Raw genomic sequence first — 72,089 nt, forward strand, 5'->3', positions numbered from 1 at the left:
TTTCTTGCATATTTTTCTGTATCAATTTTGTCCCATTTTATTCTGTTATTAAAAGTTTTTGCTGATATTTGAGTTTTTTCTATAACATTGAGTTTTTTCTGATGATGTAAAACAGACAATAACAGAGGATAGTGATCCGAAACATTTAAAGTTACATTTAGTTTCTGTATATCTATTATGTTCTCAGAATATTTGTTTTGGTAAAAAATAAAGTCAATGGCAGTGTCGTCTTTTCCATTTGAATGTATGAAGGTAAGCCCAGTTTCTTTTGAGCATAACTCATGGTCTTGCATAAAGTCAGTGATATATTTCTTTCTTTGAGAGGAAGCACCATTAATTATGTCTTCATTAAAATTTCCTCCTATAATTATCTGATGAGTATTCGAATGGGTACATACAATCTCATTTAGTTGGTCTATACATTATAGTAGCTCTTGTGTATTATTGGTGGGTCCTTTGCATGTTAGATATAAAGAAACAATAATGATGTTGGGATCACCTTCTTATTCGATGCACTGAATTCTACTAGTTCCTGCTTTTAAAGGTGAAATCAAGGGGTCTAGCTCTTTTCGCCACAATATCGCTACTCCACCATATCCTCTCGGCATTTGTATTGGAGGCAAAGGGTAATTAAAGTCAACCGATTTTCCTATTCCTATAAATTTTCCTATTCCTATATATTTAACAGAGTTATCTTCACTTTTGTAAATAAAAATAAACACTGTCAAATGCAAAATTGTTAAGAATGAGGATTTTATTCACTACGAAGGCTGAAAGGTAACAACCAGAGTTATGTATATTGTTTTAGTAATTTAGACAGTTTAATTATGCGTTTGAATCATGTATAAATGTTCAGTTTAAAGTAAGAACTACAAATGAAAATAAAGCGCATTTCTCTCCTTGTAGCCATATACATTTTTTTTTGTTCAGATTCCTTTGTTGTTTATAAATTTAATGTTTTTATACTCTTGTGTTTAAAGAAATGATGTTCTGTTACACATCATTAATTTAACTTAGTTTTAAAGTGAATAATTTGTTTATCATGGCAACACTTATCAAAATTCAAAAAGAGGCCCTTGTCTCACTCATGTTGACATTATTTGGCATCAACACACAAAGTTAACCGAGCTAGTTAGCTCCCTCTTATTTATCATTATTGTTTTATAATGCGAATATATATGTTCCACGTTTATATTATTTTTTGCATTCAATTTAAACGATTAATGATTATTTCACTTATATATGTATGAACTTATTATGTAATGTTTATCACGTATACACTTGGACATTGACCAGCAAAAAATAAACATATTTTATTTTACAAAGAATTAGTTTTCATTCCAGCTACAATACCCATATATACCGTCAAACAAACAAACAAGCACTATTTCAAGTTCACAAAGCAGTCAAACCCACAACAGAAGGTCAAGGACAATTGACATATAACAGACGGAAACTCCATAATATAAGACATTCGTAAACAAGATCCCTGTATAAAGTATCCAGGTCTTTTACTGTCTGATTTATTTGCTTTTCGAAAAGGGCTAACGCCGTCGTCACCGCTAAATCAGTATTTCTATATCTCACGTTCTGCCATTTAAGTCCCAGACTAGACACAATAAAAAAAAAAAAAAAAAAAAAAAACACGAAATACATATAGCTGCAATATTTCCTTTTCTTTTATTAAAACCACAATATCCGTTATATAAATAATCAAAAAATTAATTCCGACACGTTACTCAATCAAATGATGTTGGTTTGCTGATATTTAACAGAGCACGGTTAGAAATCGAAATGAACTGTTGCTCTCGCACATGTTTCTGAAATCTTATTTTGAGTCAAACTCTAAAGTCACAATCTATACGTATAGATCTGCCACTGTTTATATTTATATATATATATATATATATATATATATAAATTTCCAAACTCATTAATTTATTTATATTCATACTAGTAGCCATACATACATTTGTTTAATTCTGTCACTAATTTGCTCGACTACAATGTCTTCAGATAAACAATCCGTGTAAAACATTTTGTTTTTCATTTTAAAATCAAATCAAATATTTTATTGGATAAAGCACATATAATAAATATGACATTGCGTAATCCAAGTGTAAAACATACATGACATATGCAACATGACATATAATTTAAATGCAATATAATGCATAACAAGAGATAATTAATGATATGCTTTATATAATAGACACGTTGTTTACCCCGTATAACTCCGATACAAATAAAATAAAAAATAGTGAGCATGCTTCTATCAATGGCAAGGTCGTGATAATGATATTTGATTAAAGAAATTGTGATATTTGCTTATGAAAATATCACATATTTAAAAAAAAAATCTTGCAATTAGAAATGTTTTATACAAAAAAGAATATATTGACGCTAGATATCCGAAGAACAAATATTGGACTTTCCAATAAATTGTAAATTCTCCTCTGTCTGAACTCTGTGGTACACGGGGTTTTCGATTCCAGCGAGTCCGGATTCATTTGTATCGGAGTTATACGGGGTGAACTACGTGTCTATTTTTTGTAAATATGTAGTTCTTCCATAACTTATGGTAGACCAACTAGCACTAATCGTTATTATAAACTTCTAAAGCTAATATCAAATAATTACGTATTTGTTTGGCATGAGCTAAATTATTTGGATTAAGTAAATATAGTCTACTGATTTGATATCATCATCTTTAATCATTTTTTTAATGCATTTTATCATTGTAATTTATATATTTTTATTGAATTAGTTTTGTCAATCACTGCCAAAAGATTTCTGCAAACGATTAAACTACTCCCGTCACCAATGTAATGAGGAAGTCTAAAGGTGGACGTCGGTTTCAAACCACCCTCAACCGACAGAACACGCACTACTTGAGATTCCCGTAGGAACACATATATTTTACCATCATAATAACAAACTCCTTCACAAGTGTCATTTAAATTGAATGTCCATTTGATGCGTCCGTTCTGGTTAATGCAAGAGATAAAACTGTGTGTTTTTGTTTCAATGCTAGCTGCTATAGTCCCATTTGGAAGACAACACAGACTTTTTAGAGGCATAATAAAAGGATTACCGAATTCGGTTGGTTCACAAAGAAAGGATTCACTAAAATGTTTCAAAACATTTCCATCAACGTTGATGATATCAATATGTGACGTTACCCCACGTGACCAATCAAAATTCGATCTCTTTTTGGAAGCACTACTAGGGCTTGAGTGACAAATGACTGCGTACGCATAATCCGGCAAACGCGAAATATTATAATAGGCCTTATCAGTAACGGTTTTTGAAATAATGCTTAAACTTTTGTAAGTTGATAATCGAAATAGATGCGATTGTGTCCCAGGGGAAGTAACTAAGACATCGTCGTTTTCATGAATATTGGTAATATCGTATACACCTTGAATTGAAATTTCGTCAATGAACTGTTCTTTGACAGTGACTCGGAATCTTTTTACCTTAAAGTTTGCATTGTCTATCGCAATTATTGCATATCCGTGAAGTATTAAACCCGTAAATCTTGCAGCAATTTTATTCTCTTGTCCAATTGGCTCAACTTTAATCTGAAGAAATGATTCAAGTTCAAGTGCACGAGAAGGTAAAACATCCGATGAAAATTTGATTCGCTGGTTGCATACTGTGGCCTCCGTGTCTTCAAAATCTAATGTATTCGCAGGAACGACATGAACTGTTCCTATAGGTTGATCAACAAGTGTGTCACACAAATTTAAAAACGTTTCATTTAGTTCAAATTTTATCTCAATTGGATCATCTGATACTCCAAGTGAATTCAACAGATCAGTATTTTTCTGCAGACTTTCTGGGACGTTTGATAAAACGGTTAACATATCCTTGGTTGAGGTTTGAGATTTTGAATATTCCACTTCATCACGGACTCGTTTTAAATCTTTAACAATTTCTTCCGTTTTTTTCTGTAGATGTTCTACGTTTGCAACGCTTTCTACTTTGTTCAGTATGTCCAAACTTTTTCGATTTACCATTTTCTCAAAATTATAAACGATGGATTTCAATCTTAGAACTGTATTTTTAATCTGCTGCCTTGATTGCTTCAAGAGTTGATCTTTTCCGATCTCTTTAGTGACGATGTCTTGTCCATAGCTAATCAGATTTCCTATTTCGTTATATGCATCTCCCAATTTCTCCCTTGCTAAGTCGGCACATTTTTTGAAATTTTTGCAATTACATTCGGTACTCCTGTGATTCTCAACAGCACATTCGGAACATATAATCTGATAACACCCGAAACAGAAAAAGTCACAAATGTTTCCTGGGTGTTCGGTACAAGGTATGGTATTTTTAGATTTTGCTTGCGTTGTGACATCACCCGAAACAGCCTGTAGCAACACTATAGCTAAATCGTCTGATGGAAAAGAATTAGCCCATTCTTCTGCTGATATATTATAAGATGGCGCTCTAATCTCTCGTCGGTCCACGGGGCACGAAAATTTGTTAAAACGTCGTGACGAATGTATCAGCTGGGTCAAACATTCACAACATATCGTATGGTCACATGGTAATAGTTTTGGGTCTTGCAAAGGATCTTTACATATCGGACAAGATAAATGATCAGATGCAATATTATCCGCAAGTCTTCTCTGCATTCTGAAAAAGAATAAAAAAAATTTTTTTTTATTTCAAATATTTTTTTAAACAAAACAAGAAACACATAAGATCTAAAAATTTGCAAGTACCTGCATGCATTACCAAACCAAAAATGCATTTCCTACAATCATTTAAACAATTATTTTGCTTTATGCCTTCATGTATACTCATGCATATTCATATAATTCTGCACCCAAATTGCACCAATTGTAAACTTGGTTTTACTTATTTTAGTTGATCTTGCTTGATCAAATAACCGAATGACATACCACAGAGAAGGTATGCTGTCGAAAAATATAAACCCCGGAGTCAAAAGTCGGTAGTATGAAAATAGTCTATTGTGTATGTTGAGTCTTATTTAAGAAATAGTTCTATCATGCCATGATCTATGCTCATTTTAACATGGGTAGGCATTACATATGTCAATATATTTATACCGAGCATTAGCGAGGTGTAAAAGGTTGACAATATAATGCCTATCCATTTGTAAAATTTTTACAAATATAATGCCTACCCATGTTAAAATAAGCATTGAGCAATGCATGATGAAATTGAGAATGGAAACAACGGGGAATGTGTCAAAAAGACAACAACCCGACCAAAGAGCAGAAAACAGCCCAAGGCCATCAAATGGTCTTCAACATAGCAAGAAAATCCCGCACCAAGAGGCGGGCTTCACCTGGCCCCTAAACAAAAATATATACTAGTGAAAGATAGATTTATTTCGATTCTAATAGGAAAGTTTTGAACTCTTGTACTTCGAAGCGGACCTATGATACACGCTCGGAAGGCAGCCATTTTGATTTTATGAAGCCAAAACGATATAGAAAATCAACCGTTTCACGATATAAAATGAACAGATATATTTAAACTTACTTAAATTTTAGAGAGATTTTATTTAATTTTCTAGCGAGCAACACCAACACAAATGTCCATTTTGATCTCCGGCGTTGTTCAAAATTCAACTGACGTTGCAATTTCAATTGTGACGATAATCACGTGCAGCCCATGTTTTATTTGAATTAGAACATGGCTTGGTTTCCAAAGCAAAAGAAAAACTTCATATTAGAATTCTTTGTTGAGTGTCATCGGGCTTGCACACATAAAAATATTCCTAAAAATAAAATAGTTGTAAATACCTGTGTTTTATTTTTGCTTTTCTATTTATCATCGAATATTTATAAAAAACACCCAAGATGTCACTTAATCTTACACATATGTACATTAAATTGTCAAGTGTTGAGAAAATATGAAAAAAGAATCAGACTAAAAGAATGGATGAGACAACAGAAATGCAATACTAGTATTATATTTTTACAAGAAAGATATTTTTCGGATAATTCTATAGATAAAGAATTCACGGGAAAATTATATCATAGTTTTGGAAGTACACAATCAAGGGGTGTTTCGATTTACATCAACAAAATAATTAAACATGAAATTATTGAAAAGTATGTAGATCAAGAGGGAAGAATTGTTTTAATCAACATAGAAATTGATAAAAAATATATTTACTTTTGTAAACCTTAACGCCCCAAACACATGTTAAGATAAACATATATTCTTTAAAAAAGCTCTAAATGTCATTGAAAAATATAGTCTTGGTGTAATTATCATAGGGGGAGATATGAATGAGACGCTGAATATAAAAGAAAGAAAAAGTAATAGAAAAGATAAACAAAAAATAAAAAATAAGACAAATGCGGTGAAAATTTGATTAAAAAAAAAGTTATAGACATTTGGAGAGTAATAAATCCAAATAAAACACAATATACCTGGAGAAAACAAAATAATGAAGTAGCTAGTAGAATTGAATATTTTCTAGTCAGTCAAGAAGTGGGACATACGGTAGTCCACACTGGTATAAAACCCGCTACAATTCAAAATATAACCCATTTGGCGATTTCACTTAAGATCAATCATTGTCAGGGGGGAAAGGAAAGGGATATTTCAAATTAAACAATAGTGTTCTTAAAGACGAATCATACATAATAAAAATACACACTTTAATAGATAAATATGAAAAATTAAGAAACCGAAAAAGCTTAGCAATCGTGTGGGATCTGTTTAAAATAGAGGTAAAGGAGACAACTATTGAACGTTGTAAAATTAAAGCTAAACATAACAGAGGTGAAATTGAAAAATTAGAACAAGTACTAAAACTTTTGAATGAAATTCATGAAAACAACCTTGATGAAAAGAAAAATAATTTGCCCAACATAATAGATTCAATAAAGAAAACCGAAGAAAGGCTACAAACTCTATATTCTGATAAAGTAAAAGGAGCACAAATAAGATCAAAAGTTAAATGGATAGAAGAAGGCGAAAAAATACAAAATACTTTTTGGGATTAGAGAAATGGAGACAAACAAAGAAAAATATTACTGCTATTAGGGACAGTGAAGGGGAAATAACTGAAGATCAAGGTAAAATATTAGAAACGGGGAGGAATTAATATGTAAATTTATATACGTCAACTAAGCCAGATTTAGGTAACATTGAGAATTATATTGAAAATACAAAAATATACTGAAAACTATCTACACACGAAAGTAATGAAGTCGAAGGAAAGCTGACAATAGAGGAATGTACAAATTATGTCTTTAAAATGAAACTTAACAAAACATCGGGTATCGATGGTCTTCCAATTGAATTTTATAGATCTTTCTGTTCCAACTTACAATATTTTGCTGTAGATGTCTTTAATAATTGCTATATGAAAAAAGAATTGACAAATTCACAGAAATGAGGATTTTAAAAATTACCCTTATTTACAAGAAAAATTACCCTTTAAATGTAGACAATTATAGACCAATTACATTTTTTTTTTTTTTGTGTACTTTATTAAATGTCGATACCAAAATTATAGCATATTCTCTTGCACAAAAACTTAAACCAGTATTGCATGAAATCATTCACAGTGATCAAAACGGGTACGTAACAAACAGATATATTGGGTTTAATATTAGACAAATCCAAGATATTACACATGTATAGACTATTAAAAAAAATTCAACGTAGATGGGGCAATCCTTTTTTTAAAGATTTTTCAAAGGCATTTGACTCGTTAGAATAGGAATTTATGTATTGTTCATTAAAGAAATTTGGCTTTCAGAATTCTTTACTGAAGTGAATAAATACTTTATATACAAATATAAAGGGTTGCATGTTAAATAATGGTTGGATTTCAAGAGCGTGGTATCCGTCAAGGGTGTCCCGCGAGTTCTTTAATTTTCGTTATTGCTGTTGAAATTTTAGCCTGTAGATTAAGAAAAGATAAAAAATTTAAAGGTTTTCAAATCAAACTAGATAATAAAACACATACTCTAAGGTTAATCCAGCTTGCAGATGACACCACTTTATTTTTAAATTCAAAACAAGAAGTTTCATTAACTTTGAACATTATCGAAATTGTCGGATCACTTTTAGGCCTAAAGCTTAATCGAAATAAAACCGATGGGATATGGCTCGGAAATTCAAAGTGTGAACACAAGAACCGATAAAAGTATTAGAAATATATTTCGGACTTTTATAAAAATGAGTGTAAAAAATTAAACTTGCAAAGACAATACGAAAAATCTGAAAAAATAATTAAAGACTAAATAAAAGAAAATTAACTATGTTAGGTAAAATAACTCTTGTTAAATCATTGATCCTTCCGAATATCACTTATGTTGCATCAGTTACAAAAATTGATAAAGAATACCTTGCAAAATTTAAAAAAAAAATATATAGTTTTATATGGAACAATAAACCAGAAAAAGTTAAAATAGTTATAATAAGTAAAAATAATCATGCTGGCGGGCTTAAATTGATAGACATAGATAACTATATAGAATCCATAAATATTAATTGGGTAAAAAGACTCATTGATAATGAAGACTCATCACCCAATTGGACAGTCTTACCAAAATTTTACCTAGACAAATTTGGACAAGAATTCCTTATATTTAAAATGAACTTTAACAATATTATTTTGATTAATACACTATACGAAATTGTTCCAGAATTTTACTTAAAAATAATCATCTCATAGATAAATTCAGAATCAGAAAAAGAATCATATAAACCTATTAGAAAGCAATTTTTATTAGGCAATAAACAAATCAAATTAAATGGTAAATGTCTTATTTTCAAAAATTGGATAAACAGTAAAATTGTATTTGTAAATGACATGATTGATGATAAAGGAAAAATTAATCAAAATAAGATTTTAGATAAACTATCTTGCCATGCTTATTGGTTTTCGGAATATACTTAATTGATGAAAGCAATACCAAAACAGTGGTTACAAGAGCTAAATAAAAGAAGAATCAATTAAAACAAAAGTTGCTACCGACTCCGAGTTTAAACTTCAAGATAGAGAAGGAAAAATGGTATCAATAAACACATTTTCCTCCAAAGATATTTACATCTCCCTTTTAAATAGATATTATGAGAAAGCAATAGGATTTCAAAAATGGGACATAATTCTTAATTTAGATAACAATACAAGGAAAAGAGAACAAATTTTGTACTTTATCTTTAACTATATCCAAGATAATAAATTGAGAATGTTAAGATGGAAATTTCTACATTACATTTTACCAACCAAACAATTACTTTTCTCTTTGAAAATAACTAAAACTCCTTTATGTAATATATGTAATTGTCATTAAAGATTATGAACATTACTTTTTGACATGCAAATATCTGAAATTATTTTGGGATCAAATAAAACTAATACTAGATAAACTTAAAATAGGACATCTTATAATATCACTTGCATCAATTTTGTATGGATACAAGATAAGCGATACAAATTACTACAATATTAACGACTTTCTAATAATTATACTTTTTACTATATATAAAGTATATTATATATCAGAACAGAAAACAAAACAAATTTATGTGTTTGAAATTTTTAAAAATGAACCTCTCTAACGTTACGAAATATTGACAAATAAACAAGGCAAATATAAAAACTTCTACAATTTGGTTGCAGAAAAAATTAATTTATCTTCTTAAATTCAAATTTATAATATATCATATTAGTTTCTTTTTAATCTGTTGCTTATAATTTGTTAGCTAAATTGTATATTGTGTACTAACAAGTACTAACCTTATCACTGAAATGCTATATACTAACGTTAACGAGGCCGGGATAAGGTATCGGTACTTTATGTATCTCTAACAAATGTACATTTCAAATAAACAAAACCAACTTTATTTCTATCCAAAAAGCTAAATAAAAACTAATTATTCAACACAGTTCAATCTATTTGATACTGTATTGCCATTTTCAAATAAATTTGAAGGTAGTTTTGTTTTCGAAGTAATTTGAAAGGTTATTGAACAAACAAAAAATTCGGAAGTAGCAACAGTCGGTTTCTAACATACGTGTAAAGGAGTAAGAACCGAAAAGTATCAATTTACGAGTAATGCTACACATTTATCTCCAACCTCCGAAGCAAGGTTATCGGTTCTCCGAACTTTCCCGATGTCCTGCGTTTAATTGATTGCCGAGTTTATGAGCTTCGGTTCTTGCTTGGAAGTTGATTTATCTAAGATTAATTCCAGTAACAAGTCTGGTGTCATGCAATCTCGGTATATATCTTATGATCTCTTATTAATTGACGAAAATGTAAGAAAGGTGATAATGGAATTATGAGATATAATGATTTTTGTTTGTTTGTCTGTTTTCTTAACGTACAGTGATACATAGTTCATACAGATCTAAGACGAAAACACTTCAATCATTTTGTGGTAGGGGTGAGCAGATTAGGCATTGAGTATCCAACCCTTTTCCAATATAATGTGAATAACAAACATAAATACCCTATCATATATTTTGTGATAAGAATATTCCTATAGCTATCATGCTAACGCTATTCATGGAGAGAAGAATCAGAGAAAATAGACTTAGATTTACGACTGTAGCTTTAATCGCATCTGTGAAAAAATCGATATATACTTAGTTTCAGATACTTATGATTGAATCAGGAACAATCTCATATATTTCCTCTTCATTTCCCGACACTTACTTGCATAATCCAGGATTGAGGAAAGCAATGATCATAATCATAATTTTTTCTTCAAACGGTTAAAACCATTCTGTGATTGACAATTTTATGAAAATTTAGCTGTTAAAAACGAAAGTAGAAAGCACAAAATTGTTATTTATGACCTTAAGTCGATTCTAACCGGACGTTTTGAGAATGTTCGACCCTATCATAAATTTTCTAATTTTGTCGAGCCGCAGTGGAAATTCTGCTTAGTTTTCGTAATACATGAACTTTCAACATCAAAACCAATAATCAAGGTTCGCCCAGTACATATATCGTACATTGTCAAAAAATCAATATTTTCTTGATTATTATGACTGATGTTCTTCATAAGAATAAACTACATAGTATGTATTTAGTATTACTTACATTTTACTCATTATGTTTACTCACAACGAATTTAGGTTATACACAAAGAATTCAATGCAGAATCGAAAGTACAATTATGTTGAATAGTTAAAATATATAACATGAAATGATTGTATGACGTTTATCTATACGAATAATCATGCATATGACCAATTATTTGTTTTTAAATCATTGTCAATAGTTTTCTTAAGTGATTTAAAGTTTATAGGGAAATTAAATTATACCAACACATGTATCATATACAACAGTAACTTCCTTTTAACTTTACAGATTTTACAAATGCAAATTTATATTTCTCAGAAAAAGTTTAGCAACACAACTTCTGCCGAAAAAAAAAGTAAAACAAAATGTAGATTTATCTTCCAAGTTTGTGTTTTCGTGATATTCAATTGTTTGTGTATTAAAAAGTACTATAGTTATGCAGTTATGTTGGTCAAATTTCAGACAGCTACGCTGATCTTGTTATATTTTGCAAATGGTCTAATTTAAAAAAATGCATATAACATGAACAATTGACAAAGTGGCGAATTTGAAGGCATCATTGATTACCTATGAAAAAAATCTAACATTTCCTTCTCGAAATGTCTTTAAAATTTTTTTGGGAGGTTACTTTTTTACCCCCCCCCCCCCCCACACACACACACCACACCCCACACACACATTTTTATCATATTTTTTTAATTTTCTCCTTTAATCAATGCAATAACTTTTTAAAAAATGTATTCAAATAATTTTGAGCTTTTTCTGCAAAGATATAATCTCTCAAAATTTTGCCAATAATTTCTTTCAAAAAGTAACTAATCTGTGGGATAACTGTCGATTCGAGATTTAAAGAAAAATCTCTTCATATATCACTCGAAGCAGGATCTGCTTACCCTTCCAAAGCACCTGAGATTATCCCCGTTTTTTGTAAGGTTCGTGTTGCACATTCTTTAGTTTTCTACGTTGTGTTTTTGTACTGGTTTTTGTACTGGTTTTTGTACTGTTGTTTGTCTTTTGGTCTTTTTCTCTTTTTTTGCCATGGCGTTGTCAGTTTATTTTCGACTTATGAGTTTTAATGTCCCTTTGATATCTTTCGCCACTCTTTTATAAGTGATGTAAACATACATCATAGCTTTCAAATATTTTAGTTTGAGCATTCGGGACGAAGATAAATTCCAGAATTCGGACGTTTATGTTGATAAAAAGTAAGAAAATTGTATTTACAAGAATTCTCAAAAGATATAACTATTTTAACAAGAACTAGTTTGGTCTTCATGAGAACTGAACACAAGTGTACGGGCTTTTTTTTATATATTCACAATATTTTGTATGTTTCAATAACACCATTGAAATTTCCTTTGTGACTTTATTAAAACAGTTTCAATCTTTGCTGCATGCTATTTGATTTTTAGTTGTATTTCTTTTAGTGATTATTGTGGCATAGCTTTGTACCGTTGGTAAAATTGGTACCGTTTATGTTATTCGAAGATATGCGGAGCAGTTGTGTATTCCTGTGACATACATATAAACAGCATATATCATAGGACTTTGTTCTCATAGCAACAATTCAAACTAATTTTACACAAAACTCAAATAACCTACCGTTCTTGTCGTTTGTAATATTAAGAGAAAATTTGTATCATTATTTGAAGGTCAGAATGTTTTTTTTTTTTTCAATTCTGTATTCTTTAATTTTAAGGCCATTTTTCTCTAGTTTTTATACATTTTGCTTGTTATTCTTCATTCTTTAATTTCAGCACCTTCATTATAAAAATTCTCTGTTTTAAAGTTTTATCCTGTTTTTCTCTATTTATATTGTGTGTCCTTTTTTCTACACTTTTTACCCATTAATTTCTATTCTTTAGACCCAATCCTGACCCTCTCATACGATAATGCTTTTTGTGTTTCATTTGTTTTTCTTTATAAAAATAATGAAATGTGGTATGATTGCATATGAAAGAACTATCCACCAGAGCTCAAATGAAGTGGATGTATGCACTTATAGGCCACCGTAAAAAGGTGCGTTCGGCAAAAGATTTTACAACCCTATAAAATAACAGAAAAAAGCATTCAATTCTTATGCTGCAACCATTAAATCACGTGTTATGTCAAGTTTGTTCGTTTGTTTTCCTATGCATTTTTGTGACGTTGTCAAGGGAAGCACGTGCAATCGTGAATGTTGCATTTTTTGAGAAATAAACTATAATTTTGGAATTAATACATTGCGATTGCATTGTTGTCAGCCGATGAAAATTACTGATTCTTGTGAAACTCACATGTAATGTAATTTTTCCTAAATTAAGTGTTACATTAAGATCAGTCTGGGTTTAAACAAAACATACCTGACTTTTCAAATAATGTAGTCAATTGCCCTCCAAAAATCAGGCTTAAGTTACAAAAAAAAAAACCACTAAGTTTAAAACGTAGTAAAATTTTACATGTCATATAAACCGAATTCACTAATCCTTCCAGTTTTAACAGATAAGACAGTTATCTTGTTTGCACTTGGTATTTAATGTAGATCACCTTAATAGAAGATAATTACACACGATAGACATTCCTTCGGTTGTATCCTGCGAACGAAAGGCCAACAGTTCCAACTCTAAACAAACAGGGGACACGGTAAACTCCCCAAGTCTGGAAGAACATGATTTATTTAATAGTTTTTGGTTTTGAACTAGCTTTCAGTAACTGTATGTTAGTTGTGTTTTGTGCTCCGTACCGATCGCGTTCTATTGATTTAAGCCTTTTGCTATTGAGTTTTACTGTTGGTTCTTGTGTTGTGCTGTTACACAGTTTAGGGGAGAGTTGAGCGCTCACAAAGTTTAACATGCTAAAACCCGCTACATTCTTCATGTGCCTGTCCCAAGTCATGAGCCTGCAATTCAGTGGTTGTTGCTTTCCTTTTATCTGAAATCGGAGCCTTAATAAAACAAATCAATAACAAGAGACTTTTTTCCTGAGGGTGTAATATCTAAACTGAATTGCACTTGTTCATCATCCCATTACAAATTCATTAAACAGTCTCGCTAGTCATGTCATTTTATTGTTCCTAAATCAAATACAAAATTATACAAAACAGGTTTTTTTCTTTTAGTAGTCCAAAAGAGTGGAATTCACTATCTCGTAAAATTAAACAAATCAAATTGTATCGGCATCTAGATACTTTTACAAGTCATTATATTTTTAATAAAGTGTTGATTTTGTAAGTTTTACCACAATGTATACATGTACCATAGTTGTTAAATATCGTGATAAATGACATTATTACGTGATTATTTCTGTATTGGCTTTGTTATTGGTTCGAGACTTGCTGTAGTGTGTAGCATCACCACCTGATATAGGTACTCCTGAAGCAAAGACACAATGATAACAAAAACTATCTATTTTATTTCCCGTACAATACACAACTATTTTCCGTAAATTTATCCGTTTACGTGGATTTCTCTGTGTAAACAATAGTTACTCCGAAATACATGCAGTGTTGTTAAAGCCTAAATATAATATAATTTTCTTCTACGAAAACGTTTTGAACATGTACCACCCGGTCCAAATCTGATGGTTTAAAGAGAGAGGAAGCCAATTAAGGATCATAACCAGCCCTAAATTGTAGTTACATTATTAGGAATCAATATCACAAAACTTTACTTGTCAGCAAAAAGTAGAATATAATAAAGATAAGAAGAATTTGACCTTACCTGACTTCAATTTGTTTCCATCACTTCGGGGGTACCTATATCCGTTGTGAATGCGTCACTATGAATGACAAGGCCAATACAGAAATAATCACGTAATGATATCTTTATTTATCAACCTCTGTTTTTGTTTATTTTTTTCTTTTCACAAGATTTTTACATCTTCAACCCAGAACTGGAACTATCCCAATCTGAGTTTTCTTTTATAAACTGCAATGTCAAATGATCCGGTGCTGTTTCGAGGTATCATTTATAATTTCTGTTTCTGGAGACAAGACTGAGGATATTTTCACCCTTTTTCAGTCACTATATGTATTTCAATTCATATGTAGACGCAACACACAAATAGTGATTTGAAACGTACTGCTTTTGCATGAGAGATATAGAAATAAAAAATAAATAAAATTAGGAGTAACATATGATTGCCAATGAGACAACTATCCTTCGACACCAACTTACCACAGAACAAAGACGTAAACAATAACAGGACATTGTGTTGCCTTCAACAATTGATTTGCCTGGGTCGGGTTGAAAAATAAATGACACCTTACAAAAACATGAGAAGCGAAAGTAAACAGTAAATCAAGTTGCACCCATTAAACTGTTAAAATGTTTTAAATAGTTATGAGGTCGACATGGAATGATTTTTGTGATAATCTCTACAGAATCGTTGCCCAAACCTGAATTATTAAATAATCAGCTGAAAAAAGGTTTTTTAATGTGATCGTGTATTCAGTCTGCAATATTGCCACACCAAACGTTTAGGCATGTTTATTGTATGTAAAAAGTAAAATAACAAAAATACCGAACTCCATGGAAAATTCAAAATGAATAAAGGAAGACTCATCAGTTTGGGTGTAGATAGCTCTAAGAAGAATTCTATATGGTTTAATTTAATATATAGGGCAATCTCAAATAAATACCTTACAACATATAAACCATATAGTAATTCACAATACACACGTACTAAGAACGATAACTTTAATTATCTCCATATAAATGAAATCAAATATAAGTTATCCAATTAGTAAACTTCAGTTTGAAATATACTGAAATTGATAAAATAGGTTTTACTACAAATCATAAGTATCTCTACCGAAGTCTATATCCGGTAACTGATCAAATAATATTACAAATATCAGTAACACCTTGTGCCAACGATCATATATGCTGAAAAGCATTATTTGCTTAAAGTATTAAAAAAATGATTTGAAAATTTGCAGATAATCGTAAACTAACAATTAAATTGGGTCTTTCAAAGGTGTAAATGTTAGTTTCGTCAATTTTATGTTAACCATTGTTTTGTGCATATTCTTGGGCTGGAAAGGAGGGGGTGTCATATGTCCTTGACATTGACATTTAATCCCTATGATAGTAAATCATTACCCAATTCATATCTGGCTCATAACATTTTTACCGTTAAACTTATGTTAACCAAAATTGGTATGCAGTTTCATCATGGGCTGTAGCTGGGTGTGTTATATACTAAAGACAGGCCACTCTGACATTTAACCCCTTTCATAGTAAAACTTTGTCTGATTTGTGTCCTGTCAATAAATTTTGTACTGTAGAATTTAGGTTGATACAACTTGGTATGTTGATGTATCATGGGGTGGGGGGTTGTCATATATCAATCAGGTCACTCTGAATATGACCATTGACTCCAATAATAGTAAAACATCGTGATTTATGTATAAATTTACCGTTTTGTTTGACAGCACGTAGATATCATTTATTCCATATCACTTAATATGAGATGATGTATCCGCATACTAATTTTGTTCAACCTAAGTTCAATGGTATAAAAGTTATGCACCGGACATGAAGCGGAACGGACAGACAGACGGAAAGGTCATTCCTATATAACCAAACTTTGATTGTTAGGTACAACCATGTATTTTGTTATACTGTCACTCTTTCAGTTGACATAATAATTCAAAGCAGAATCGAGTTTTTAAGATTAAATTAAAATTTCAAATGATCATATTTGTGCAGTCTATGACAAATCAAGAAAAAGTCGCTTATCTTCAGTTTAACTTTCATCATTTTATTTATTTTTTTATTTTAATACTCTGGAACACTTATAATTAATTCCCAATATTTAGCGATGAAATGAAACCTCAATGTATCAGATTTTATTCAACATCGAATTTATAATAATACAAAAGTACATATTGAATCAATTGGAAGATTTTCGATTGCATTTATTCTTTTTTTAATCAACTGATTGTTAATAGAAGAAACACCATCAATATACCTGTATGTGAAATTAAATGATCTAGTTTTTTTTATCTGCTTGTTTTTTCAAGTGTCTGCAGTAACTCCGACTCATATGAAAATAAGAAAAGGCCGATCAGGAGAGGTGCACAGTTGCACAATATTGATTTACATTGTGTACTTAGAAAAAAAAATTGTATATATACATGTATGATAGTAAGTGGCATGACTCAAAAACAACCATTTTCCTCTGTTGCAGTGGATTGACATTTTTACCTCTTATGTGTTTGTTTTGTTCACACATTGTTGTCAATATAATGGAAATTTATGCGACTGTCTTGCAAGTGAGAGGTTTAGCTAGCTATAAAACTAGGTTTAATCCACCATTTTTGACACTAGGAAATGCCTGTACCAAGTTGGGGACAGTTGTTTTCCGTTCGTTTAATGTGTTTGAGCTTTTGATTTTGCCATTTTAAAAGGGACTTTCCGTTTTGAATTTTCTTTGGAGTTCGGTATTTTTGTTATTTTACTTTTTACAGGGCCTTGCAATGCTGGATCTATGTGTGCCTAGAAGTGGTTGAAATCCAGATAGTACTTACTTGAACACAATGTTGTATTATAATAAAACGAAGGTAAAATTTGATTTTTGTGGTGTCGACATTAACCATTCAAGAGTGTCTTCAGTTTAGGTTGAATAATTAACGTACCATTTTATCACAATGTCACGCAGCATTAAATACTGATCAAGTTTGAATTTGATTGTTTTGAGGAGCCACCTTAAAGAGTTATGCCCCTTAGTTGAAATATTAATTTGTTTTGGTTGCCAGATGATAAGACCATAAAAACATTTATTCTTCTTTCCTGTTTTTTGACAAACAAAAATGGTAGGTAGATAGGTAAAACAATTCTATTTTTTAGACATTTTATATGGAAACCATATATATATAGGAAAAGGCTATTGGTTTTACTAGTGCCTAACCAAAAATGGCCATATATATGCAAGGGAAGGCAAAATTTAGATTAGGTAGGAAGACAAAAAACACAAATATTTTTTTGACTCTTATGAATAAACTCATCATAGATACCAGGATGAAAGTTCTGTTTGACAAAACATTTGACAAAATATTTTAAAATGTTACCACAGATGAAACATGAAATACAGGGCACGTTAAGCTTACTAGTTCCATGTGTTAATCACACAAGGTAACATTTCACAGGAAGACATTTCTTAAAATAGTACACATTATTCTGAATCTTATTTGTCATTACGTTTGCTATTGCATATTAAACACTAATTCATTCATCAATCCATCAAATGTTTAGAATAAGGTTGTAAGTTGAACATATTCATTTGACTTGGCTCATCTGACCTTGACTTCATTTGCATGTTTCATTGGTCAGTCTTAAATATTTTTGTAATGAGATCCTTTAACATCAAGATCAAAATTCTTTACGTTTTTACAGTTTCGTGTCCTGCGCATAACTTGTTTATCCTTTAACGTATGGTTTTGATATTTGGCTCATTGGTGCAGCACATCAAGAGGATGTGTGCTACGCTGCACCAGTATAACGGCATTTGCGACCTTCAAATCGCGACGGATCATACGATAGCTTTTACTGCTTACAATGAGGCAATTGAGTCCAGGAAATAATGGAATAAAAGGGATTCCTTCGATAGTCATGAAAATTTCCAGGACTCACCAGCATTTGGTTTACAGTTCTGGAATATCTGCCACGCAGGGTGATAAATATAAAAATAAAAAGATGTGGTATGATTGCAAATGAGACAACCATCCACCAGAGACCAAATAACATAGAAGTTTACAACCCTAGATCACCGTATGATCTTCAACAATGAGTAAAACCCGTGCCGCAAAGTCAGCTATAAAAGGCCCAGAAATGAAAAAAATGTAAAACAGTTCAAACGAGAAAATTAACGGCTTGATTTATGTACAAAACAAAAAACAAAATACAATATAATATACAGCAACAAACGACAACCACTGAATTACAGGCTCCTGATTTGGAACATTTCAAAAATGTGTCTATTGTCTATCACTGCTAATATAAATTAAACAGCATGCGTCTAGCCAGTTGACTTTTAATGAATTACTGAGTACAATATTAAATATCTCGGGACTAACAGTCCACATGTAGAGGTATCGACAAAGTGGTTTCGATTAATAAACGGTACAATAGTATAGCATCCAAATTAGCCTTTCAGTGCATGTCTCTTCAGTGATGTTCAAAGCCAAAGTCTTTGTAAGTTCGAAAACGTGATACTACTGTTATCAAACTGGTATAAGCCATAGGGACTTAAAACATAGCTTAACCCTGACAAGAAATCAAAGCTTTAATCTAACAGGTCCATATATAACGTATTGACTATGTGAAAGTCCTCAACTCATATATAACATAAATTATGTAAATAGTGTATTATCGAAATGGACTTCAATGTGGCGGCGAAAAATTTCGAACCGGAACGGCTTATTTTCGAATCTAAATTTAGAATTATAGAGCCAATATATATATAAATAGAAACATAGCGTCCATATACTTAAAAAAAGACACAAGGCTTCAGGTACATGAAATGCCCTTTGAATCACGTAATCGAAATAACCAATGAAAAAAGAAGAATGCTACACCATATGTTATATATTCCTGTATTCATGGTAATCCTAGATTCTATTAATTCTTCTTGTGAAGCTGCTGTATGAAGTTTGTCTTATAAGAAAACAGGTCTGGATCAGTAGCCGTGATAACAAATGTGAGAGTTCATTTTGCTGTGTTTCGATCAATTTCAGAATCTAGCTATTTCATAAACGTGTTACGTCCATACATGATATCGTTGCATAATATTTGGTTGACCAAGATTTTTTAGACGGACGGTAATTATACAGCAATATAACTGATTAACGACGTAATTCTATAACAATAGATAAAAGTCAAAAATAGATCTAAAATGCGGTCAATAACTTCTATCTTAGGTAAATCGATTAATATTTTATTCCGCGAATAATGTACTAAAATAGATAAAATAGGGTAAAATAATGTTAAGAAACAGGATATGTTTGGATTCCATTCACGTATTTTTGATTTAAGGAGGTCAAGTGTTTCAAACAAATATGAAGATTATTCAATTAAACACCGTACTGCCTTCTTGTATTACATTTAATTATTATAAGAAAGTTAGTAAATGTTTGAAACCCCAGGTGAAAAAGGTTTAATTTAAAGTATTAAAAGTAAGGTTCCTTGTTAACACTTATAGTATATTGAAATCATAATAATATTTTTATCCATTTGTATACAATTACTTTTGACATCGTGAGTAAGTTTAAGGGCATTAAAAAAAGATTGCTAATTCCCCTATGTATGACTTTTTATACATATTGTATTAAATAAGATTGAGAATGAAAACTGGGAATGTGTCAAAGAGACAACAACCCGACCAAAGAGCAGAAAACAGCCCAAGGCCACCAATGGGTCTTATATTATATGTTTGTATATTTTCAATATCACCCGATGCGTTTCCTTGTTTAAAAAAAAATTAATAGCATTTAAAAGTCAAATTATACGATCATAATACAATGATGTCAGTATACTCATATGTTTTAAAGCAAGAGGTATTCACCGTTTCATATTACTGTTCTAAAACATTCTTCTCGTCAATTTAAATATCTTTTCAATACCTTTTATATCTAGTAATCAATTCCATAAGTTGTGATCAGTGCATATTGCATTTTAAATGGAAGAGTAAAATATAAAATGACGTAATACCATTTGAGGCTTTACAATTCACACATATGTAAAAGAAGGTAAACAACTATCGTGTTACTTCTGAGAAGATCAAGTAATTTTATTTATTTTCGAAGAAACAAATATCGTTCGAATAAACGTAAAAAATAACAAATTGGCAGTAACTAAAACTGAAACACCGATTTTATATTTAGCTGTTTTAATGTGTTTCATCCTCAAATTTCAGTGTCTAATAACCATTCACAATAATGAATTTGGGTAAACACTAACGAAAAGTGTTAAGTTCACATAACTTGTTCATCAATATCAAATCGTTTGTTCAATGAAATCTTGAAGTACCTTCATAAAATCATCATGTATACCATGATTACAATTTTGTACGACGCACGTTTCGTATATAAAAGACTCACCATTGACGCTAGAACGTAAAAAAAAAAATAAAAGGCCAAAAATAGTACAAAGTTGACGAGTATTTAGGACCCAAAATTCCGCAAGGTGTTGCCAAATACAGCTGAGGTAATCTATTCCTTGGTAAGAAAAACTTAACAGTTAATTTAAGATGATAATACTTGTCAACACATAAGTGCTGACTACTGGGCTGATGATACTCTCGAGGAGGAAATCATACAAGAGTCTCACATTATTACATATCTATCTTTTGTTTTCAATTTTGATTTTTTGATAAAATATTGCAAAACTGGTTAACATTCTTGCTTTTTGAACAAATTAGTACTGACACCATTGTATTATGATTATATTTTAAATTCTATCAATTATAAAAACAATTCAGGAAAACAGATCGCTTGATTTAAAATTTACACACACATTATTTCAATATGCATAAAAAGCCACACATAAGGACATTAATATCTTGGTTGGCGCCTTTTTAGATTCATGAAAAATGACTTCTTTTATATTTGCAAAATGGTAGTTTACTGAAATCATAAAACACATTTTGAATTTTCTTAAATATTTAGACAACGGTAGTACTGTATTATGGCCAGCCATTGTGGAAATAACTCACTTTATATTGATAGGAATGATTTATTATCAACATGTTCATAAATGAGTTATTGATATCACTAATAAATGTTATTGCATAACAATATATATGTGTAACATGTTAGTGAACATCAAGTTGTTGATAAATTAGTATTCATAATAATAATGATAAAAATAATATTATTCATACATCATCATCATGATTAGATATTTACACAGATAAGTTTGAAGTCTGATATCCAGACTTAACCATGACCTACGTGAACACCAGGAAAAAACTCATAATGTCCTTTTCGGAAAACCAGAATTGAACAAATGCAGATAAGGACGATTTTTTATCAGAAATTTGTCAATAAATTTTGAGCTTTTTGGTCACTATATACATGATATAATTATAAAATTTCAAAGACGCATGGTCTTTATGGGTCAAACATTTCATTTGAGAACAATGAGTGTTTAGGGGAGGGGAGGACAATTTCTTTTTCATGATGGCACAGAGACGATTGCATAACAGTCATACATTGGAGCATATCCATTATATAAATAGTTTGATAGAAACTGTAATTAACATTGTAGTATTTCGAGTCCAACATTTTTTTTTAAGTTATATTTTTATGTCATTATTGCTTATAATTTCAAATCCCATTTTCTGTCCTCTGTTATTGTCTGTCATATTCAAGTACACAGGAAAAACGCCTTTCTATAATAAATGAAGCTATAAAAATTCGAACTTTTTGTGAGTTGAAGTAAAATATAAAAGTTGGACGTTACACTGCAGTTTTGCAAAACTACAATGCCTTCACATAAGCAAAAAAAAAAACGTTTTATTCATTTCTATCATTGTAATTTATATATTTTTATTAAATCAGTTTTGTCTATCACGGTCAAAAGATTTCTGCAAACGATTAAACTATTCCCGTCACCAAAGTAGTTAGAAAGTCTTAATGTTGACACTGGTTTCAAATCACCCTCAACTGATAGAACACGTACTACTTTAGACTTGCGTAAGAATACCAATATTCTGCCATCATAAAAACAAACGCCTTCTGGGGTGTCATATAAATTGTATGTCCATTTGACGCGTCCGTTTTTGTTAATGCAAGAAATAAAGTTGTTTGTTTTTGTTTCAATGCTAACCACTATAGCCCCATTTGGAAGACAACACATATTTTTTAGAGGCATAATGAAAGGATAACCGAACTCGGTTGGTTCACAAAGAAAAGACTCACTAAAATGTTTTAAAACATTTCCATCGACGTTGATAATGTCAATATGTGACGTTACCCCACGTGACCATTCAAAACTGATCTTCTTTTTTGAAGCGTCACTTGGACTTGAATGACAAATAACTGCGTACGCATATTCTGGCAAACGTGAAATATTATAATAGGCCTTATCAGTTACAGTTTTCGAAATTATGCTCAAACTTTTGTAAGTTGACAAACGGAAGAGACACGACCGTTTCCCAGGGGCAGTAACTAAAACATCGTCGTTGTCATGAATATTTGTAATATCGTATACACCTTGAATTGAAATTTCATCAATAAACTGTTCTTTGACAGTGACTCGGAATCTTTGTACCTTAAAGTTTGCATTGTCTATCGCAATTATCGCATGTCCGTAAAGAATTAAACCTGTAAATCTCGCGGTTATTTTGTTCTCTTGTCCACTTGGTTCAACTTTAATCTCGAGGAACGTTTCAAGTTCCAGTGCTCGAGAAGGTAAAACGTCTGATGAAAATTTGACTCTCCGACTGCAAACTGTGGCCTCTGTATCTTCAAAATCTAAGGAATCAGCAGGCAGAACGTGAACTGTTCCAATCGGTTGATCAACAAGTAAGTCACACAATTCCAGAAACATTTCGTTTAGTTCAAGTTTTATCAAAATTGGATCATGTGATACTCCAAGGGAATTTAGCAGATCTGTATTTTTCTGCAGACTGTCGGGGATTTTTGATAAAACGGTCAACATACCCTCGGTTGAAGTTTGAGATTTGGAATATTCTATGTCACCACGGACTCTTTTTAATTCTCTAACGATTCCTTCCGTTTTTTTCTGCAGTTGTTCTACGTTTACAACGCTTTCAACTTTGTTCAAAATGTCCAAACTCTTTCGATTTACCCTTTTCTCGAAATCATGAACGATGCTCTTCAATTTAAAAACAGTAGTTTTAATTTGCTGTCTTGATTGCATTAGGAGTTGATCTTTTCCGATCTCTTTATAATTAGTAACGATGCCCTGTCCGTAGCTAATTAGATTTTCTATTTCGTCATACGAATTTCTCAATTTCTCTCTTGCTAAGTCGGCACATTTTTTGAAATTTTTGCAATCACAGTCGAAACTCCTATGTGTGTCAACAGCACACTCGGAACATATAATCTGATAACACCTGAAACAGAAAAAGTCACAAACATTCTGAGGGTGTTCGAGACAAGGTATACCATTTTTAGAGTTTGCTTCCTTTTTAACATCACCCGAGATAGCTTGTAATAACACTAGAGCTAAATCGTCTGTTGGAAAGGAATTAGCCCATTCTTCTGCTGATATTGTATAAGATGGCACTGTTATCTCTCGTCGGTCCACAGGGCACGTGACTTTGTTAAAACGTCTTGTTGAATATATCAACTGGGTCAAACATTCACAACATATCGTATGGTCACAGGGTAATAGCTTTGGGTCTTTTAAAGTGTCTCTACATATAGGACAAGATAAATTATCAGATGTTATGTTATCCGCAAGTCTTCTCTGCATTCTGCAAAGGAATAAATGTTTTATTATCTGCTAATATTTCTGAAACAAAAGAGGGAACACTTCAACTTGTAATGTCTTAAAGACAGAACTTCTTTAAGATTCAGCCACCAACTGCATGCAGAATGAAAGCGTTTCCTTCAATAAACATAGTTTATATATTTCTCAAACAATATTAAACTTTTATGTTGCTTAATGTATACATCATTTAGTTCTCTGTTCTTTGTTCTGTGGACTGTTGTCATTTCGTTGTTTTACTTTTGGCCATAGTACGTTATCTAAATATTGTCAGGACTTGCAAGTATTGCTCCTCGTAAAGATTTTTGTGAAAAAAGAGGTACATGTACAAATTTGTGTTTTCTAATTATAACTTGTTTGCATTGTTATTTGTTCGTTTGTTGGAATGTATTGTGTGAAAAAGTAACTGTTTGGCAGTTGTTTTATCAGCGCCACTGGCATTACTGCTATATTTGTATAACTCGAATTCTGTATTTTTAAGTCTCATTTCATTGGTTATTGTCATCGTTACCAAAACGTTTAAACATGTATAAAGGTTCTAAAAGTACTAGTGCTGGAAAATTGATTTTTTCTGGATAAAATGTTAACTGCATGTTGTTGAAAATAAGCAAAATATAGTGTATTGGTGTTTAAGCTCAGACTACTCATTCAGTAATTGAACAAAGTTCTTTCTTTTGAATATTATTTATTTAGTAAACAATTCGGCGTGCTTACACATCAATAAATTTCTAAGAAATTACTTTATTTCGTATCCAAAACCACGTAGTATGTAGAGTGATTATTATGCACAAAACAATCTATTATATACTGAATTGAATTAATCATTTAAATGTGACGGTAGTTTACATAAGAAAGTCAAAGAACAAACAAAAACGGGAAAGTTGCAAATTGGTTTCGCAATGACCTTCACAAGGGTTATACCAGGTGTATTTCAGAGTAAAGCATCATCGTCCACCGCTACATATGTTTCTAAAGCGTAAGTTATAAAAGTAGTTCCAGAAACACGTCGCATGTTTTAAAATGATATCCTAACATCACGTAGTAATTCCTAAAAATATTGTTGGATCGGTATTAAGATTGATTTTGTTTTTTGATAAACTAAAACATAACTAAATTGTATTGGTATACAGTTATGAAAACTTACAGTGTTACAGCCTGGCGATATTTTTTGACAGTTTTTGGCACAAGATTATACTTCCCTCAGACTGTTTATGACGTATTTATACTAAAGCCGTTTAATGGTTGACACTTTAGTCTTGGGGAACATACACAATGCATTAGTTATTGACATTGGAATAGTTTTTTGTATTTGATGTAGCCTTGCAATTGTTTCGAGTCGAGCGCCACTGAAGAGTCTTCTGTAAACGAAACTGTGTCTATCGTACTAAATTATAACCCTGGTATCTATGATGATTTTTTACAACCAATGGGTCGATGACACTGCCGGTCAACGTTTGGTCCCCGAGTGTATCACAAGCGTAGTAATCAGCACTTAAGTGTTGACATACAATTACATTGATATGATAATGTTCTGTCAATTTACTGATTATAGAATATTGCCTTGCTCGAGACACTAAGGTTTTTCTTTCCCCATACATAGATTGCCTTAGTCGTATATGGCACAACTTTTCGGCATTTTGGTTTGTTATACTCTTCAACTCCTTATTTCATTTGGACTTCCAACTAATTTTATTCGAACGCCACTGATGAGTCCGATATAGAAGGACCGAGTTTCTGAATTACTAACTGATAAGCCTAGTATCTTTGATGATTTTTGTTCAGTAACTGCGAGTACACTTAGCTTGGAAATTCATGTTTTTGTCTTTTTAAGCTAGCTGTTTGTTGTGCTTCGTACCGGTCTAATGAGTCAAACCATTTCGATCTGATTTTTATAGTTTGTCCTTGAATTGTGCTGCGCAGGGTTGGGGAGAGTTCAGCTCTCATAGACAAGCTTGGCCACGCTGTGTTCTCTTTATGCCGGTCATGAGTCGGGAGCCTTTTATTCAGTGGTGGTCGTTGGTTGCTTTGTGTGATCGTTTAATCTTTTATCATAAATCAGGCTGTTAATTTTATTTCATTTCAATTGTTACACAATACCATGACCAAAGCAAAATAGGTAAATAGTTTTAATATGTAGGTTCTGTCAAGTGGATTGCCAAGGATGAATAGTGGGGAAAAGAGATAAGGACACTCCCTGCGCAAGGCATCGGATGTAATACAGGATGGTGGTTGCGTTTCATGGTCTGTTACTTGTCGTGTTGTCTTTTGTTTTATTTAAGAACATATTATTGGCCATCGTTTTCGACTCGATATTATGATTTTTCCCTTGGTTTCCTTATTATAACCAAGTCTTTGATACCCAATACGCGAACTGTACAAAACAAAATATTTGGGGATGGGGAGGTCGGTCACTATGAAAAAATGCATGAGGAAATACAGGTTTTTTTTAGAAGCTATGTCATTCGGTGTTCGATAAAGCCATAAACCATATCGGTAGAGACAATCACAAAAGATTATCAAGATATTTGCAAACTTGAACTATAGATACGGAACAACACATAGGACATCACAACCACATCAGATTCGATCTCGAACTCAAAATTAATGGTCAAGAACGCTGCTAGATAGTTTAACTATTTTAATACTCTTGTTAAAATTTTGTACCTAAGAAAATAGTCCAGAAACTTATTCAAAACAATATATACAACTACTTAAATTCTTTATTTGCAAGGCTATACATGTTATTCAGTATTGTCTCAACTTCCAAAATATGCGAAAATCTGATATTCAAGATCGCAAATAAACATTGCTTGACTTCCTCTCAAGATGCAGATATGGCAAAGGCCATGTTATGCTAAAGAAAACCCCAAAAGTATTCTGATAAAAAATAAAATAATTGTGCATAAGTTAATAAATTACAAAGTTATTCTGACTTATAATGTATCATATGAAGGATATCTAATTAGGGCCTTTCTTTATCAATTTTTTCGTCAACATATCAATATTTCTTGAACAATAAACTATAATGTATGTATTTGGATATACATGATATACTTACATTTACTCATTCGGTTTATTCACAAGCATTCAGGTTAGTCACAAGAAATGCAATGCAGAATCGAAAGTAACGTTTTGTTGAATAGTTTAAATATAGAACATAACATAATGTAATGACATTACGGTTACCACAGGATTGTATTTAAATCAATGACAATGGTTTTACTTCAGTGATTTAATGTGTACTGCTCAGGAAACCTGCCAACGCACGTATCATATTCTACCCTAATTTCAGTTTATCGATATGTGGGTCATTTTAAAAAAATGTCGAATTTTCAGTACACCTATGCTATTTTTTTTTATTTCTGAAGAAAAATGCAGTTGTAAGTGCTTAAATGAACCATGTGAAAGTTTGTAGAATTTATTAGTCAGAACATTTATAATAAACACGATTTAGATCTATTTTGATACGATGTTTGCGTAATTTATGTGCGTACAGTGTCAGGGTGACACATTTCAAATGATATTTATCCTATTTTCTGATTGCCTTGATATCTGCAGATAAATAACTCTCACGAAAAAATCGCATCTTATTTATTATTCTTTGTTACATTTTTTCTTCAAACCAATTTCAATCAGCGTACATAAAGTGCATGTCCATCATATTACCGCAACTTGAATCAACCGTTAAATTGTTCTACATATGAATAGTAAACTAGTCAGGGTTGATTTCAAAAGCGCAAAGCAACCTAAAAATTTAAAACAGCACATTTCTTGCATAACAGTGTAGAGAAAAGAAATTCCAAGACAGTTAGTGAAAAAAAATAGTGGGTACCCTTTAGTCATGTCTATGCTGTTACCAACATATTTATCAATTACACCAATATTATACTTGTAAAAAGTGCAATAACGTATTGGAAACCAAAATCACATCAGAAAAACATTATCACTTCATAAAAGGGAGTAGTTATTTCACAACAGCATTCATAAATGAAGACATTTGTCTATTCTGTTATGTCTATCCGGTTATTATGGTTACAGTAATAGGATAGACAATACTTGACAGAAACGTCTTTAAAGAGTTTAAAATTACATATAGTTGTACACATAATAAAATGGTTCGTTGTATGAACTCATCTAAAGGTTATAACGTCTTAATCTTCGCAATTTAGCATTTGCAGATGCAATACTGCTATCGGTAACAGGATAGACCTTACTATGGTGATATATCATTAACGTACGTTCCTGTTACCAATAAAATAATGACGAAATTAAACCAACATGCGAGGGAATTACTTGATGTTGAGTTTATTAGAAAAAAAAAGACTGAACATTATGAATTACTATCTTAGACTTGCATAACTGGTGGTTATATTTATAACCTTTGAAAACCAATTTTTAGAGGCATTTTTCAGTATAACATGGACAATTGACAAATAATCTATCAGTATCATCGCACAGAATGAAAATATATGGAAGTCCTTACTCTTGAAAACCATCTTATCAGGGGTGTTTCTTGGATATTTGAAAGAGGGGGCGTAGAATCAATTCTTTTGCCGAGGAGAGCGTTTTAAAGAATGGTTCCCTATTGAGTAACTGGTGTCTGATTGGTGTACGAGTTCATACAGGCTTGAGAAAGAATCATTATTACAACAAGAAACGAATTGCACGCTGCCTTCTGGCGATTTCCTCTGATCTGTAAATATGGCTAACAGACATTTTAAAAGAGCGAAAAAAACAAAAAAGGCTATCATGAAAAAGGCCTTCTATCAGAAATATAGAAAAATAATAGACGATGAGATTTTGTTACTCAGTAAAGGATTAAAGTATATACCGTCTCCCTCGACGAAATTTGCAAAATCTAGTATTGCATCGGATTTCAATGAATTTGCAAGAAAACTAAGATGCAAATATCACTTTCACAAGGGTGATATTTTTAAACGTCATCCCTTTTTAACAAAATCCGGATACGAACCGGAACTTTCAAACAATGCAATTAAGACATATATATTCAAAAATAAGACTGAGATAGATAATTCAACAATACAAAAAGCACACGATAATCTCACTACGCGCGAAAGAAAGGCAATTTCTTCCCTGAAACGAAACATAAAAATAGTTATTCGAAAAGCAGATAAAAATAACACCACAGTGATCTGGGATAAAACAGAATATATAAGTGAAGGACTTAGGCATCTTAGTAGTGCTACTCACTTCATAGAAATTGAGAAATTAAATATAATAGAGACCAAACAGAAAATCAATAATATTATCTTTGAAATGCATAGGAAAGGGGTCATGGATGAAATCACATTTAAATATCTTTCTGCTAAGAGAGATCTTAAAACAGGAAGGTTGTATCTTCTGCCTAAATTGCACAAACTGGATACTGAACTAATAGAAAGGGTTCAACAGAATCCTACGCTGTATAAAAATGTCAGAATTCAAGGAAGGCCTATTGTTTCATTATCTGGTACTGTTTTAGAGAGAATAGGGAAGTATTTGGATAAATCCATGCTTCTAGCAGTAGTACAACAAGAAACACATTTAAGGGACTCTTTTTGAATTTATAAATATTATTGAGAAATTGCAGGTAAAACCTGACGCCTACTTAGTCAGTTTTGACATAAAAGAAATATATAACAATATGTCCCATGCAGAAATGATTGACTCAGTTAAACATGCTTGCCCTTCGATAATTAAATGTAAACATACGATAACATTGCCCCCACTGCGATATATATTGGAACTTCTAAAGATAGTTCTTGAAAACAATGAATTTATGTTCAATGATAAATTTTACAAAACTTCAACTGGAGTTCCAATGGGAAATAGTTTATCACCTGAAATTGTCGATCTGAGAGTTTATGAAGTCTTAAATAGTATTTCAATGACTTTCCAACATAAACAGAAAATATCGAGTCTCTATAGATTTAGGCTTTTTTTATTTACAATGAAGGTACAGATGATGAAATAGCACAATTTTTTGAACATGCTAACAGACACCATGCACTTCTAAAATTTACATACGAGAAATCACAAACTAAAATGCAGTTTTTAGATGTGTTAGTATTCAAAGGCCCAAGATTTAGAGAAACAGGAATCTTAGACCTCACGACGTTCCGGAAAAAAAACCTGAAAATTATCAGTACTTACAGAGGTCCTCGTGCCATTCATCCTCTACTTTCAGAGGCATAATTAAGGGAGAAATGCTTCGCTTAAAGAGATGTACGAACGATCCAGTAGATTTGCAAACACAATATGCGTTATTTTCTGAACGCCTTATTAAAAGGGGATATGAAAAAAAAAAATAAATTAAAACTGTTATGCAGGAAGTGACTGCAAAACAAAGAAATGACACATTAATGGCAAAACCCAAATCTGTATAACAGTCGCCTCCCTTGGTTTTCTCCACAGTGTTTTCAAGACAGAAAACACACATATAGAACAATATTTTAAAACAATGGGATATATTAAAAGATGACGAAGAGGCAAAACTTTTATTTGATAAAAAGACCTCTTTTCGCTTTCCGTAGACATAGAAACTTGAAAGACACAGTTACATCTGCAATGCTGGGTAATTAACATGTTGCAAATTATAAAAAATATATTCTATTCCATGTTTGTTAAATTGATAAACATGGTAAAAAAAAAGAGTATAGAAAAGTTTTAGTCAAACAGATCACGAGGTGTCGAGCCCCTTATAAAAATTACAGTGTTTTTATTATAAGTGTCACCATGCAATGGCTTGGGCTCCTGACGATGGACATGGCCATGGTCAATCAGTTTATTCTAATATCACCTTGATGCATGGACTCTTTGCAAACCAGCCTAGAATGCAAGAACAAAATCGGCTAACAATATGAATAACACGGACACGGATGATACACTTGGCACATTTTTAACGGAACTTCCCCATTTTTGCATTCTTGTTAAAGTTCATGGCATTGCTATACACGTAGCTAATTGTCGCCCCTCCGCCATAAAAAATCAATTCGCATAACTCCCACACAAATTGACGAAACATGTATAATGCCGGCGCAAAATGATATCAACTACATGTCATGTTTAACAATCCTGCAAAAAATGAACGAAATTCGTCCAGCGGTTTAAACGAGTTGTGTTCACAAAATAGTCACTGCGTGACGGACGGACAGAGACCATTTCCATGCCCCTCCGACGCGTGGCGATGGAATACAATGGAGGAGAGATATACTTGAATGTATCTAGTGTAGCAGGGGTTGCGGATATAAAGACCGAGAAGGGTTCAAGGGTAATCGTATATACTGACAAACATATACAAGTGATACCTCGCCACGCATAAGGGGATGGCAAATAGTGTATAAAACTGCAATTTCTCACAAAAATATTCCGTTGAAAATTTTTTTTTTAAAAACATGTATCCGTTCTCGAGTTATTGAATTAAAACCACCGGGTGGACGGACGGACGAACTCGTACTTTTTTCGGAGGCTACCCTATTACGTGTGGTTGGGTATTAAAAAATTCAACCCCATTTTTATATATAATAAATTTGGTATCAGTTTTATTAAAAGCTTAGGAATCACAATTGCGTCAGTAATTTTTCGTTTTCTTAGTAAGGATTGAGTCATGTATACATGTAGGATAAAATAAATTGTGAATCCTCCTCGCATAGCCAGAAATTAGTAGTACTTTTGCTAATTAATATTCATAATATGTAAATGAGAATTGTACCACGTGATAATAGTTTGAACTGGACTGTCTTGATATCATTAAAATCTTTAAAACACGGATATTATAAGTTGCCCGTCACAGAGTCCTTGTTTATAATCACTCTGATATTTCCGTAAAGTTGTCAGGCGGTCAAAATCAAAACAATGAACGCGAATTTAGTGAATTTTTCGTGTTTTCGTGAGTTAATTAGGGGCATTTTAACTTTACGTGGGAACCTAGAGTTCAACGACTACACATACAAGGTTTGGACTAGCTTATTCTTTGGACATTCAAGTTTCAAGTTTCATCCCGGCATTCTGTTTTTGTAATGACCTTGTTACCCTATTTTCAACACGAAGTTTCCAAATTTGACGTTTCAGCCATTTTAACTTGTATTTTATACTGCAATGTTAAAAGCCTCTCGCTTCGATTTTTTAAATAGCTCAGGAACCTTGATTTTTGCAACGACAGTCATTATGTTTCGTTTAAATGGTGTATGTTGTTGTGTATATTTATTTTCTGTCCCGGCAACCTGTCTATCACTTAAATTAAAGTTAAAACAGACATTTTTTTCAAAATTCCCTATCATTTCAATATAATTTCCGTGACCCGTATCCGATTTCTTTAGTATTATATTTAAATAAGCAAAGTGGCGTTGATTTCTGGATATTGGAAGACGTGTGTCGCCAAAAAACTACAAAGTCGATCGGTAAACAGGAAGTAGATGAGCAACAAACCTGAAAAGGGAAGAAACGGTACAAGTCATCATGAGAAAGCAATGTACTAAATATCTAATCATTCCATCCAACAGAAGCTGAGAAATTTGAAACGGAAAAGTGAAGCGGACGATTAGGACGACGACGCAAGGCGAATAAAAAGAAGGAATACCTGTTCGGATCTACCGTCTCCGTTCATCAGCTTTGGAAGTTTGGAAGTTATAAAGCTGATGGACTTAGACGAAAAGTGTCTTCCTTTCTGTTTTTCAACAATGAATATGGGACCTACAAGTTTACATGCAAAGGTAGATGCCCGGGGTGGAGGAGGTTGCACCAGGTATAATCATTGACGGGGGTGTTCTTCTGGTAGTTCAAAACCTTGACCTCGTTCCAGACAAGTTTTGATGGATTATGATAACAGACCCCATGATAGACAAATTGGTGAAAATAGTCTGCCTCCAGATCATTCAAATTATGTATTGATTAACATGTGGATATCAAATCTTTGGAAGAAGTTATAAATTCAGTTAAAAAAATAATATGAAATGGGCATGTAAATGAAAAATAAATCGTTAACGATAGCTTTTTCTGAACTTTTGATATATAATATAATAATTAAGATCTATTTTGCTACATTTGGCAATCGCCATGGCAGTCAGCAGTGTTTTAAGAACATCCGTGTTTGACCTGCTAGTCAAATGCGTTTTGTTAAAATATACCTTTTCACTGGTCTTTTGGAAAATATGGTTTGTGCAGTATTTAGACCTCTCAACCAAGAAATTTGTTTTGCATGCACACGTATAAAAAATTGCGGTTTTTATCCAACGCAATCATAGGTTTGAACGTTGTTTTCAATTTAGACTTGTATTTATAATACCCCGTTCTAGTTAGTCAAATCTGACCCTTTCCAAGTCAAGGCGAATAAAAAACATAACCCCATTTAGCTGAAAATGCAACCCCGTTTGTCGGAACATACCGGGTATCATATATATAGTGAGTGCTCCCCCCCCCCCCCCCTCCCCCCCGAGTTAGATGTAGAATGGCCATTGGGGAAGTGTCACACAAAACAACCATTTCATGTATAGATTTACTTACCGTTTTGGTTGTTTAAAAAAGGTGTCCAAGATACCTTGAGATGTTTTAAGGTCTTTTGACGCTTTTGTTTTGACGTCGACATCTTTGACGATTTCACTATATCGCGTCAACAACAATGGATACTAATCGCAGAGTCGAATACGGCGGAGAAACGAAATTTTACGGATCACCCATCGGATGGGGGAATCAGTATAAAAAGAAATCAGAGTATGTGTTTAATTAATGAATATGATAAATTGCCATATTCAATACAATATTAGCAGATTGCGATAGTTTTTTTTTAAAGGGGGGGGGGGGGGGGGGGGACGTACGCCCATTACGCCCTCACCTGGACCCTGGAAAAACAAGTTTGACATTTTATCGAAACTTTTTCTAAATAACCCTAAATTTTTAATTTGAACATGGTAACAGGAGAAGCAAAATATTGCACCACCTATCAAAAAATGTTTTAATATATTCTTGTATGACAATATCAAGATTGCATCTTTTTATATGTTGTTCTATAAGTACTGTTTGTTTTGATTTGCTTATGACGAAGGTTGTTTGAATTAGTAACTTTAAATCAAATTTGCAATTTCAAAATTCTACATTTTTTGAAAATGACCAATATAATGTGCTCAGGATGTTTACTTATTCAAAAAAAATAACACAATTTAAAAACTTAATTTAAGTGAAACAACTGACCCATCAGAAAGAACCATTTTGATGACTGATTCGGCCAACACAAATATTTAGGGTCAGAGCAAAGACTGGCTTGCTCGGAGTCAGAATAATGTGTCCGGGTAAGGTGACATGTCTGTCTGCGCACTGTTACCTTGTGAGCTAGCACCTTATAAAGCCGGCTCAGCTTGTTGGTCTAGTACAAAGCAGGGCACATATTCATATTAAATAACATGTTCCCGTCCTGAATATGTATATTAATTTCGCCGCTGGACGTTAAACAGACATCCATCATCATCATCTTGTTTGAATACATTAATAAGTCATGGCCAGTGATTAGGCATCTTATAAAACAGACCGAAAAATTGTGTCTTGTTCTTATAGTATAAGACATCCTTCAAATTTAAAAAGAAAATCCATAGGTACACGTATGTTCTCGAACCCATATAAAACTTTAAAATTCAAACAAGATCTTCCAGGAGGAAGGATAAACGAGACTTAAAACAACAAAGGCATTGTAAAAATAACACAAGAACACTGAAAAAAACATGCAACATGAACCCCTTTTTAACAAAACAACGCCGTTTTATTAGCTTTGAATCTAATAATTTTGATTAATAATTACCTCCTTATTTCTTTAAATAATGGACTTTTAGGTAATTGCAACGTTGACTTAATTCTGCTTTATTTGTTACATAAAGACATGTTATTATAAATTAACATATTACCCATACGGTATGGGGTTTGCTTATTACTGAAGGTCATATTGTGATCTCTAATACCTTATACAATGAATCTTTGTCGTTTGGTCCCGGGTGGATAGTTGTCTCATTGGTAATTATACCACATCTTTACCTTTTAAAGTACTTATTAAAATCGAAAATAAAAAAAAAACAATGCGATTTTGATAAAACATTGTGCAATTGCAAAAGTTTTATTTATAAGACTTTAACTACTTTTATCGTATGATGGAATTTTATCAAAAAATTAAAAGATAGTCGGAATTCTTTACAAAATAAAAGTGTCAGGCTCAAAATCGCACCAAAGTAAAAAAAAAGTGTGTGGATAAAGTTATAAGAGTCTATCAATAACACCAGTTTGGTGAATGAATAAAGGTCATTGCACCTTTTCCGTTTATAGGTCTACCGTTATGGTAAACGCAATAATGCTCAAAATGTGCAAAGATTTCTACATCTAGCAACATCAAATTAAGTGTATGAATACACATTAATTTTACTTTTTCCGCGTATAAAGTTATTGCTAGTGCTACTGAATGTCCACAGATGTCCATATCTATCAATTGATAAAGATAAAAGGTTTTTAATTGCGTAAGTCGTGCTTGGTAAAATATCCCCAATGTAATGTCCATATGGAGTAAACAAACATACCCTGTCGTTTCCGTTAAATCTGTCAGCCACAAAAACGTTTCCCCGGAAATCTTCACAAATCTGACTGAAGTAAGAATTTTTATCCTGAAATTATTGCTCTAATTTTCCAGAAAATGTAAAAGTGTAAATTGAATCATATGAGCACATGAGAATTCTTGAGACCGTTGTGACGTGCATACATGTTCTATTAGTAAGGCAATTTTAATTTTGCGCTAAAAACTCGCTGCTAAAAGTGTTGATGACTCTACCTATATTGTCGGTTTCATAAAAAGTACTCTTCGATCGATACAACAGCAACAATGTATCATTTGCAACTGTGCAAACGTCTGTAAATGTAACTTTAACATCCAATTCTTCAATCTGTTGTGGAATTTGACTAAATCTGAAGAGACTTAAAGTTTGGTTCTTGATTAGGGTGAAATATATGTTGTTTTGCGTATGTCCTACTAGCCTCAAGACATGCTCCTGGTCATGCTGCAAGGAAACTTATTTTTCATGCGTACCATTTGAACTTACAATTTTCAGCTTACTATCTACTAAAACCAACACCGCATCTGTACCGAAAGGGCAGACAACTGAATCGACATAATAATCAAGTATAAATGATTTATTTATTTTAAAGCCTTTATCATTATCAATAAGATATGACGAAGGCTTCTGTCTAACGGCTATAAACGAATTTGTCATAGGCCTTTGTTCTCTTTCAATTCTTTCTACGGCTTCATAAAGCTGGTTTAATTTAATGGATCCAGGCTTTAGCAAGGGTTCAAAAATGTCAGGCATTGTTATGCAATAGTTGTGATCATAATGGCATAAGCGTATTTGAAGCTCTGTAAAAGCATCTAATATATCGCATTTGTCGCCAAACTCCAATAGGTTATCGTTCGCGTAAAGGAGTTCAATAAATGCCATTTTAGACCTGATCACCTCTTCTTTGTACGATTCTAAAACCGCCTTGTCTTTTTGTGCCATACTATCTAATTCTAAGACATTTTTATCTGTAATTTCATCAATTTTTCTACAAACGTCCTGTTTAAGTCGCTCAGATGTTTCTATAATTTCTATCCTTGTGTTCTTTATATGATTGTTATACTTTGTTTCCTCAAGATGAGCCTCATTTAAAAGGGATTCGAGAAGCGGTTAGTCGTGATTTTAACGCTCTTGATGCTGCATTTAATGACGTTCGTGCTCGCGCAACAGTAGTTTGCAATGGTTCAGTTTCATGTCCTTCGTAAAAACCTGTCATGCAAACAGAACAAACGGGTTTTGAACATGATTTACAGAATTCCTCCATCGGACGACAGTATGTATAATGCTCTTGACACATTTTCTCAATTGTTGCAACCTGCATATATGCACCGGCCTTTGAAACGATTTTTTCCGTTGATTCTATAGAGACTACGCTGTGGCTTTTGAACTTGTTATGTGTTTTATGGTAATCATTACACTCTTTGCACATAAATTCCTGACAATCTTCACATTTAGAGGCAGCCATATTATTTTTATCGCACATTTGACATTGACTTTTGAATTGTTCATTTTTCGAATGATCGAAAAATTTATAGTCTTCAAGTCCATCAATTCCTTTCCAAGTAATGTAAATTAAGCTTTCACATAAAGGACATGCTATTCGACGTGCGAGAGGACGGAGAGGTAGTTGGTCTAAGCAATGACAACAGAACACGTGGAAGCATTTTAATATTTTCGGATTATACAACTTCGACTGACATATTCCACAAGAATAGGTACTTGGAGTAGAAACTGAAATCTCAGCCATTGCAGTTGGTTATAACATTTAATCAATATTTAATTCTTGATTCTACTTTTAGCAGAATTTGTAAAAAAAAAATATTTATTTTTATTGTTTTCGTTACAAACGTCCCGGACAACTGAGTGCATGATCCGATAAATGAGCATAAACAAAACCGTTTTATTATATTTGTTTTACAGCTTTAAAATACTATTCAACCGATTATATAACGGGATCTAGTCTTGCAAATGGCTCTGTTCCAACTTGATTGAGTCGATCAACAAAAAAGAAAATCGCATTAAGTTTTGAATTTAAAATGCACAGCCAACACTAAAAGTGCAACTGACGCTGCTTTCTGTTGATTAAAACAGGCACCTATTTTATAGAAAAGTTCAAGTGTCAGGGAAAACATTATACTTAATACGGCTCTAAATAGATATGAGAAGATGTGGTATGAGTGCCAATGAGAAAATTCTCCATCCAAGTTACAATTTGTAAACAGTAAACCATTATAAGTCAAAGTACGGCATTCAACCCGGAGCCTTTGCTCAAACCGAACAGCAAGCTATAAGTGATCCCAAAATGACTAGTGTAAAACAATTCAAACACGAAAAAAAGCAGTCTAATCTATATAAAAAAAAACGAGAAACTAGAAACACTTATGAACCACATCAACAAACGACAACCACTGAACAACAGTTTCCTGACTTAGGACAGGTGCAAACAAATGCAGCGGGTTTAAACGTTTTAACAGACGCCAACATTCACTCTAACCTGAAACAGTTGTATAACATTACAACATAGAAAGACACACTATAAAATATCAATTGAAATAGGTTATCTCGATCAAAAAGAAAAATTAACAAAAACAAGTAAACATACACTGAACGAATAAATTTGACACAATATAAATACAATATGTAAAACAATGTCAAGAAGACAAAACCTGGGACAAAATAGCGTTAAATAAAATAACGTACACAGGTAACTTTAAATATAATAATTTTGTTGTTAGGAGTACGGAAATATTTTTTACAAAATAAATTTGTTGTTCATAGTACGAGAACAGAAGTGAAAATTTATCGTAATACTTAACACATATCAAAGATGGTACATATAAAAAAGTGAGATGAGATATAACACAAAACAAGCAAACATTGAATAGCAAAAATGCATAGCAAATTGTGTCAACAGGTCAAATGAACACGAAAATACGATTTGGGAGTACTCGCAGTACTGAAAGCTAGTTGAAAGCCAAAAAAGAATTAATAATAAAAAATCATGCATCAGAGACTAAAATCAATCAAAACACATTTCAGGGATATAGCGTTTAAACGCCATTGACAGTCAAAGAAGACATGACTTGTGCAATGCCAAAATAAAAGTATCGACAGGCAGTTGGATATTTAGGATTTAACCTTATAATAAATATGTACAATATGTTATATATCTCTATATAGAAAATAAACGTGGATGTGTATTTATATATCCCCCCCCCCAAAAAAAAAAAAAACATTCGAAACGAATACAAATTTAGTTATGTTTTGATTTGTTGATGACAAAATCGATATTTGTGATAACATAAACAATATTCAAAGATCTTATTTAAACATTAATAAGATAACCTTTACGTATAAGTTTGTTTAAAGGTTCGATGAGTTTACACGGATCACATACTCGTGAGGGTTGATAAAACAAAATTTGATGGATAAAAATGACATCGGGCTAAGTTATTATTCTCGTCAATGATCAAATTATTTTTTTAATTTTGCTACACTATGTCGTGGTTTGTTTGTTTTATCAAAATGTGAAAACATAATCTTATTAAAGTATCGTCTACTAATACTCGGATGCGTGCAACCACAAATTCAAAATAGCCAACGCATTAGTTTATTCCTGGAAGTGAAACTGATGTATTGTCAATCTCAGTTTCATGAAATATCAAATCTAGATCGCATTAGTGTACTTTATGTTCACATTTAATATTCGCTTAAAATATGCATCGGTCCATAGGTGTATACCACCAAAACCAAAACATAGTACGACACATCCGGTTTCATGTTAAAAAGAATATAAAAATGCCATTGAATTTAAAAGTTTAAGATAATTAACTTTGCATTACATTGTTTTAACATTTTTTTTGAGTCATTAACTCTATCTCATTGTTTCAAAGCAGTATTTTTGTTTTATTTGGAGCTATTATAAAATATGTTGGAAACTTGATATGACCTCGTTACTAAAGCTTGCAAACAGAAAAAAAAGTTTGAAAATTTGAACGATTTACTTCCGATGACGGTTATTTATTTAAAATTTGCAATTAATTGTTGTGCGATATTTTCACTGTAATACTGGACAGGATAAACTTTATTTATGCCAAGTATTTCTTCATTTGAAGCAAAGATAATTTTTTTTATGATGTTTTGTAAACAAAAGCCTATTTAACAAAGACTAATAGGATTATTTGTGGTGGCGTTACCCTTTTACCCAAGTCAATCTGTACAAAATACACAGCAATAAGTTTAAGATAAAATAGATTGAAAGCACTGGCATCAATATACTCACTTACAGGGAAGCATTATGTTTCCACATCTTGAACGTGGGGTTAACTAAAGTTTTATGCAATGACTTATAGAAACCTCCATGGGGTCAGTAATCTTTTATAAGGATAGATAGTTCAGCTTGAACACTTCAAACCCTCATTTATTATCACATTGCTTACATATGTGTGTGTGAATTTAAAAACAAAATGGATTTATTAGCCTAAAAAGTTCAATCTTAGGGAAGAAGAGGAATAAATGGACCAAAAGGACCTTATAATGAAAACAAATATGTGAATTAGGGATGTTGTTTATAATCTTAGAGAAATCTTTTCTATCATATTCAGCTGTGTTAATGCAGATGAGCAGAACATTGATCATTAATTGGTCCAATCTATATGTTGATTTTTTCTAAAACTATTGAACTGATGATGACAAAACTTGACACTATGTTTGAAATAACTAGTAAATCTAACGAAAAAAACATCACATGCAGTTTGTTAAACTTTAATCCTTGTTTTAAGCGTAATACAAACAAAACATTGTACGTCACATCCTGTTTCTTGTTCAAATAAGGTATTAAAAATGTTCCGTTTACCCTGACAGTTGTAGGGATGTAAATAATACAAAAATCGTATCTGAGTCATCAACATATGTCTCAGGTGTTTAAAAGTATTTTTTATCTGGTGTTTTTATAAAAGGTTTTGGAAACTTGAGGTTACTAAAGCTTGTAAACAGGAAAAAAAGGGGTAAGAATTTGATTGGTTTACTTCTGGTTATGGTTATTTTCTTATATGCAATGTAATGTTGTTTGTGACATTTACACTCTAGTACTCGACAGGATTGCTGTGTTTAAACTGTATAACGGCTACACCTAGGCCATAATAAATATTTAAAGAAAAGGAATTTTTGGAACAATATACAAACACAATCGATTGTTGAATATGCTTAACGGACTATGCTACGAATATTTATCGTCTTTTGCATTTTATAGATCTGCATGAAATTACAAATCTTCTACATTCTCGTACTGTTTTTGCTCAAATCTCATAGTTAATACGTACCTATCATTTTATCGTTACTTTACCAATAAACAACAAAAAGGATTTTTGCACATACGTTTGACTGTGTTTATATATAATTTATGGTATTAAAAGTTAGACATAATTGAAATTTCATTTGCTCAACTTCTATTTGGTTCGACTACAATGCCCTCTAATAAGTAATAATAATAGTACATATATTTATTTCTAACATTGTGATTTATACATTCTAATTAAATTTGTTTTATCTTTTACAGATTATAGATTTCGAACAACGAATAAACTATTTCCGTCACCGAAGTAATTAGTGAGTCTTAAGGTGGACACTGGTTTGAAATCCCCATCAACCGACAGAACACACTACTTTTGATTCGCGTAAGAATACATATATTTTACCATCATAAAAACAAACGACTTCTGGGTGTCATTTAAATCGTATGTCCATTTGACGAGTCAACTTTGATTTATGCAAGAAATGAAACTGTTGGTTTTAGTTTCAATGCTAACTACTATAGCCCCATTTGGAAGACAACACATATTTTACAAATGTAAGAGGCATGATAAAAGGATCACCAAATTCGTTTGGTTCACAAAAAAATGCTTCACTAAAATGCTTAAGAACATTTCCATCGACGTCGATGATGTCAATCTGCGACGTTACCCCTCGCGATCAATCAAAGTGAACCCTTTTTTTTGGAAAAAAAAAGATTGGACTTGAATGACACATAACTGCATACGAATGATCTGGCAACTGCGAAATATTAAAGTACGCAGATCGGTTACTTTTTCGGATATTATACTCAAACTGTTATAAGTTGATAAATGGATAAGACGCGATTGTTTCCCAGGGGCAGTAACCAAAAGATCGTCGTTTTCATGAATATTGGTAATGTCGTATAGACATGGAATCGAAACTTCATCAATGAACTGATTTTCGACAGTGTCTCTGAATCTTTGTACCTTAAAGTTTGTCTATAGCAATTATCGAATGTCCGTGAAGAACTAAACCTGTGAATCCTGCAGTAATTTTGTTTTCTAACCCACTCGGTTCAACTTGAATCGCTAGGAACGGTTCAAGTCCAAATGCACGAAGAGGTTAAACGTCTGAAGAAAATTTGATTCGCTTGCTCGATCTCTTTGGTGACAATGTCTTGTCCGTATGGGTTAAACATTCACAGCATATCGAATGGTCACATGGTAATAATTTTGGGTCTTTTAAAGTGTCTCTACATATATGACAAGATATATGATCAGATGTTATATTATCTGCAAGTCTTCCCTGCATTCTGTGAAGGAATACAATTTAATAATATAATTTAGAAATATTCTCAAACATAAAATAGTGAAATCCGCAGCTTTTACAATTTTGCACAGAATACATAGTATTACATATTCCTAAACAATAACATAACAGAGAAGTTTCATAATATTCCGTTATTTTAATTGGACAAAGCATTCAAAACCTGCATTGCATTTTGCAAAAAATATGCATCTTCTATGACTTTACGTGCCTTACGTGACAACGTTTAAACAATGCATAGAAAAAAAAAAAACGAAAGGCGTAATTGAATTCGTAATTTCATTGTGAAAGAATAAATATGTTATTATATCAGAATTGAAAGCTTCTTAATGTAATTTTAAAGGGTTATAAAATTAAGGGTTGAACGTGCGCAAATCTTTAGTATATATCGTTAAAATATATGATTCGGTCAAGTTGATTGAACGCTTTTACAGCACGACGGGTGCAGATCTGGAGCAGAATCCACAAAAAGTGAACACCTGAGAATACCCCGGTTTTTGGTACTGTTAGTGTAACACAGTCTTTGGTGTATGTGCCGGTTTTTGCAGACTGTTGTTTTTCTTTTTTTGTCATGGATTTGTTAATCTCTCTTCGACTTAAGAGTTTTAATGCTCCGTTTTTGGTATCTTCCACCTCTTTTTTTTTTTTTTTTATTGAATTGAGCTTGATAGTGTTTTGTTGTTATTCGTTTTATATTTTTGAGTTTTTTTCTTTTTCGAATTATGTTACCCATATGCTTTCTTTTTTTTACACAGGACTAAAGGATTTTTTCAAACTCGGACGTATTACTTTTCTGCACATTTTGCAAACTCGGAATACGTTTATTACATAACACAAAAAGACCCCACTGCTTTTCCGCAATTTATGTTGTCAGTTAATTATAATTTTCTTTAAAGATGGATTAATGCATAATCATTGTATGTTTTTATACATAGGGTACCTGATCCTTCGAAAAATCAAGACAAAAATAAAGATAAGAAGATGTTCAAAGCTTACTACTGTGACAAACTATCTACAAAAAAAAAACGAAGGGCAACGATATGCATACATGTGTATAACAAAGTCAACTAGTATTTGGGGACAATGAAACAGTTTTGTCGTTTAAAAGAGACACAGAATAGTTCCAAGAGTTTCTAAAATCCATTTTATGTACTAAATAATTATGTAGATCTTTAGTCTCTTTCTTTCCGGTGGCTATCTAGATATCCCACTCTTCATCACCAGTAGACTCACTTTTCAGAACCTATCTATTGTATGTTAATTGTCATGTCCTTATTGTGAATGTGTGTGAAACATATGCCACTGGACGTAAAAAAAACAATGAAATACAAGTATTTTAAACTCCGTGTGTTTTGTGACTGGGAGCTAAATTATTTATCGAGTATCAAAAAACAAATACACAAAAGACATGTGGATACATGCAAAAGTAAGGTCGATTAAAACTAAGGTACTTTATGCATATTGCCTCGATCCCTCTAAAAAATTGAAACAAAAATATTTCTGTAATCAGTATTTTATAACCAATTCTTTTATTTTCCACAGTTATTCTTTATACTTTTCATCTCATGTTCCTCTATTCTTTATTTTGTTTGTCTTTTTTTCGCTTTTTTTTTTATTCTTAATAGCCATTATTCTCTATTCTAAAAATTCTTACGGCATGGAGTGGGTCTTATCTCGTAGCAAGGTGTGAGACTAAACTACTACCCCTATCTAACGCGCTCTCTTTTTAAAGTATGATCAAATTTTCCCATCCTTCCTTCTTCTTCCAAGTCGACCTACTTTCATACAAAAATAGGAAGATGTGGTATGATTGCCAATGAGACAACTCTCCACCAGAGGTCCAATGTCACAGAAGTTAATACACAATAATAATTGATATCCTACTTATAAAATAAGGTGATGTGGAATGATTGCCAATGAAACAATAGTATAAAGCAGAGCCCAAATAATGTGGATTTATGCAATTTAGTAGTTCTTTTCCTGAATATGAATGAAATATTGTACACTGGACGTTAAACAAGCAACAACAAAAAACGGACATCTAATTCGATCTTTTTCATTATGAACTAAAATTCAATACTAGACACAATAATCAATTATAATGTTTATTAGATACATAAATTGTGTCTGTTTGTTATTTTTTCATGAAGATTATGTTTAATATTCTACACAGAAACAGAACAAAAAAATACATGTATTTTGATTTACTTGCATTTTACTCAGTATAACTTAATTACCCCCAAGGCATTCAGTACAAAATCGAAACCATTCACCTTTGTATGTTGTTATAACATTCAGGTTATAGAGTAAAAAACTCATGGTAGAATGAAAGCTAATGTTAGTTATTATTTTTGTAAGATTAAGATCAATTTCATACAAAGAAATACATGAAAAGTATGTATTTGGATTGTGATACTTACATTTTACTCATCCAGCGTAAAGTATAGTAAGGAATACAATACAAAATCAAACTAATGTATGGTATTATTTCTTTAAGATTAAACTAAGTTTTGTTGAATATAGTTTAAATTTAGAAAACCATATGATTATATGACGTATATATACCACTTAAACTATGGCCACAGGATTGTGTTAAAATCTATATAAAGTTGGGAAGTTTTACTTCAGTGATTTCATTATGAATATAGGGAAATTTGCCAGTACATATATCAAATAACGTTTTACTGATTGTTTTTTTTTTTTAAATACGAGTTATATGTTAATTAAATGTATGAGGAGAGACAACCCGTAAGTAAAAATATGGAATCATTTGAAGTATGGTATCCCTTTGATAAGTGTGTTTACTAATGAGTCAAGAGAAACGAGACCTGACACTTCTCGCGATAAACATAATGCTTTGGTAAAGAATAAACAGTTTATTTTCTTTTGTAAAACTATGTCTCGCATTATGGTTTTAAGACACTTTTTTTTAAATTTGAATAACGATATTATTCATAAATAATGTATATTTGTAGGATGATAGTCTTTGGTCCATTTCATAATAAAAAGAAGAAAAATCAAACACATAATGAATCTTAAGTTCTCTCCGTACGTTATATTAAAACCTTTTTTGTTTTATTTTCACTTCAATCCTTTTGTAGCACGGGTCAACAGCGGAGACAGTAAGAACCGAACCCTTTTTATCCATTTAAATATTAAAAACATCGTATCCATGAAGAGTAAATATAGATTTGTTAAATATCTGTATGTATTTATGACTATTGGTTTAATTGCAGCAAACATGCGGATACATATGATACAATCAGTAATCTTATCATATATTTAATCTTAATTTTTCAACATCATCATCTATTATGAAGCTTTTAAAAGCTACCTATTTCATTGGCTCACACCTACCACTCAATACATAGTAAGTGGTCCCCGATGTTGTTTTGTTTAAAATTTTCGTTTTTAAAAGATTTTTTTTTCTTAAAAACATTTTATCAATAGCGTCCAGTAAAAATTCACAAATGCTATGATTAATATATACTATATATATCGATTTACTGATTTTTGTTGCTAAAGGTCCAATAACAAATAGTTCATGCATGTTTAGGACGTGCCTAAACTTTACAAATGACAAAAAAGGCAGGTATGCCTGGTGCATATAGATGGGGGCAAAACTTAAAAAGTTCTAGAAGGATTCACAAACGCATATTAAAGTTTAAAGTCGTTTAAATATTTAAGTTTTATTATAAGTCCTTTGAATTTGTGAATGATTAAATTACATGTAAATGACGTTGAATATTAATGGACGTTTGTTCAAAACTCAGAACTTTTGCATATTGCCACAAACTGCATACACCAAAGCTACACCGTTTTTATCAATAGATAGAAAAGGAGAAGCGGAGACAGAAACCCAACGAAAAAGGAATAAAAAAGACTAATGTTGTTACAATATATCAAGATCTAAACCGTCAAATATAAATAAGAATATGTGCTATGAGTGCCATTGAGACAACTCTCCATCCAAGTCATTATGTATAAAACGTTAACAATTATAAGTCAAAGAACGGCCTTCAACACAGAGCCTTGGCTCACACCAAACATCAATCTACATGTATAAAGAGCCCCAAAAATGACTAGTGTAAAACGAATCAAACAGGAAAACCAACGGACTAATCTATATAAAAAACGAGAAACACCTATGAACCACACCAACAAACGAAAACCACTGAGCAACAAGTCTATTAAAGTTATTAAGACAAATTTGCCATGCATAAACACCAAATTGAAATAACAAAAAACATTGAATGACTTCGTATCAGGTTACTGATTTGGAACAGGAACATACAAATGTGAACTATAGAAGATCTTGCATTGATAAAGTTGCTAATATGCTAAAGTCTCCACTTTCTACTTACAAATTTATTAAAATGAAAAATATACATTACTTCGTATTTTACACGTTAATCACCTGAGTGACCCCAGGTATTAATTTGGCATGTAGAAGCATGTCACCTGGCCTTGGCCTTTGCTCGTCCGTCAGTACAGATCTAGCATGAGGGCCCGTCCTTTTTATTGTGCCGGATGTATGAATACGGTGCCACGTCTTTCCGAAATTGAGCCTTTTAATCTGAGGCCTTATAGAGAATGAGTCCAGCGCTCCCTGCACATTTAAAAACCGTACGCGTATAGCAACTCTTTGAAAGGTCTTTAGGCGGTGTAATTTGTTGCATTGCATAATATATGTTTGTATCAAACACTTATCTATTAAATTTCAAATCACTAGAAATTGTGATGTAACATCACAATGTATCAGATTCTATTCAACATTGAACATAAAATCATACTAAGATACATATTAAATTGATAGAACGATCTTTGAATGCATGAAACATTTTTTTTTGTGACTATTATTTTTGTCGAAATCGACTACGCGTGCAATATGAAATGAATTACATTATATACTTTGAGGTCAATAAATTCATCATAGATATCAGGATAAAAATTATGCGCGTTTCGTCTTCAAAAGATTCATCAGTCACTCTCGAGTCAAACTGTTAAAAAGGCAAAATAGATGACGAAGTTGAAGAGAATTGAGAAATGAAAATTCCGAAAAGTTTTCAAGATTAAAACAATACTCTTAAGATTTTCTGTACTACAGTTTGACAAAACATACATCAAGGTTTTACTGGTTTCTTGAAGATATTTATCATGCATCAGTTAAACCAACAAAGGGTAACGGTGGAATAAAAATATGGTCAATTAGGTCTTCTTCCTGTTACCGGCAGTAAAACTCTTGCCAAATGATGGAGTCCGTTTGACTGTGCAGGATGTACAAGTACGCAGTCAGGTCCGGTCAACATCAAGACAAAACGTCTTGGTCAATTGCAAAGTATACAATGCAAGATTTCTGTCCGTATCAAATATACCATCTTTTTGACAGTGGCAGTCCAAATTTCTCTCATCTTCAGCCATGACAGCCTCTAATGCACAAACTATCTATTGTATTTATTGTTAATTACCTCGCGTCTTGAGCATGCATGATATACTTGCCACTGGACGTTACGCAAAAAAAAAACCAATTACACAATCAGTTTAACTGTTCGTTTTTTACATCAATAATTCATTTTTTTTTAATTTCTAAATGAGAATATAAATTTGCATTAGCTCTTGTGTCTTGAAGTTTGACTTAGTATAGTATTGTTAGTACCTTTTGAGGGTTTTATTTTTATTTATGAGCCATTCCTGTCAACTCTTTATTTTTTTCAGTAATTATAAAACACAACAAGTCTTGCATTTGCCGTTTAAAATATTTTGTATGCTGAATCTTTTTATCTGATACAAAAAAAAAAAACCAAAAAAAAAACCAAAAAAAAAAAATACATTTAGACGTAATCCGGAAGATGATGAAAATCGGAAAAGGGGCAAATCTTTGTTAATTACTCTTAATGCACTTTTCAAATCAACACAAACCGTTATATGAATGTCAACTGATGTCAGTGGCATATATGACTTCTGAAAAAAGTTCCCACAGAAGATAACGGATATGTTCCAATTGTCTAAGTCCTCTTAACACTGAGTATGTTAATATCATTAACAACACGACGATTTCCCGTGTGGAGCAGTAAATATTTAGCCTTAATGAACACATGAGATCACCCCGCTTTTTGTGTGGTTAGTTTTGTTCACACTTTTGTATTCTATTGATTGTTTTGTAGACCGATGCTTGTTTCTTCGTCATTTGAATTGCCATTATATTGTCATTCTTTCTTTTGACTTACTAAAATGAGTTTTTATGTACCCTTGACATCTTCCGCCTCTTTTTTTACCAAAAATAGTTGACAAATTGCTTATAGTATACGAGAAAAAGATCTATCCATAAAGACGTAACATAGACTAGTGAAACATAAAAAACTACACCCTGCCAGACAGACAAGTTGACTTACAATCATTCCATACCCCACATAAAGTTGAAATATTGCTTATAGTATCGGCAAAACGGACTTAATCATGAAAACTTATAACTGACCAATGAACCATGAAAACTCTTAATTGAAAAATGAACCATGAAAATAAAGGTCAGGTGATCCAACCAAGACAACCATGAACACCATATAAGCACTTACATAAACCAAATACAATTTATCCATTGCTTATCATGATTATAGTACGTGTAACTGAGTAACAAATCTAACAACGGCTAGCGACACAAACATCCCCGCCCGCAGTAACTAGGAGATCGTGGTTTTGTTTCTGTAGCATCATATTGTGAAATTTTATAAGATGTGGTGTACTAATAGTAATATTTTTCCATAGTTCAAAGCCTTGTAGTTCAATTTGTCTATATAAATATGACAATAACTATTGAGGACAATGATGACCATAGAAACAGACCTTACCTGAATGGTGTCTTAATTTATGTTCAAGTCAGGTGCTCACATGACTACTAATGTTCAGACAAACAAGCAAAAAAGCTAGTAGTTATTTAAACTTTTAAAGGAATGAAAAATTAAACTCATATAAGAAAGGGTATAATTTTAGCTGAATTTTTTAATTTTTGAGAAGATCCGTCTGTTTAGTGGTCTAATACATCGTACATTCCATAAAAATTTAATCAATTTCCGAAAGGGGTTGTTAATATTGACTCAATTTTTTTTCTACAATCAAGTACTGTAAATCTGGAACGGTAAAAGCAATAACTACGAAAATCAATCTTAAGCTGTCAATAATGGTCGAACATATTCGGTTATATATTTTCAATAAATTTCAAAACACGATTTTCTATTTATTAGCTGGTAATCAAAGGTATGCCTGATGAACAGACAGAAAGACATGAGGGTTTCTAAATACCCCTGACTCTGTCGAGCAGGGTAGCAAACTGAAACATGGCAAATAAAATATGTTAAGTAGCTCAAAGCCAGACACACATACACGTTGCAATCATCCCATACAACAAATACAGCTGACCTTTGCTTAAGGTATCTTACAAAATATTTATCATCAAATCCTTTATCCACTAACGAGCCATAAAAAATTTGTAATTGACCAAAGAACCAGGAACATGAGGTCAAGATTATATGAACTCTGTCTGTCAAATACATTAACCTTACAATCATCCCATGCACCCAAAATGCAAATATAGTTGACCCGTTTGCTTATGAAACAGATGAAATCAAAATACCTTATCGTTGAACTGTAAACCAAAAATGAGGTCAAGATGAGATGGAACCGCCCAGACGGACATGTGCACATAATCATTCCATACATCAAATATAGTTTGACGTGTCGCTTAAAGTATCTAATTAACAAACTTGACAACGAACACTTAAAACAATGTTCACTGATTCATAAATGAAACCATGGATAGGTGAACCCTGTCTGACACAGACATACAGACCTTGCAAGGATCCCAGGATACCAAAATAAGTTACCCGATTTCTAATAATAAGTGGAGAAGAAAAAAATCTTTTGAAAAAAACCTTAACATTTTTAAGCAGTCACCAATCCAACAAAATATGGTCAAGGACAATGGACATATGAAAGACTGAACTTCATAACATAAAACATTTTCAAACATGGTTCCTGTATAAATATCTAGGTCTTCTACTGTCAGATTTATCATTTTTTTTTGCATTGAGCTAACGCCGTCCTCGTCGCTTTATCAGCATTCCTATATTTCGAACTCCGTTATTTTTCCTCGCAGCGAAGACAAAGACCCTTATAGCTGCAAGAGAATCGAAAAATACCAAATGGACATTCAAACTTATAAATCGAAAATAAACTGGCAATTTAACGCCGTGGCAAAAAAAAAAGAAAGAAAAAAAGACCAAAAGATAAACAACTGTTTACAGTATACAAAACACACCAAGGAAAACTAAAGACTGGGTAACAATAACCCAATCAAAAACGGGGATGATGGCAGCTTCTGCGGAAAGGTAAGCGGATCCTGCTCCACATGTGACACCCGTCATAATGCTCGTGTAAGTAAAAACCCGGCGATAAGTTTAATTCGGTAGGTCACATTCGAGGAAAAGAATATATTTTTTTTATTTAAACAAGTATATCCGTTTATATAAATATATAAATATAACATACTATTTCCGAAATGTTATTTTATTAAATGCTGTTGGTTTGCTGATATTAAACAGAGCACGGTTAGAAATGGAGATGAAGTGTTGCTCTCGCACATGTATTCGGAAATCTTATTTTGAGTTAAACTCTTTGCTACAAATTCTAAACAGATTGTTCTGGTATTGTTTATATGCAAATATATTTAGGTTTAGTAGTTTAGTAGTCATATACATCTACATCTGTTTAACTTATTTACTTGACTACAGATAAACAATACGTCTATATTAAACATTTATTCATTTCTATCATTGTAATTTATATAGTTTTATTGAACTAGTTTTGTCTATCACTGTCAAAAGATTTCTGCAAACGATTAAACTACTGCCGTCACCAATGTAATGAGGAAGTCTAAAGGTGGACGTTGGTTTCAAACCACCCTCAACCGACAGAACACGCACTACCTGAGATTCCCGAAGGAACACATATATTTTACCATCATAAAAACTAACGCCTTCTGAAGTGTCATTTAAATTGTATGTCCATTTGACCCGTCCGTTTTGGTTAATGCAAGAGATAAAACTGTGTGTTTTTGTTTCAATGCTAGCTACTATTGTCCCATTCGGAAGACAACACATACTTTTTAGAGGCATAATAAAGGGATCACCGAATTCGGTTGGTTCACAAAGAAAGGATTCACTAAAATGTTTTAAAACATTTCCATCGACGTTGATGATATCAATATGTGACGTTACCCCACGTGACCAATCAAAATTAGCTCTCTTTTTGGAAGCACTACTAGGTCTTGAGTGACAAATGACTGCGAACGCAGAATCTGGCAAACGCGAAATATTATAATAGGCCTTATCAGTTACTGTCTCTGAAATTATGCTCAAACTCTTGTAAGTTGATAATCGAAATAGACGCGATTGTGTCCCAGGGGAAGTAACTAAGACATCGTCGTTTTCATGAATATTGGTAATATCGTATACACCTGGTATTGAAATTTCATCAATGAAATAATCTTTAATAGTGTCTCGGAATCTTTTTACCTTAAAGTTTGCATTGTCAATGGCAATTATTGCATGTCCGTGAAGTGTTAAACCCGTAAATCTTGCAACAATCTTATTCTCTTGTCCACTTGGCTCATCTTTAATCTGGAGAAATGGTTCAAGTTCAAGTGCACGAGAAGGTAAAACATTTGATGAAAATTTAATTCGCTGGTTGCATACTGTAGCCTCCGTGTCTTCGAAATATAATTTATCCGCACGAACGACATGAACTGTTCCTATGGTTTGATCCACAAGTGTGTCACACAAATTCAAAAACGTTTCATTTAGTTCAAGTTTTATCTCAATTGGGTCATCGGATACTCCAAGTGAATTGAACCGATCAGTATTTTTCTTCAGATTTTCCGGGACATTTGATAAAACGGTTAACATATCCTTGATTGAAGTTTGAGATTTTGAATATTCTATTTCATCACGGACTTGTTTCAAATCTTGAACAATTTCTTCCGTTTTTTTCTGTAGTTGTTCTACGTTTACAACGCTTTCAACTTTGTTTAATAGGTCCAAACTTTTTCGATTTACCATTTTCTCAAAATTATAAACGATGGACTTCAATCTAAGAATGGTATCTTTAATCTGCTGCCTGGATTGCAGTACGAGTTGATCTTTTCCAATCTCTTTAGTGACGATTTCTTGTCCATGACTGATTAAATTTTCTATTTCGTCAGATGCATTTCCCAATTTCTCCCTTGCTAAGTCGGCACATTTTTTGAAATTTTTGCAATCACATTCGGTATTCCTGTGATTCTCGACAGCACATTCGGAACATATAATCTGATAACACCCAAAACAGAAAAAGTCACAAACATTCTGAGGGTGTTCGGTACAAAGTATCGCATTTTTAGATTTTGCCTGCGTTGTGACATCACCTGCAATAGCATGAAGCAACACTATAGCTAAATCGTTTGATGGAAAAGAATTAGCCCATTCCTCTGCTGATATATTATAAGATGGCGCTGTAATCTCTCGTCGGTCCACGGGGCATGAGAATTTGTTATAACGTCTTGACGAATGTATCAGCTGGGTCAAACATTCACAACATAACGTATGGTCACATGGTAGTAGTTTTGGGTCTTGCAAAGGGTCTTTACATATAGGACAAGACAAATGGTCAGATGCTATATTATCCGCAAGTCGTCTCTGCATTCTGAAAAAGAATAAATATTTGTTTTACTGGAAATTTGTCTTCCAACATAAGAGGAAACTCATGAAATCTAAAAATTTGCTAGCAACTGCAAAAACAAATATAAAAAAAACCTTTCTTACAATTATTTAGATTACAATGTTGCTATATGGCTTCGTTTGGTATTTTTCTTTTGTGTATTTTGTGGCCCGTTGTCTTTTCGTTATTTAGATTTTGTTTAAGGTGTTTTTCCAAGACAACCTGTTTTTTTTTTGTATTATCATCCTCAACTGATCATTCCATATCATTGAAATCTTCACGTAACTTGATTATTGTTAGCTATACTGAAATGCTCATTTGCCAACATTTTCTGAAATCATTTTTTGACTCATCAACTGGATTGAACTTTTAAGACAACTTAGGAATAGAATTATGGTCGCATTTCAGATCGGCAATAACGCTTGCCAAAATGGGGCGTACATTTGCTATGCGGTATGTTCAAGTACGCAGCCACGTCCGGTAAGAATGAGTACATTAAATCCGTTTCCTCGTTAAGAGAGTGTACCACTTTCTGCACGTTGAGAGCCTTTGCAATAACTCTTTAGGGAATTGACTAAAGGTTGTCTGCTGCAAAGTAAAATGCCTTTCCAGTATACAACAACCAACAACTTTTAACCTGAAGCGGGACAGGCGGACGGCCGGAAGAACGGACGCACAGACCAAAAAAACATAATGCCCCTAAGTGGTGCATGAAAATGTCAGAAAGATGATGATGTTTTTGTGAGAGATAATGATTTATTTGCTGTTTTTTTAACGTTCAGTGACAAATATTTTATACAAATCTAGGAAAAAAAAATTAGTAAGTAAGTAAGTAAGTAAGTAATTATTTATTATAGTGACATTTGTATCATAACATACATTTATACAATTATATAAATAGCAATTTTATATTTACACCCGGCCCATTGGATCTATATGTCACTTTAGCAATATTATATCATATTCGGAAACGTAAAAGTTTACAAAATAAAAAAACAGAATTAGACGTAAAGTTGTTTTTTTCTATGAGTGAATGCTGAATTTACAAATTTTGCAGTTGGAATTTGATAGTGTTTCAGTAAATGAATAAGTTTTTCGCTATTGTCACTAAAATTGGCTAATGCGGCCATAGGTAGAATTTTTGGCAAAGTTTGTCATAGCATGGACAGTTTAACATAACATGTTTTTCATCTTCGACCTCTTGTTTTTCACACAGTACACATATTCGGTCTGGCAGCGCTTCGTTACGGAACCTTCCAGTCTCAATGCGTACAGAAAGAATCCCACATCTCAATTGGGAAAGAGCCGATCGTTCTTGTTTAGACAGATTTGATGTAATATACTGTTCTAGTTCGTAATTTTCTTTGAATGTCACAAATGTTCGTAGTTTCGGTGATAAAGCAGATTTGTATTTCCATTCACTCTCAGTATAACATAAAAGTTTTCTTTAGCTTCTTGTATGTTCACTGTTTGTTGTGTTTCATAGAGGTTACTTAAACCAAGTTTATTAAAGATGTCCATAACTTGTGTACACCATTATCCATTATACTTAAACTCCCACTCGAAAACTTTTTTTGTGAGTCTCTCGTCGTCCACAAGAATGAGACGGTTCCATAGGCGTACCATATTTAACCAATGTCTCTGCGTTAATTGTTGGTAACCAGACAAGTTCACTGTTTAAATTTTTAATGCTAAAGTGTGTTCAAACCGATGCAAACCCCAGAAATAACGTACTGCTCTGTTTTGTATCATATCAATGCCATGATAAGTATTGAAGCCTCAAACACCAGAGCAATAATCTAAAAACAGGGCTGATACAGAAGTTAAACACAGTTTCAAAGGTTTTAAATCCAATTTCTTTGTATGAATGAACTTTTGAGTGCTCTCCCACCAACTTTGGCAAATGCATCCGCTGCAGCAGTATACTTAAAATTCTCGCTAAAAATAACGCCCGGGTACTTGTATTGCTCATTGTAGTTGTTCATTTCCAATTTTGAATGTTGAACTGGTGCGTGAAATTCGACCTTTCCGGAAGTTCATAACACTAGATTTTGCACCATTAACGTTCAATCTCCATTTCTCACACCATTTATTAAGTACGTCAAGAACAACTTGCATATCGCGTTCGTTTCAGTCACTAATCACAAGGAACCCACAACACATCTATGCAGCGCCACGACATGAAATTTGGTCAAATCGCGGGTAATCTGTGATCGTCGTACGACAGTCGCACGATTTTTTGAGCATCGTGGCGCTGTCGTGTGTCGTGGGACGAAAATTGGACATGCACCTTTTTTGCTCTATACGATTTTTTGTCGTGTCACTGTCTTGTGGCTGTCGTGAGAGTGTCTTACCACAGTCGTGCGACTGTCGTGCGATAAACACATTGTCGTGGGTACCAACATAAACCATTCTAATAAAACAATCGTACGACTGTCGAACGACAATCTCACGACTGTCGCAAGACACTCGTGATACAATCGCACGACTGTCTCACGAATACCAAATTTGATTGTCTGTCGTACGACAGTGGTACGTTCGTCGTGCAACATATTTTCGTTTTATTTAAAGGAATACAATTCGGCGGGAATGAATATTTGGAAAAACATACCGTCTGCCGTTTAAAGAGGATGGCTATTTCACCAGAACGATTACGCTTGGCCCTGCTGAATAATCTGTGATCGTCGTACGACAGTCGCACGATTTTTTGAGCATCGTGGCGCTGTCGTGTGTCGTGGGACGAAAATTGGACATGCACCTTTTTTGCTCTACGATTTTTTGTCGTGTCACTGTCTTGTGGCTGTCGTGAGAGTGTCTTACCACAGTCGTGCGACTGTCGTGCGATAAACACATTGTCGTGGGTACCAACATAAACTATTCTAATAAACAAATCGTACGACTGTCGAACGACAATCTCACGACTGTCGCAAGACACTCGTGATACAATCGCACGACTGTCTCACGAATACCAAATTTGATTGTCTGTCGTACGACAGTGGTACGTTCGTCGTGCAACATATTTTCGTTTTATTTAAAAGAATACAAGTCGGCGGAAATGAATATTTGGAAAAACATACCGTCTGCCGTTTAAAGAGGATGGCTATTTCACCAGAACGATTACGCTTGGCCCTGCTGAATAGGCGCCTTGCAAGACTCCAACAAGAGCAAAATATGGTCCTGTTAGCGTTGATTCGAGCCCGTGAACAGTATAGGAACGGGCGAAACGCCCTACGTAGGTGGGTTAGGTCATGGATCGAACGGCGACTGATCATGATGTTTGGGCAGTATAGTAAATTGATGCGAGAGTTGGAGCGGGAATCTGCAGGTGATTTCGTTGTTTCATGCGAATTAGGCCTGGCAGTGGCACGACAGTCGTACGACAGTGGCACGACAGTGAGACGACAGTAACACGCGCATCCCATGACATTAAAACCTGAAAAACAGCCCCATTCAACTCACGATTGTCGTACGACTGTGGCACGACTGTCGCACGACCGACTTGCGACAAACCCACGACAGTACAATTACAATTCTTTTTTTTTCTGTCGTATACCCATCGTGGAACCAGCGTGGACATGTCCATGATGTCGTAGCTGATGTGACCACTCGAAATTTTTTTTTGACATTTTGCACGACAGTGCCACGACAACTATTTTATATATCTTCCACGACAAAAAATCGTACGGTCTGTTGTGACCGGGGCTTAAAGCAATATCATCGGCGTACAACAGTGTTCCATAATTGGGTCGACCAGAATGAATGGCGGGAAAATAGTTAGATGAGGCAGACAATTTAAGTGCAGACAGTGTGGCACTCACTGCCCGTACTTGGCCTAGGATTGTGCATCCAAATTTGAGCACTTACGGGACTCGGGTGGAGCGAGTACTTTAATACTAAATTAATAGTAGAGACGCTTGTATTCTCATATTACACCCTTTTCATATAATTTCGATTTTAAAAATGCATACCTTTTAGTACTTTGCGGTGTTAACAATGTACTTTTCCCCGTATTGGATGTGTTTTGTGAGGTGTCAAGGAAAATGGAATATCAAAGTGTCCAAAGAGGGAAAATGTGTGAGTAAAACTCAACCGGGAACACCAAGAGAGATTACAGCTGAAGAAAATTTAACAAATAATATATTTAGTAATGATAATTTTATCACTGTTTATCATCGTCACCGGAAATTAGGTACCATTCAAAATAAATTTAAACAAGGTTGTTACTAATCAAAAAATTCTATTAAGTTTAACCATTTCTACAGTCTCGATGATGTAACCGCTTTTGAAACTTTCATTTTTTTTTCTAGTTTTAGATTATGATAATATGACCTTATATGCACTGACATTTACAATCAAAAAGACGTTTTTTTTTTTTTTAAAATATGACCAAAATAATTTTTGTTCATTATCCTAAATGACTTCGACCTTTTCTGGTACCTAGCGCACAGTTTCCGAGAATAACACAAAATATCGTCTTTGTCTGCCATTTGTTGGCATAGAAAAATGCATGTATATTAGAAAATAATTTAAAAAGCGGTGACCCCATTGAAACTAAAGGAATCCTTACCTTGTTTATTCTTTAATATGTGACCCTTTTCATATATTAATTTAAATAACAAAATAGATTTAATTGTATTTTTAATCGCATCTGCCGCATAATTTGTAAAAAAAAAATCGGTGACCTTTAGTTGTACTTATATTTCGATCATTTGGTCTTCGGAAGAGAGTTGTCATCATACACATCTTCTTATGATTGTGAAATATAATTACTCAGATAATTATGATTCAATAAGCAACCTTGTCATATATTTCCATTTCATTTTCCGACACTTATTTTCATAATCCCTGATCGAGAAAAGCTATGATTATAATCATTAATTTTCGTCTCAAACGGTTTTGAAACCATACTTCATGTATGGTTGTCAATTTTCTGAAAATTACTTTAAAACGAAAGTAGAATGCAAAATGTTGTTATGTATGACCTCAGATCGGTTCTTACAGGACGTGTTAAGAATGTTCGACCATATTACACATATCTAATTGAATGCATCGAGCCGCAGTTAAAACTCTGCTTCATTTTTGTAATACATGTACTTTCAACATCAAAAACATTAATCAAGGTTCGCCTAGTACATATATTGTACCATTTTGTACATTTGTCAGGATATCCATATTTTCTTGATTGTTATGATAAATTTTCAACATGAAAATAAATATAAACTACATAATATATTTAATATTACTTACATTTTACTCATTCTGTTTATTTACAACAAATTAATGTTATATATATACACATGCAGAATCGAAAGTAGAATTATGTTGTAGATTGTATGACGTATATACATACGAACAATCACCAAACCATATCATAAATTTTGTCACAGATTGTGTTTATAAAATAAATGTCAATAGTACACTTACTTCAGTGATTAAAGTTTGTTGGAGAAATAAATTCTACAAACACGAGTCATGTATATGCTATACAATGATTACGTGGATGCTTTTTTTCTAGTTTTACAAAATGAATGTATTACGACGGATTAAAAAGGGTTGGGGGGTGGGGGGGGGGGGGGGGGGACAGGGGAGCTGATGATATAGTTAATGCATAGTATTTTTACATGTCCAAGTCAAAACGTTGCTAAGTTTGCCACCTCATTTTTAAATATTTTTTTTTTTCATTTTATTTCACAGTCATGCTTTTACTAAAATTGTGTTTAACAACATGATCGATCGCGACTCTTGACTTAAAAAAAGTAAAGCAAAAAGTTGATTTATTTTTCATTTTTGTGATTCGTAAACTTCAATCGTTTGTGTATTCCAAACTGCTACAGTCATGTTGTTCAAATTTCAGATAGCTACACTGTTCTTTTTGAGTGAAGGGGTCAAAATTCAAAATCAAATTTTTAACCACTTGTTGCACATGGTCTAATTTAAAAAAAAATGCACACACATTGTAACTATAATGTCAACGTTGATTACATATAAACAGAAACTAACATTTTTCTCCCCACATTTCATGGAAAATTTGGAAGAGCACCCTCGCCCCTTCTTACTTGTAAACTTAACATCGGTCCTCTTTTGGTATCGTGTCATTTACAATCAGCGAGACTTACTTCAGGAAAAAAGTTACTGTGATGCTTAAAAATCCGGCATTGTGGTTAAACTTACAAATTCAACATTTTGATAAATAGGTAATGACTAGCTAGATTATTTAAATGCAGGTACAATTTTTGATGTTTGAATTTTTCGGGATATTGAATTTCACACTTTTTAGTTCACTAAAAGAATAACGTGATTTGCAAAATTTGGTATTTGATTTAGGAACAATACAATTACACGAATTGCGGGACTATAAGTGTATCTTGAAACACATTTTGTACATTTTTTTTTGCTTTGAAATACAGAAAAAACACAACTTTACTGTATTTTTCCCGCTCTAAAACCCTATGAGGCCTGCGTAGTAATAGTAAAAAAATTCGACAACCAGCTGATGATCTGCTGATCTGTACGCCGAAAAGATCCGAAAAGAATCTTGCATTGTCAACAATAATACAAAGTTAATAATTATTTGTTATAACATAACAACTAATGTCAGCAGTAAAAAGAAATAACAAAACAATGTCCGATATAATACAAAATGTTTGTTATTACCTACGCTTTGGAATTTCGATCTGTCAGTACATTCACTGATTTTTGACATTTTTCCTTCGTTGATTTTGAGTGTTACACATTTACACATTTAAGTTTTGAACTTGAAGTTAGGCGCCGTAATAAATGGAGTTAACCTTGCTGTTCAAGTTTGTCTGTGAGCTGTAAGTGGGTTGCCAATCGGAGACTGGAACTGACAGACGGAGCAATACGTCCTTGAGGGCAATTACAATACCATTCTGAGGTCACCAGGCGCGGATTCAGAACTTAAAGCATCTTTCTTAACAAACTGTCCGATGTTGTGATCAGTAGCGAACAAAACCCCAAATTTGCAGTAAAGTCCTTCTTGTGAAGTTGAATAGACAATCCATGGGAAATAGTGCAGCAATGCATATTTGAAACATCCATACATTTCTCGTTTAGGAAAAGGCAAAGAACTAGGTGGGTTTCAGTTTTATTTAGGATGCCAAACATTTGAGCACTAGGTACAGATGTGGAACTAAAGTTTATAATATCCTTAGATTCAGTAGGTGTATCAGCAGTTGCATAATTTTCTAAAAAAAATCTTATGGATATGATACGGTGAGAAAGTATTTTTCTTCAAATCAAGCCAACAGAAAATGTCGTTTAAATTATAAAACCAAAAAAATAAATAATAATAAATAGGGATACCATCTTAGCTTGTCTTACTAAAATCATTTAATCCCCTAACACCCCCCCTTCCCCCAGGCCATGTAATTATGACATGTGTAAGTTTAACGGAGTGTAGCGACATTGAGTCACCCTATTAATTAAGTGCTCACTGGAAATTCAATTTATAGTAAAAGTAACATTAAAATAATGATTGATACAAAAACAATTTTAAGATTTTCAAGTGGGGGGGGGGGGGGGTCCCGAATCCCCCTTTTCAACCCCCTAAGTCTGCTAGTGGTCACGAATGTTCTTACAACTCTCGTCAATAGCAATACACAAAAAATAATTCGACAATGGGCGGAGCTGAAGCGATATATGTGTATAGCGATATATGTTGGGCTGTTAATGTATTATAAGACACCCAAAAGGAAAATAAAATCACGTAGTGATTTTTGTTTTGATTAACTAATATAAATAACTGTTTTTATAGATTTCTTTTTCTTTTTTCGAAAATATATTTACATTTTCTATCTTGAACTGGAACTATCACAATCTGAGTTTTCTTTTATACCGCACAATGTGAAATGATTTTGTGCATTTTTGCGGTATCTTCCACATTTTGTTCTGTTTCTGAGGACATGTTCACCATTTTAGTCACCATATCGTGTACAAGTTCATATGTGGACGCAACACATAATTTGTAATTGAAACATATTGCCATTGCATGAGAGACGAAGAAGAAAACAATAATATGATTGCCAATGAGACAACATAAAGAGCGAAAGTAAATAATAAATTAAATTACACTATTAAGATATTATGAACTGTAATGAGGTCGACATGGAATGAGTTTTGCGATAGTCTCTACTGATTCATTGTCCATACCTAAATTATTCTATAGTCAGCTGACGAAAGTTTTTTTATTTAAAAGTCTTCAGTCTGGTATATTTGTCACATAGGACGTTTCGGCATGTCAGTGATTTGTAAATTCAGACTCATCATGATCAGTTTGGGAGTAAATCATTCTGAGTAATGTTCATTATACATGTTATAGGCAATCTCAAATACATACCCTGCAACATTTAAAAATACAATAAGATACAATACACACGTCCGAAGAACGATAACTCTAATTATATATATTTCTACTATCAACGCATCCATGCCAAGAAATTGCGTCCGTTGAAATCTTGCAAACATCCCATAGAGCAAATTACATGGATGATTAATGTTGACCATTTGGTATATGGTCGTGTTCTAAGCAACACGTACATGCAGGTCATAAATTAATTTGTTGAATGAAATCAAACCTTGCTCTAATAATAGGTGCCGTAGGAGGTCAACCATAAATTTAAGCGAGGATTTCTTGGCATGTAACAGATAGAACACTCAGGGTAAATATTTATACATTAGACAAGGGGCAGTGGCAAATATTTCATGTATATTATAAACACAGAGAAGGTTACCCCGTCACCCTTTGCCAAAAAAAAACTCCTTCTTTTTCTTCCATGTGACTTCGGACATGATGTTTTGTATTGTAGTTTCACTTTCCATATTCGCTATTCATTCTAATGTAAGCTCCACGTGGCAAATATCACGCGATGCAGGAATATTGTATCTTGGAGTTGGGCTATTTCTTTCAGTTCTGGCGGGGACTCCAAGCAGACAACATGACTATTTTATAACGCAACTGTATATTTTCTAATTAAATGAAGAAAGTTGCTGGTCCGGTACATGAATAGATCGGTTAGAAAGCAAGGTTTTAATTTTAATTAGATTGGAAAGCTTAATTTGAGGGTTGAAATCGGAGAGCACGAAAAAAAGGGGTACGGGTTCTTCCACAGGGAATATTTGTATCTAATGAACTCTACATTCGAAAGGTTATTTTTTTTTTAATTTGCTTAAAAATGGGAAAAACAAATGTAAGGCAAATTGTGAATGGTCTTTCTTCCTTTTTCCCGTGGGGAAATTAGCTTATATCTGGTATACCGTCAAACCCGAGCACATGTCTTTCTGTTGTTTCTGTGATTAGGTGGCTGTATTATTGACGTTTACCCCATAATTTCATATTGAAGCACAATGCACACGTACAAATTGTTTTAGAACATGAAATAAAAGTTTTATGTCATGCATAATAAAGTAAAGAAGAGCAAAAAAGAGACTCAAAGAACTAAATAGAAAAAGACGAAATGATCTGATTTTCTGTTCCTCTAATCTTTTAACTGAAAGAAAATGTCTTCACTGGGAACGCTCGAGCTGAAACCTACACTTTTCAGGTTGGCAGGGGCAATACTCTGTTTTTAATTTTGTAATTTTTGCGCATTGGATCGTTAAAGACCCTGTCAGTGGTTCAAGGTATTGCTTGTCAAAGACATGATTACTAAGTTAACGAATGCTGCATTCGAATAGGGACTGCTGCATTCCTTCTCATAAATTTTGCAATCTGTAGACATAGAAAACACCCTTTTCTGTTTAAAATAGATATTTTACATTATAAGGTGTCGACTGTGAGCTAGTAATGGAACTTGAATAACTTTGAAAAGTTTGATAAGTTATAAGATTTAAACAAAAGGTTGCCACATATGACACCTTATGATGGACACACCAACCTTAAAAGTTAGTCCCCTTCTAAATGTTGCCTGATCATTGGAAATCTTAAATATCTTCTCATTATTTAATGCTTTCCCCTAAAATATCTGACAAAATTTTTAAATAGTTGTGCTTTAAGATTATCCTATTCTTCTAATAATTCAAAATTATTACAGGTTAAGCTTTTTCATGTCCAGTGGTACATATTACAGTGTTATCCCAATTAATCGTTGTACTATGCGGGAACAATTGCTATTGTCAGATTCAATTTCAAATACATAGATTCGTGTTTAACAAAACTATTAGCGATCTGTGAGTGAAACGTCTAAGATGTACAATGATTGATGTATTCATTGTTGGTCTTGAATGCCACTTTCATCATTATTTGCTATGTCATGGCGCCCAGCTTTTTTTTAATGTAGAAAGCTGGAACGCCCGGAGAGAACCACTGACCTTCGGCAAGGAATCTGTCAATCCTAGTCAAATAAGATTGGAGTCGAACCAAGCTACCACGTGTTGGGTTCGAACTCTGAAATAATCAATGAAGCAGTAATTTTTACTAATAAAAGAAACTTGTTTCTCACTTTATCTAGTTTGACTTGATATATAGTTTTGTTTTCTATTATTCAAATTGAAGAAACCAAGACGTTTTAAAAACGAATTGAAGAAAAAAAGGTAGCCGAGTGCATAGTTCTTTCAAACATATTCTTTTATGTCTGGGATGCTGTCTCGTCATGCCAAGAAATTGCCTCCGTTTAAATCTTGCAAACATCCCATAGAGCAAATAACATGGATGACTAATGCAGGTCATAAATTAATTTGTTGAATGAAATCAAATCTTTAACTACTAATATGTGCCGTAGGAGGTCAACCGGAATTTTGAGCGAGGATTTCTTGGCATGTAACAGATTGAAAACTCAGGGTAAGAATTTATAAAACAGACAAGGAGCAGTATCAAATATTTCATGTATATTATAAACACAAAGAAGGTTACCCCGTCACCCTTTCCCCCCCCAAAAAAAACTCCTTTGTTTTTTTTTCAATGTGACTTCGGACTTTATGTTTTGAATTGTAGGGACACTTTCCATATTCGGTATTCATTCTAATGTAAGCTCCACGTGGCAAATATCACGTGGTGCATGAATATTGTATCTTGGAGTTAGGCTATTTCTTTCAGTTCGGGCGGGGACTCCAAGCAGACAACATGCATGTTTTATAACGCAACTGTATATTTTCTAATTAAATGAAGAATGTTGCCGGTCCGGTACATGAATAGATTGGTTAGAAAGCAAGGTTTTAATTTTAATTAGATTGGAAAGCTTAATGTGAGGGTTGAAATCGGAGAGCACGAAAAAAAGGGGGACGGGTTCTTCCGCAGGGAATATTTATATCTAATGAACTCTACATTCGAAAGGTTATTTTTTTTTTTAATTTGATTAAAAATGGGAAAAACAAATGTAAGGCAAATTGTGAATGGTCTTTCTTCCTTTCTCCCGTGGGGGAAATTAGCTTATATCTGGTATACCGTCAAACCCGAGCACATGTCTTTCTGTTGTGTCTGTCATTAGGTGGCTGTATTATTGACGTTTACCCCATAATTTCAGATTGAAGCACAATGCACACGTACAAATTGTTTTAGAACATGACGTTAAAGTTTTATGTCATGCATAATAAAGTAAAGAAAAGCAAAAAAGAGATTCAAAGAACTAAATAGAAAAAGACGAAATGATCTGATTTTCTGTACGTCTAATTTTTTAAGTGAAAAAAAAAATGTCTTCACTGGGAACGCTCGAGCTGAAACCTACACTTTTCAGGTTGGCAGGGGCAATACTCTGTTCTTAATTTTGTAATTTTTGCGCATTGGATCGTTAAAGACCCTGTCAGTGGTTCAAGGTATTGCTTGTCAAAGACATGTCTACTAAGTTAACGAATGCTGCATTCGAATAGGGACTGCTGCATTCCTTCTCATAAATTTTGCAATCTGTAGACATAGAAAACACCCTTTTCTGTTTAAAATAGATATTTTACATTATAAGGTGTCGACTGTGAGCTAGTAATGGAACTTGAATAACTTTGAAAAGTTTGATAAGTTATAAGATTTAAACAAAAGGTTGCCACATATGACACCTTATGATGGACACACCAACCTTAAAAGTTAGTCCCCTTCTATATGTTGCCTTATCATTGGAAATTTTAAATATCTTCTCATGATTAAATGCTTTCCCTATAAAATATCCGACAAAATTTCTAAATAGTTATCCTATTCTTCTAGTAATTCAAAATTATTACAGGTTAAGCTTTTTCATGTCCAGTGGCACATATTACATTGTTATCCGAAATAATCGTTGTACGTTGCGGGAAAATTGCTATTGTCAGATTCAATTTCAAATAAATAGATTCGTGTTTAAAAAAACTATGATCGATCTGTGTGTGAAACGTCTAAGATGTACAATGATTGATGTATTCAATGTTGGTCTTTAATGCCACTTTCATCATTATATGCTATGTCACGGCGCCCAGCTTTTTTTTAATGTAGAAAGCTGGAACGCCCGGAGAGAACCACTGCCCTTCGGCAAGGAAACTGTCAATCCTAGTCAATTAAGATTGGAGTCGAACCAAGCTACCACGTGTTGGGTTCGAACTCTGAAAAAATCAAAGAAGCAGTAATTTTTACTAATAAAAGAAACTTGTTTCTCACTTTATCTAGTTTGACTTGATATATAGTTTTGTTTTCTATTATTCAAATTGAAGAAACCAAGACGTTTTAAAAACGAATTGAAGAAAAAAAGGTAGCCGAGTGCATAGTTCTTTCAAACATATTCTTTTATCGCTGGGATGCTGTCTTGTCATGCCAAGAAATTGCCTCCGTTGACATCTTGCAAACATCCCATAGAGCAAATAAGATGGATGATTAATGTTGACCATTTGGTATATGGTCGTGTTCTAAACGACACGTACATGCAGGTCATAAATTAATTTGTTGAATGAAGTCAAATCTTTAACTACTAATATGAGCCGTAGGAGGTCAATCGGAGTTTTAAGCGAGGATTTCTTGGCATGTAACAGATTGAAAACTCAGGGTAAGAATTTATAAAACAGACAAGGGGCGGTGGCAAATATATCATGTATATTATAAACACAGAGAAGGTTACCCCGTCACCCTTTCCCCCCAAAAAAAACTCCTTTGTTTTTTTTTCCATGTGACTTCGGACTTTATGTTTTGAATTGTAGTTTCACTTTCCATATTCGGTATTCATTCTAATGTAAGCTTCACGTGGCAAATATCACGTGGTGCATGAATATTGTATCTTGGAGTTAGGCTATTTCTTTCAGTTCGGGCGGGGACTCCAAGCAGACAACATGCATATTTTATAACGCAACTGTATATTTTCTAATTAAATGAAGAAAGTTGCCGGTCCGGTACATGAATAGATTGGTTAGAAAGCAAGGTTTTAATTTTAATTAGATTGGAAAGCTTAATGTGAGGGTTGAAATCGGAGAGCACGAAAAAAGAGGGACGGGTTCTTCCGCAGGAAATATTTATATCTAATGAACTCTACATTCGAAAGGTTATTTTTTTTTTAATTTGATTAAAAATGGGAAAAACAAATGTAAGGCAAATTGTGAATGGTCTTTCTTCCTTTCTCCCGTTGGGAAATTAGCTTATATCTGGTATACCGTCAAACCCGAGCACATGTCTTTCTGTTGTTTCTGTCATTAGGTGGCTGTATTATTGACGTTTACCCCATAATTTCAGATTGAAGCACAATGCACACGTACAAATTGTTTTAGAACATGACGTTAAAGTTTTATGTCATGCATAATAAAGTAAAGAAAAGCAAAAAAGAGACTCAAAGAACTAAATAGAAAAAGACGAAATGATCTGATTTTCCGTACCTCTAATTTTTTAACTGAAAAAAAAATGTCTTCACTGGGAACGCTCGAGCTGAAACCTACACTTTTCAGGTTGGCAGGGGCAATACTCTGTTCTTAATTTTGTAATTTTTGCGCATTGGATCGTTAAAGACCGTGTCAGTGGTTCAAGGTATTGCTTGTCAAAGACATGTCTACTAAGTTAACGAATGCTGCATTCGAATAGGGACTGCTGCATTCCTTCTCAGAAATTTTGCAATCTTTTGACATAGAAAACACCCTTTTCTGTTTAAAATAGATATTTTACATTATAAGGTGTCGACTGTAAGTTAGTAATGGAACTTGAATAACTTTGAAAAGTTAAATAAGTTATAAGATTTAAACAAAAGGTTGCCACATATGATACCATATGATGGACACACCAACCTTAAAAGTTAGTCCCCTTCTATATGTTGCCTTATCATTGGAAATCTTAAATATCTTCTCATGATTAAATGCTTTCCCTATAAAATATCCGACAAAATTTCTAAATAGTTATCCTATTCTTCTAGTAATTCAAAATTATTACAGGTTAAGCTTTTTCATGTCCAGTGGCACATGTTACATTGTTATCCGAAATAATCGTTGCACGATGCAGGAAAATTGCTATTGTCAGATTCAATTTCAAATAAATAGATTCGTGTTTAAAAAAACTATGATCGATCTGTGTGTGAAACGTCTAAGATGTACAATGATTGATGTATTCAATGTTGGTCTTTAATGCCACTTTCATCATTATTTGCTATGTCATGACGCCCAGCTTTTTTTTAATGTAGAAAGCTGGAACGCCCGGAGAGAACCACTGCCCTTCGGCAAGGAAACTGTCAATCCTAGTCAATTAAGATTGTAGTCGAACCAAGCTACCACGTGTTGGGTTCGAACTCTGAAAAAATCAAAGAAGCAGTAATTTTTACTAATAAAAGAAACTTGTTTCTCACTTTATCTAGTTTGACTTGATATATTGTTTTGTTTTCTATTATTCAAATTGAAGAAACCAAGACGTTTTAAAAACGAATTGAAGAAAAAAAGGTAGCCGAGTGCATAGTTCTTTCAAACATATTCTTTTATCGCTGGGATGCTGTCTCGTCATGCCAAGAAATTGCCTCCGTTGAAATCTTGCAAACATCCCATAGAGCAAATTACATGGTATATGGTCGTGTTCTAAACGACACGTACATGTAGGTCATAAATCAATTTGTTGAATGAAGTCAAATCTTTAACTACTAATATGTGCCGTAGGAGGTCAACCGGAGTTTTAAGCGAGGATTTCTTGGCATGTAACAGATTGAAAACTCAGGGTAAGAATTTATAAAACAGACAAGGGGCAGTGGCAAATATATCATGTATATTATAAACACAGAGAAGGTTACCCCGTCACCCTTTGCCAAAAAGAAAAACCCTTCTTTTTTTTCCAGGTGACTTCGGACTTTATGTTTTGAATTGTAGTTTCACTTTCCATATTCGGTATTCATTCTAATGTAAGCTTCACGTGGCAAATATCACGTGGTGCATGAATATTGTATCTTGGAGTTAGGCTATTTCTTTCAGTTCGGGCGGGGACTCCAAGCAGACAACATGCATATTTTATAACGCAACTGTATATTTTCTAATTAAATGAAGAAAGTTACCGGTCCGGTACATTAATAGATCGGTTAGAGAGCAAGGTTTTAATTTTAATTAGATTGGAAAGCTTATTTGGAGGGTTGAAATCGAAGATCACGAAAAAAGGGGGACGGGTTCTTCCACAGGGAATATTTGTATCTAATGAACTCTACATTCGAAAGGTTATTTTTTTTTTAATTTGATTAAAAATGGGAAAAACAAATGTAAGGCAAATTGTGAATGGTCTTTATTCCTTTCTCCCGTTGGGAAATTAGCTTATATCTGGTATACCGTCAAACCCGAGCACATGTCTTTCTGTTGTTTCTGTCATTAGGTGGCTGTATTATTGACGTTTACCCCATAATTTCAGATTGAAGCACAATGCACACGTACAAATTGTTTTAGAACATGACGTTAAAGTTTTATGTCATGCATAATAAAGTAAAGAAAAGCAAAAAAGAGACTCAAAGAACTAAATAGAAAAAGACGAAATGATCTGATTTTCCGTACCTCTAATTTTTTAACTGAAAAAAAAATGTCTTCACTGGGAACGCTCGAGCTGAAACCTACACTTTTCAGGTTGGCAGGGGCAATACTCTGTTCTTAATTTTGTAATTTTTGCGCATTGGATCGTTAAAGACCGTGTCAGTGGTTCAAGGTATTGCTTGTCAAAGACATGTCTACTAAGTTAACGAATGCTGCATTCGAATAGGGACTGCTGCATTCCTTCTCAGAAATTTTGCAATCTTTTGACATAGAAAACACCCTTTTCTGTTTAAAATAGATATTTTACATTATAAGGTGTCGACTGCAAGTTAGTAATGGAACTTGAATAACTTTGAAAAGTTAAATATGTTATAAGATTTAAACAAAAGGTTGCCACATATGATACCATATGATGGACACACCAACCTTAAAAGTTAGTCCCCTTCTATATGTTGCCTTATCATTAGAAATCTTAAATATCTTCTCATGATTAAATGCTTTCCCTATAAAATATCCGACAAAATTTCTAAATAGTTATCCTATTCTTCTAGTAATTCAAAATTATTACAGGTTAAGCTTTTTCATGTCCAGTGGCACATGTTACATTGTTATCCGAAATAATCGTTGTACGATGCGGGAAAATTGCTATTGTCAGATTCAATTTCAAATAAATAGATTCGTGTTTAACAAAACTATGATCGATCTGTGTGTGAAACGTCTAAGATGTACAATGATTGATGTATTCATTGTTGGTCTTTAATGACACTTTCATCATTATTTGCTTTCATGGCGCCCAGCTTTTTTTTAATGTAGAAACCGGAACGCCCGGAGAGAACCACTGACCTTCGGCAAGGAAACTGTCAATCCTAGTCAATTACGATTGGAGTCGAACCAAGCTACCACGTCTTGGGTTCAAACTCTGAAATAATCAATGAAGCAGTAATTTTTACTAATAAAAGAAACTTGTTTCTCACTTTATCTAGTTTGACTTGATATATAGTTTTGTTTTCTATTATTCAAATTGAAGAAACCAAGACGTTTTAAAAACGAATTGAAGAAGAAAAGGTAGCCGGGTGCATAGTTGTTTCAAACATATTCTTTCATCGCTGGGATGCTGTCTCGTGATGCCAAGAAATTGCCTCCGTTGAAATCTTGCAAACATCCCATAGAGCAAATTACATGGATGATTAATGTTGACCATTTGGTACATAGTCGAGTTCTAAGCGACACGTATATGCAGGTCATAAATCAATTTGTTGAATGACATAAAATCTTTAACTACTAATAGGTGCCGTAGGAGGTCAACCGGAATTTTTAGCGAGGATTTCTTGGCATGGTAGTAACTTTTTAAGATATTTTAACATTAACTGGAACCATAAGCAGTAAAAATAGATCATTTATTTGCAAATAACGACCAAAAATATATTTGTCTGAACATTCCACGTATGAAAATGAGTAGAATTTAAAGATGTCAAAGAAAGGTAATAAATTGAATAAAACTAAAACAGGAGGCCATGTTGTATATGGCAAAGTTTTACTTTAATACAGACTAGTTTGTCATGTACTTAATTTCGTGCAAAGAAATAAAAAAAAAAAAGAATTTCTAGGCGGAACTGCGTATTTTATCAAATGCAAAAGAACACGACGTCCTGAAAATAACAATTTAGTTTGCATATGTAAAAAACACAGATTTGCCTTGGTTATATTTCTGCCCGGAGCAAGTAACCGGCCTGCACAGGTACCACCATTTGCATCCTATTGAAATTCAACAAAAGACGCACCAAAGATTTGATAAACTAATCGTTCGTTAGTAATAATACAAACATTAGAAGATAAATTTAAAAAGCATAATTCAACGGAAATCTTTTGATGCAAGAACTTATCAAAGACATTTACATTGTCAATCAAGAAAAGTGCTTCGGACGCATAAAATCTAAAACGTGATGTTTTCATTTTTAAACAATTAACGAACATTTTTCATGATCGATTAATTAGCTGCTATTTGCAACAAATTTTGGAACTTGGGGGTCCTCACTGCTTGTCAACATCGTACTTTATTCGGCTCTCGTAACTTTGTAGATTCGATCGTCACAGGTGAATCTTTTGTAGACGAAATACGCGTCTGGCGTTTAAAATTTTATTCCTGGTACCAATGATGTCTCAATTCCTTATGCCATAATAACAAATTTAACTACCTGCTGATATTAATTATTTGTTTCTATGTTTTATTGAACAACAACAAATGGTTAGGTATACAAATAGGTCAAACAAATTGTGAATGTTAAACGAAAAAACAAAAACAAACCAAAACTCCTTTCTTTCCCCTTAAATATAGTTCAGTGTACAACAAAGCATTTAACTATTTGTTATCCTTGTTAAAACTTTACTCTTTAATTTTTCTGCTGTCTGTTAACGTTTTGATTTACTTGCTGTTCTGATCAAGGATGCATATGCCATGGTTGCTGACTTGAGTTAGCCTTTGACATTCCGCTATGTTGTTGACTTTCAGGTCCATGCAACACTTGACCAGGAAACTGCCAGGGCATCATTTGTCCATGCGAGTTTGTCATATAATATTGCTGCTGGTATCCTTGTGGGTATAATACTCCGTGTTGATTAACATTTGGTCCTTGTAAATGTGTGACGGTATGGATTACGCGTTCTTGTACTGGGTTAAATATTACCACAGTTTGCTGCAAAAAAGTTTCTTTTAGTGAATGTCCCGAATTTACATTAAAGTACATGTAGGTTAGAATTGTGTTACAAAACAATGTAGAGGTATATCCTGCCGAACTGACTTTAACTATTTAGCT

At 33.0% G+C, this 72,089-nt stretch overlaps 2 protein-coding genes across 4 annotated transcripts; both read right to left on the reverse strand.

Annotated features, from left to right (window-relative positions):
- Window positions 1-1,661: 1,661 nt before the first annotated feature.
- Window positions 1,662-58,735, reverse strand: LOC127712498 (uncharacterized). 3 transcript variants are annotated; one of them, XM_052218969.1, is made up of 2 exons: window positions 58,651-58,735; window positions 1,662-4,644 (listed from the first exon to the last, which is right to left on the reverse strand). In XM_052218969.1, the coding sequence occupies exons 1-2, from the start codon at window positions 58,659-58,661 to the stop codon at window positions 2,736-2,738; spliced, it is 1,920 nt and encodes a 639-aa protein (XP_052074929.1). In that variant the 5' UTR covers window positions 58,662-58,735; the 3' UTR covers window positions 1,662-2,735. The 3 variants fall into 3 exon arrangements, with proteins under 3 accessions (XP_052074929.1, XP_052074928.1, XP_052074930.1); XM_052218968.1 differs by lacking the exon at window positions 58,651-58,735 and adding an exon at window positions 11,061-11,180; XM_052218970.1 differs by lacking the exon at window positions 1,662-4,644 and adding an exon at window positions 51,453-53,388.
- On the reverse strand, window positions 20,786-28,020 carry LOC127712499 (uncharacterized). Its single transcript, XM_052218971.1, has 2 exons — window positions 27,537-28,020; window positions 20,786-24,464 (listed from the first exon to the last, which is right to left on the reverse strand). The coding sequence occupies exon 2, from the start codon at window positions 24,461-24,463 to the stop codon at window positions 22,550-22,552; it is 1,914 nt and encodes a 637-aa protein (XP_052074931.1). The 5' UTR covers window position 24,464; window positions 27,537-28,020; the 3' UTR covers window positions 20,786-22,549.
- Window positions 58,736-72,089: the final 13,354 nt, after the last annotated feature.

Source organism: Mytilus californianus, unplaced genomic scaffold (assembly GCF_021869535.1).
Source record: "Mytilus californianus isolate M0D057914Y unplaced genomic scaffold, xbMytCali1.0.p SCAF_8, whole genome shotgun sequence".
Lineage (NCBI taxonomy): Eukaryota > Metazoa > Mollusca > Bivalvia > Mytilida > Mytilidae > Mytilus > Mytilus californianus.

Excerpts from the sequence above, each read along its gene's own strand:
- LOC127712499 (XM_052218971.1), bottom strand. The coding sequence starts at position 24,463 with ATGCAGAGAAGACTTGCGGATAACATAACATCTGATAATTTATCTTGT.